Genomic DNA, 72089 nt, shown 5'->3' with positions numbered 1-72089 from the left:
TGTTTATTTTAGATTTACAATAAATTGGATAGAAAATACATAAATTGTAGAGTTCTAGTGCATGTTTCTATGTGTGCATCAAATTGGTAACAATTGAAAGAGAGAAAAGAAAGAATCTTTAAAGTGCTCCCTGGCATGAAAAAGTAAGCATGCATCTATGAAAATGTATATAAATCAGTTTATAATATGCCAGGAGTTGCGTTTACATTCAAGTTCTTGAGGAGGTGGAGAGGAGGTCAATCCCTCTTCAGACCAGATACGAGCCCACCAGTAGCAGAGAGTTCCTGTAGTCCTCTGCTCTGTCTGTCACTCTGGTATAAAATTCGTGAGAGCCATGAGAAGGGCCCAGACAAAGAAGCTGGTAGAGATTCAGTGTGAAAAGGGGGCACAGGGAGAGGAGAAGGGTGTGGTGCCTGAGCTGCCCGCTGGCTCACAGTGCCCAGAGCTGGCACAGCATGTTGACACAGAGCCGGTGCCAGACCTCAAGCCGCCTTTTCAGCCAGAGGGAAAGAGGTGAAAGGATTCAAGGATAAGAGCAACCAGTGCGAGCTGGAGCTTGGTTTATTTTTTTCTTTCTTCTCTGATCACACTGACTGAGGTCTTGTCTCTCTGTATAAAAGTTTGTGACTTTGTGATATTTGGTTTTTCTCCAATCCTGTTGGTTGCCTTCCAGAGGGAGGTCGGCTGTAGGGTCACTTTCAGAGTATTGCTCCCGGATGCGTCAGAAATGCAGTGTTTTGTTCAAAGACAGACCCTGCTGCTCAGAGTGGTCAGAAAATAATCAGAGAAAGTCAGGAGACGAGGAGAGGTAGATAGTATTTTCTCAGTATAGTGTATGTAACAAGTCCAAAGCAAAGTCAGTGTCATGTTAATATAGATGATACAGCTTTAATTGCTCTTTTCAACAGGAACAACCCCAGATACTGGGGTTGGTACAGTAATAAGAGGGTCACAATATGCACAAGGTAATGACAGTATCAGGATGTAGCCAGTTCTGTGATGCACAACAATAATCTATGATACATCACAGTATCTGTGTAGAGAAAGAGGAAAAACATACATCTTACATTTAGATAATAACTTTTCAAAATTCTCTTTTCATATGTGGGTTGTGATGTTTTGTATTGTTAATTGAAACGTTTTTATTTACACACTTTACATACATGAGACAGAAAGAATATTAGAAACACCTTTCAGTGTAAGCCTCAAAAATGACCAAGGCATGAAAAGTGTAAACAATAAGTGAACAAAGCTTCTCAAAAGAAGGACTTATTTCAGGGCAGTTGCATTGGATTACATCAGAGCTTCTCCTATCTTATCAGTATACCTGATAAACTATACAGAACTGACAGGAAGCAGAACAGCTTCAGTCCTCAGCATCGCGAGAGACTCTGTGCCAGTTATAACACAATACAAGTGAAAGAATGAAGAATTATTATTTCCAAATCCATATTTTATCCCAGCGTTATCAGGAAAACAACTGAGAGAGGCAAGTGACAGATACTGATGGAAAGTGTTGCTGGGCACGTCTTCATACTTTTTCATACTTGTAATACTTTGTAAACCTGCATGTTTCAATGTGTGCATGTGTGCATTAAATTGACATCTTTTATAGTGAGACCTACATTTGTCTACTAATTTTGTAATTTGTACTCTGCTTCGTTGACTCACACAGTGGGGGAAAGACTCATTAAATGTTTCCTCCCTGCAGGCTGTGTCTGGGACTCTGAGGAGCGTCTGTCTACTGTAAAGTCCAACTCACAGCTAAAGTGTCGGAATGACCTTCGCTGGCATGACCTGGCTCCCTGTCCTCTCCCTCCTGCTGTTGTGCGTCAGGGACTCGGCTTCCCTCTTCCTGCCTGACTCCAAGGAGCTCAGACAGCTGCTGAGCCGCTACGAGGAGGATCAGAATGTCACCAGCAACAGAGCCGGCAATAGGACCCGGCGAGCCATCCGCTGGTCAGACCGTGAGGACATCATCCAGCTGCACAACAAGCTGAGGGGCGGTGTCTACCCCACTGCCTCGAACATGGAGCACATGGTGAGACATGTCCCATTACCCCAATGACCTATTTCACCATTATCCATAATCAACAAAGCTAATTATCAACTTTAATCTTTGGCTTTTCCCCTCAAAGAACTTTATTTGAAGTGTCAGCAACACTGTGCTCTTAAATGAGGCTGGTTATTAGGGTTTAAGGTTTTATTCTGCCTAGAAAAGTGGCGTTGCTGTAATAAAAACAACCTTTCCTCTCTGCTGGAAACATGCAGTAATGACGACGAGCCATTGCCAGCCTGCTGTGCTGCTCTTTTACAAGGAGGATAATAATGCTGACTCTGTCCTACCTGCAAACAGCTCAGCGCGGGAGAAGACAGGAGAGCAAGGGAGGTGCTGGGTCAAAGGAGGACAGAGAGAATAAGGCCAGAAAGAGGGAAAATTATGGGACGTGGCACATCAATGGGTAATACAGGAGAGGGATTACAGAATGTTATTGAAAACCACGAGGTTCATAAAGTTGAGAGAAGCAGTGGCGGGCTGTGTGTCTCTGGAGTGCGGTTGTAGCCGGGGAGGAAAGTGTCTGAAGATTTACTCTGCCCAGTGCTCTCTCAAATTCCAGCAAACAGGCAGTGTGTGTGTTTGTGTTAGTGTATGGGTGTTTGGGGTTACAGTGGTGTCTGTGTGTGCATGTTTTAGCGACCACCAAAAGGCTGGAAATTTACTGAGGAGATGTGCTTTGAGTGGCCATGCTGTACGCAGTCCTCCCTCCCTTCATAGTGCCCCCTCCATGGCGGGAGTCAGGTGTCTTCTCCGCTTTCCACCCTCCTCTTCACCGCTGCAAAGAAACCCACTCAGGAAATGTGGATAATTCAGCTGTGATTGCTGGAGATTTGTAGTGGACCAGGGCCAGGCGCCAGCTGCTCCGCTCAAATGTCACCGTCTAAGGTTAATGTTGTACTTGTATCCAGCTCAGTTTCAGCTCAGGAAGGAAGGAAGTGCAGGATCTGAGGCCTTGAACAAGTTGCGGTTAGGTATCTACTAAGTCAGGACAAGATGTGGATTATAATGCTTCATATTGTAGCCAGTGCAGCAGGGGAATGATGGCGTGTCTTCCCATTGATGGCTAAAATAAAATAAGTGAAATCCTGGTGAGAAACTTGTTTTACTTCATGTGTGCAGATTTGGGATGATGAGTTGGAGCGGTCTGCCACTCATTGGTCTGAAGAGTGTCAGTGGGACCATGGACCTCAGGACCTGCTCATGTCTATTGGACAAAACCTGGCTGTTCACTGGGGAAGGTGAGACTTTATCTGTGTTCATTTTGATTAATAACAGGTGAAAATGTAACAGAAATAAAATCATAAATCAGATTCTATGCGTACTATTAGAATTTACACCAATATCAAAACAATATTTATAAATAGATTTATAAATTGTAGCTAATAGCTTTATTTTTGTTAATAAATCAATTACTAGTGTATTATTGATTGATGAGATCTATAAGCGCACAGTCCCTTTGAATTGGTGTTTGTCCTTTTTTCCGTCGTAAGTACCTTAATAAACGCTTAATAAGTTGTTATGTAATACATTCTGCAGCACTTTTGCACAATGTGATCGGTCAGTACCAAAAAAGTACTGAGCCTTGATAGCCGGCCCTTAGAAGCACAAATAGTAGTTTAAAGTTATTCTGTCACATTATCGACAGGACTTTTTATGTAGTTCTTCTTTTTTCATTACTTTGAGTATTTTCTGAGCATCAAAAGGAAGTCACTTCCTCATATCCTGTTAGCTACAGTGAAAATCTTGGTCCATTGTAATGTTTGAAGCACAAGCATGGGTAGAGCCAGTCAATGCTTGTGTATTAAGGTTGATGTTGGTGTGAATGAGTGTGTGTTTGTCCGAGTAGACACCAGACACAGTAGGCCTCTGTGTATGACAGTGTATGGCTATCGCAGCAGGTGCCCTTCCAAGAATCTGCTCTCATTCTCACAGCCCCTTTCCTCTCTCCCTATTCCCTTCTTTTCTTCCTGTGCCAGCAAACCCTGATGTTTTCCACTCCCCCTCTATCCTCCATTTATAAGCTCAGCACTTTTCAATACCGTAAAAAGAGATGTTTATAATAAGAGCTAGAACTGATTTGTTAGGCTGTGGAGCCATGTTTAGGTTTGCTTTGATTCTTTTTTTTTTTTTTCAACTTGATTTGATTTCCCCTGTTATGGAGGGGAACAGACTGCTGTTCTGTGTGCCAGGTCAAATCCAGACTCATCATTTGAGGCCTGAAGGGAGGGGAAGGAGCAGGGAGGTTCATGCAGTGTTTCTCAAGTCTGGCCAAAGCACCTGGCAGCTCCCTCAGATATTTCCCTTTTGCCCCTGGTACCTGGATGGGCTGTGACTGAGCCTACTGTGTGTCTGTCTGTGTGTGTTTGTTTGTGTGTGTGTGTGTGTGTGTGTGTGTGTGCGCGCACGTGTTCCCTACAGATACCGCTCTCCTGCCTTCCATGTCCAGGCCTGGTACGATGAGGTGAAAGACTACACCTATCCCTACTCCCATGAGTGTAATCCCTGGTGTCCAGAACGCTGCTCCGGGCCCATGTGCACCCATTACACCCAGGTGAGATAAATCAAAAGGAAGAGGGCGAGTGAAAGAGTTCAAGAGAAAATAAACTAAAGAGGAACTCCACTAATTTTGCCCATCAGAGTCTGCTTGTACGTCTTGGGGAGTACCGCTACATATGCAAAAGTGTCTAAAGCGTTTTGCAACTTCAGAGGGAGGTGTGTGAAGTCTGATAAATTGCCTCAGATGATGTCACTCGGGTCAGTGTCGATTGGGCCTGAAGACTCCAAGTGTGACAATGAAAAATATCTGGAGGTGTGGAGTTGGATAGAAGTGAGCTTACCAGACCTCTGTAACCCCTTCCTCATTTCTGCTTGAGTTTTCATTAGCTGCTACGAGCACAACACACCCGAATCTCTGAACAAATGCAGTTGAGCTGCATTGTGGGTAATGTAGGCACCAGAAGGAAGAAGAATGCATAGGAAAAAAACATATAATATCTCCGGTTCATCCATATCGTCTGCTGCTCTATCCATTCTGAATATGACTTTTATAGAAGTGCGTTGCTAAATCAGAGGTGTACTCCTTTAACAAAGCACTTGGCTGTGAGTTATAAGTTTACTTTTAACCTGATCAGAAATATTTTGCACCCAGTTTGGCGTCTGTTTAGGTTGAATTATGTTTTTCAACTTGCCTTTGAACCATCTACTATAATTTCTGCTAAAAATCTGTTTAGTATCAGGTCATGTGCCTTCTTTTATCTGTAATGTGGAACATACGTATGTCACATAACAGGTGTTGCAAGGCAGTATCAGAATACAACACATGGTGCGCACCTTGTATGATATTTCACAGTATTTAAGGGCATGGTTGTCAAGGGACTGAGGGGTTAAATGACAGGCATGGATATAATAACATGTAGAGGGTGCAAACAAGGATGTTGCAAGATGCAAGTAATGGAACAGAGAAGAGGGTGAGGACAAGGAGTAGTTGAAGAGTGGATGAGAAAATGAAGAAATCAATCAAAGGGAAACAGAAATGGGTGAGCTGGCATCCTCTTCCCCTAGACTTTACTTTGTAGCTGCTGGGATGAGTTTACAGAAACATCCAGGCTCCTCCCTCTGCCTTCACCCTGAAACCCGATCACTGCCATCTGGTAGTCATTTCCAGACACACCAGACACCCCTCGCTGCTTGACCTGGATTCTTCTGAAGATGCTGCAGAAAGGAGACAGTGCCAAATCTGTGCATCATCACCCTGCCTTTCATTTGCTGGAAGTGCTGATGTATCTGCCAGCCCAGGCAGTCATATTCCATAACTACCTGTGCAGAGAAATGCTGGACCTTCTAGAGTCAGAGAGTATATTGACCTCAACTACCAGCACTCAGCACACAGACTGATGTGTGCTGACTCACTGCTTCCAGTGGCCTCTAACTGTACCAGGAAAAAAGATGAACATTCCTGAGGAGGGAGAGCGCACATGTTTCAGAGTTTGGGAGGAAAGTGAGGAGGAGTTATGGAACATGCTGTGTTGTATTTGCCGTCAAATGGCACATCATTCATCTGTAACACCACTGCAGCAGCTTTCCATTTAATAAGGCGTTTTATTTTACCTTGGACAGTTTTGGGCCTACACTGACTTCTGTTCAGAGAAAATTGCCACATTTTTCCCACTTTTTACTGGATGATGAAAATGATTACGATTGTTTCACAGAGGGCAAACTGGGTTCACACATGACCTGACTGGGGCAGAAGTCCCAGTGGCCCCATTAATCGTGACTGCCAATCTAGTTGCTTCCTCTGGAATGACTGATTGAACCATGGGCAGTGAGAAATAAGTGAGGCAGGCGTACTCAGCTATGTGCCTGTCTATTCAGCAGCTGTTTGTACTAACTTTGGCCATTCTTTTATTTTCCTCTTTACAGCTAGTGTGGGCAACCACGAACCGAGTGGGGTGTGCTGTGCACGTGTGTCCAAGGATGAACGTGTGGGGAGAAATATGGGAGAACGCTGTTTACCTCGTGTGCAACTATTCTCCAAAGTAAGATCAACATTCCACCATGTTTCACTGTTCATCTACACCTCTGCTCTCCTGACTCTTGTTCACATTCTTCCACCTTACAATGCTGAGAAATGTTACAGTGTGTGTTCCTAATATAGCTGTACTGCAGATATGTAGCAGTAGACGCTTGTATGACATATTGGGGCCATTAAAATTCCTCCAGAAGTCAGAATAGAAAAATAATAATGAAGCACAGGGAAAGAAAAATAAGAGCAGAGCAGGCGCATGTTTTCCAGACAGCCGACAGGATGTAATTGCCTGAGAGACAACGAGTGTTTTTATTAGTTTGTGAAACTAATGACTATTAGGAGTGTTGACCATGGACAAAGAGTGCTGAAGTAATTACAAGGCTGTGAGCCCAGTGACGCCTGACTGATGATTCATTTCCACCTTAGTCAAGCTGTCCACTGTTCACATCTGCAGGGGCAACTGGATCGGTGAGGCTCCATACCAGCATGGCCGCCCTTGTTCCCAGTGCCCTCCCAGCTATGGAGGAGGATGTAGGAATAACCTGTGCTTCAAAGGTGAGCAAACCCACACGTTTTTCATTCAAAGATGCTTATTAAACATGTTGTCAACCTGAATCCTATCTGTTTCTCCATCTGTAGACTCTCAACGCTCAGAGACTGAGGACATGAACGAGGTTGAGAAGCCTCAGGTTCCAGTGCAACCTCGTACCACCGCCAAACCTGCCCCCAAACCTAAACCGTCTCCTCCGAAGAAACCAGCGTCCAGACCCTCCACTCCTAAAGCCACCACACCCAGGACGCCATCTTCAAAGACTCCCAGCAACACCTATCTCGGTAGCTACAGGAATTATCAACAATAATCTTAAACTTTCATGTTTTGTACATTTCCTTACTGACTTTTTGTCTTGTTCTTGCAGCTCACAACATAAAGTGTGAGACTAGACTGCGGGACAAGTGTAAAGGTGCAACATGCAACAGGTCAGGTTATTTTTTGGATGGTTACATCATTTACCATACACTTCCTCTCCAATATCAACTCACTCTTGTTTCCAACTCATTTTCTGACTCTGCAGATATCATTGTCCTGCTAACTGTCTGAACAAGAAAGGGAAAGTTTGGGGAACTCTCTTTTATGATGTGGTGAGTCTGTCCAACATGAAACAAACATCTTGCAGAATTTTTTTTTATTTAAATGCATATATATATATAAAAGTGTTCATTTTTTATTGTTTCAGCAATCAAGTATTTGCAGAGCTGCTATCCATTTTGGTGTCATTGACAACAATGGAGGGCTGGTTGACATCACAAGGAAGGACAAGTTCCCATTCTTTGTCAGAGCAACAAAGAATGGCATCGAGTCCTTCAGGTAGATATCTGTGCTCTGTCTAATTACCCAAGTAGGTTGAAATCACATTTGCTGATGCAACACTTCTGAAATACACTTCCCTCCTTCTATGATTCACATTTTGTGCAATAATGGATTTTTTCTGAGAACCATTTGTTTTCCTGATTTCTAAACACTGCAATGTCTTTTACAGTAAATATAAACCCGGCAATGCCTTTGTGGTGGCCAAAGTGGAAGGTAATTAAGGCACTTTTCAGACTTTTTCACAAGAGTTTTGAGTCATGACTGTGTGTAGATTCACACACACACATATTAGGTATATTAAGTGTTTTTCTCTTCTCTCTCTTTGACAGAAACGACTGCTGACTGCTACACCACAGTGGCTGAAATCTGCCCTTTTAAAAAGCCCGACTCACACTGTCCAAGGTGCCATCTTATCATTCTCTAAAGCATGAAATAATTAGCTAGATAAAGGTTTTGCTTTATACTATTGTCATATCAGATGTGTGTAATAACAATACAATATTTAAAAGAGTTTACACATTTATAACACCATACATGAATTAACACTTAAAATGTCCTTATATCTTCTTATAACTCTATTATAGTGTGTCATAAGCAAATAAAATAATGAATATAGTGCTATGGATGCTAAATAGAGGGTGTTTAATATTATTGTATAAATATGACCTCTATCTGTTGCTGCAAATTCATACAAATCCGTGTTGTTTCTCAGAATCTTCTGTCCAGCCAACTGCAAGACTCAGCCTTCTTATTGGTCACCTGTGATTGGAAACAACATTTACACAGATGTAAGTAACAGACTGTTATGTGCATTTTCTGAAACAACTAATTCATCATGAATCAGGTCCTCCGGTTCTGTGCTATTTTCTTTATTTATGTGTTATTAGTTCAGTACAGAAAGGAAAGAATATGTGGATCTGCTGCAGTTAGAGTGACTTTTCTAGGCTTTGTGGTACATGGTATTTATGGAAAGCCATTGAATCGCAGTGGGAATATGGCTCATGGAGAGTGGGAGTAATGGTGAGGTAAGCCAGAGACTGCCAGGGATGTATGACCCAGCATGGGGCCTGACCACTCAGAGGCTTATTCTGGCATTATCTCAGCGTGTCTCAGGGTTAACTGGGAAACACAGAAAGAAATGATTTCATCTCTATGAATTCACCTAAATCATGTTCAAAGTAGAAAGTTCAAAGTACCCTCCGGTCTAAACTTATCAAATGTACAGTAAATATCCACGTCATTCTTGTGGATCATTTCGCAACTGGCACAGTCACATGAGATTGGCACTGTGTTTAATGGGCTTGACCTTGGATCAAACTGCCCTCAGATGACGTCTGCAGAAATCTGGAACTTTTGTGTCTTACAACAGGTCACAGAATAAGGCAGTAGAGTGGCTCATGGCGAATGTGCACAAGAATGTTTTGCAATCTGAGGCACCCAAATGTATTTCTACAGTGGTGTAGAGGCTGGATGTTGGTTAAACATGAGACATAAACCATCTGGTTAGAAATTTTGGAGGAGTGTATGAGCAGTGTGATCTGTGTTTGGACTAGAAATGAATGATTCTACTCCAGACTGTTGATAAGAGCTTATGGTCTGTTGTGTTGGCTCAGACTGTGAAACAAATGCTTGTGTGTGTGTGTGTGTGTGTGTGTGTGTCTGTGAATTAATGTAATATATTTTGTACTGTATTTGATAATGGAGGAATAACAAATATATTTATGCTCTGAAAAAGCTTTTTACTGTATTGTATTGCATTTCTCCTCTTTGACACACTTTCTCTTCACAGAGCTCCAGTATTTGTAAAGCAGCAATCCATGCAGGGGTAATCAAAGCAGACGGCGGTTTTGTGGATGTTCTGCCGCTGGACAAGAGAAAGAACTATGTTGGAGTCCTGAAAAATGGCATCCAGTCTGAGAGGTACTACTCAATTTTTTGTGGTCAACTATTTTTACTGTAATTATCTTTCCCAGATGAGGACTGTTGCAGAATAACAAAATGCACAAAGATGGATGGATCAGGCACTATGTCAAATAGTTGTAAGTTACCATGGTGACATTAAAGATAGTCAGAGTTCCAGAAATCTATATTTTTAGATTTGGCTCCGAGAAGTCTAGCTGCAGTGAGTATTTAAGAGAAGCTTTGTCAAAAATGAGAACAACCATTTCATGGTGTGTGACAGCTTCCATCAGCAAGAAACTATGTGCCAGCTGTGAAACTGCAAAGCCTCCTATGTTGTAATGAAAACATGTACAAGCACATTACGGATCTGCCACTGTGGGACAACTCAAACACATACTGTGAAAACATCCCCACTGTCTTCTGAAAGTGCATGTTGCATGTTGAGGAGTGCAACATGTAACCAGCTAAAGACTCAGCCACGTGTTGTTTGCAAAAAATGAACCTATGCCTCTCAGCCAGAGGGAATGTTAAAGGCTGTGTAAATCCTCAGGTGTTTTCATTTACTCTGGCTAATTAGAATTATTCAGGTATTGTCCCATCCTAACAGGTGCAACAAAGCTAAAAGTCAGTTAAGCCTGTTCACAACCACACAGTCATACGAAAAGGTCTAATTAGGTGAGATTGAGTGCACCTGTATAGGTGGTCAGTTGTTATGTAGGGGCTTTAAAAAGAGATCTGGCCTCATAAGCAGACTGAAGTGCCATTTCCTTTCATGAGGTACACTCAGCCTGACATTGTGCTCCTGTCAGTGGATTTTTTTATTTTGCCTAAGCAATCATATTGTGATCTGCCATGCTAAAGTCATTTATAGATGATATGGAAACTGCAGTAGTGGCAGCTAATGAAACTTCTTTCATGTTGATCAAAGAAATATGTTGATTTAGTCTTGTTATTTCTTTTTGTTGACTTATAGCTACTTACAGCTGTGTAAATCACATCCATGCTTGTTGTCATTAATGAATTTTAGCTATCTAGCTAGTAGCTATTTAGGCCGATGATGTCCCCATTCTTAATCCTGCCTACAAAGCTCTTATTGGCCAATTGTTTGAACAGCCTTCATTGGATACAACACCAAACCTATTTAAATTTCTGAACAAATTTAAGATGTGGGCGGCAAATCAGAGATGCTTGCAACCAAGCTAAGAGGAGTCTCCCTTACAATGGTTCAGTATACTTTAAAGATCTGCAACAAAATCTCATGCAGTCATGCACATTGAGTAAGCATCTGAAGGGAAAGTTTATACAGAATATTTATCTTCAATACTTTGCTCAGCTCAAACTTTAATATTTGACCAGTGGGAGTGTGGTAAAGAAAACCGTGAGAAACAATTCAAATAAAAACATGAAGCTTGTAGTAAAATTAGACAAGTAAATTTGACAGAGAATCTAAAATATGCCTGAGAAAGGTGCTTTTATTCACTAAACCCTACCTTGATTTATGTCTCCTGTAATACTGCATGTAGTGGGTTCCCTGCATGCACGCCATGTTTCTCACATCACTCTCATGTCTGTGGCCGGCTCCAGTGGACTAAGCTTAGGCAAGGAAGCCCTTGTGGCCAGTTCTGCTGGCATGTGGGGTTGTAAGAGTAATGGTGTGGTTTAGTGTGTGGATGGGCCACACATGGGATCTTTGCTTACTTTACCCAGGCATTTCAATTGAGTGTGCAAAGTGCTGAATGGCCAAAATGATCAGAGTCTGACTACTATGAAATCTAATGCAGAACTGCGAAGGCCCCACTCAGGGCATTGGGATAGGAGGTCAGTAAGCGGCTCAGAGGGAGTCTGTGCAATGTGCCAACATCATGGCAGGGTGGGCAGTTTGGACTGGACTGGGGAAGTAATCACAGCCTATCTGATTACTCAAGGATGGAAATGCTGTCAGCCACTTAGTCAGTGCTTTCATATACAGACAATTATCTGGGACCTGATACCAATCGCACAGGCCTATCATGATTATTGATCATGGCAGAGCTTCAAGGTCTCTCCACTAATGAACTAATTACAAAGTCATCAAGTTTCACACATGTGGTAGCTGGAAAAGGTCAGAGTGAGAAATATGCCAACAATGAGTCATACTGCCAACGTGCCATTTGGTGGACTCTTTTTCCAAAGATGTTGTGAACACCATGATTGTGTATTTTTTTATGGATTTGGCTGCTGAGGAGGACATGGGCAATACTAAAAAGCAGATTTCCAAGTATGACAAAAAGCTGTATTAATTTAACTTAACATATTTAGTAGACAGTGGTTGCATTTGTAGCTGTGGTTACCAAATGTAAATATGTTTGTTTGTATTGTCTGTTTGCAGCAAGAGCAACACAGAGGGAGGCTCTTTCCGAGTCTTTGCTGTGAGGGAGTGAGACTTCAGTTTGGATGTCCAAAGACCAACAGAGTCACCTCAGTTGCTCTTGAAGAGCAGGAAGTGCCCATAGGTTGGATACCATGGCTGTTCATCTGTCTCTGTGTCTGTGCCTTCACTGGAAACAGAACGTCCCAGCAGATCGATAGACAGACATTTCCCTCTTAATTCATAAACAGTAGCAACCCAGTTGTCCAATACCTTGATGGACCTTTATTTTTTCTCAGCTTATATCTCCAGATATGGATATTTCTTAGACATACTTACTTAATCTGTGAATACGGAATGTTTTTATATATTATGATGCATTGAACAGCTGGTGCTGGAAGTTTTGAGTTAGACATGTTTTACAGAAAGTATTATGTTTACAACGATGTTCTTATTACAAATTTAAATATGTTTTCATACACAGGAATGTATACTGATCACACTGTATTTAATCATTGTGTACATAATATATGATATTTTGTTTGTTTTAAAAATGGAGTACCATATATTACCATTTTTATGTTTATTCTGATTTGTTTTATTGCATTTTTCTGCTCACCTGGATAACCTATGCTTTTTGCCCTTGAAGATTTAGACTGTGAAACCAAATCTAAGTCTAAATTGTACTTAAAAGTTAAGTGGTGTGCCCATTGTGAGTGAGGAAAGGAAACGTGTGGTAAATGGAAGTGTATACAGGCAGCGGGCACTGCTATAGATAGATAATGTTTTGCTTAATGTTTAAGGAGGCTGGTGTCCGACATGTGGAGATGATTTAATGAAGGTGTTACATTGCTAAGTTTACTGTGTAGTGTATCACAGCGAGTGCAGATGGGTCCTCATAATGGCAGCAATATTGTGGATGTGTTAAATAACAATCAGAGACAGTAGATATGTTTAAAATAACAAGCAGTCATTTGTAATTTTATATTTATTAATGCTTAGTGCTTTCCTTGTTTCCTTATTTCTCTTGTTTCTGTAAGATATCTGAAAATTCAAAATTTGTCTCCTCCCCACCTAAGACAAATGAATGTGTCACGTGTTTCATGTCCAAAGAGTTTTGTGTGTAGACACTAGACCATATTATAAAGTGTGTGAATGTGTTCTCATTATCAAGCTGCAGTTTATGCACTTTGGAACAATTTACACTATGCAGTGCATGCAGGAGACACCCGTAATGCTGTTCACTATACTGGATTGAGGCACTGTTCCCATTGGTACAGCCCTGATTTGAATACTTTTGTTAAAGCAATGCCTCATTTGATTGAATTTTACCTTTTTTTTTTTCAAATCTTTTTACACTTGCCCTGATTACAGTCTCTAAATCATTCCAGCTGTGTCACTTAAATGTACAGAAAAAATATGTTTTGGCATAGTTAGCTTCCCTCATGGAAACTGATGGAAAAAAATGTAAAGTCCAGTTTGGGCTGCAGGACTGAGGTATCCAGTTAGGTTACTAAAAACACCAGATACATTTTAGTATCATTAAGACTTGTCACTCTATCTGACAGTTTCTTTGAGGTTACAAAATATGCTAACAGTGTTTTCAGAGTAAAAGATAAGACTAAAAATCTTCTGGCCAAATACAAATGACTCACTAAAATCTATTTCCTTAAGCATATTTCAACTTTATCTCTTTATTCTACCTCAGTCCTCTCGCTACGCTAGGCAGTTTTTTCTATATTGGAATTTTTATGGGAAGCTTTTGTAAAGTTAGGCAACTGTAAATACTCTAATTTCTTGTTTTTGAATAATCCTTTTTGCAGTAAGATATGATTAAAATTTGTGAATTTGTTGTAATTGTTTTTATACAGGTGTAGGATGGGTTCTATATTTTTTGCACAATTTGAAAATAAAGTATGACTTACAAATGCAACAACACATGTTTTTGTTTCAGTAAAAGATGTCACTGACTACAGTGTTGATGTGTTCAGCTTTTTTGGAATATTTTGTGTATAAACTGCCCCATCATGTTTAGTGCAGCCTAACCAGTCAACTAACTGTGTTAGTCAAGACTTCTTTCTTTTTTAATTGTCATTCGAAGTAACAAACATACAGCCAAAACAACTCCCAAGTGTAATATGACTTCACAAATTGTTATTAAATCTACTTTGACCCGAGCATCAGGCTAAAATCTGTGCGTCATGCATTATGAATGAAACTTAGATCCAGGCCACCCAGAATTCGTCCATTATCTTTGGAAGAATATCACTGACCATGTTAAAATCTGGCTTTGCTTCCTGCGGACACACGCATGTTGAGTGAAGTGGAACAAGAAATTGAAGCAATCAGTTTTACTCGAGGACCACATACATAATCTGCCAATAGGGCTTTAGCTTATGGTGGAATGATCTCAGAAGAAACTCCATGGACTCGGCTAAAATTTAATGACCTTGCAACTCCCGATTTACCACTCCAGGCTGAAGTTCTAGTTTGTCACTTAAGAAATGTTTGTGACAAGGTCCCTGAGATGATAAGATCACTGTATATATGCCATCATTAAACGCCTCATTTACTTAAACCAAAGGGGGAGAGAGAGGGAAAGAGGAAAGGCAAATGGCAGAAAGAGAGAAAGAAGACCAAACAGAGCAACCCTGTAAGCATTAATAACTCTTCATACCTCCAGGGCTTTAATTCCAGCCAAATTTTCAGTTTCAGTTAAGCCCTGCTTGGACATGGCCTCGGCCACCTTACTGATAAACAGCTGCAACTGGCTGGTGTGATGACTGTTTTACTCCCATTGTCAATGGAGATAGAGATTTGTACTCACACAGTAAATCCCCAGACTGCTCGGAGAAAAAACTCAGGGGCTCAGTCCAACTTTGGGGTTTCTTGTCCTTAAATGCGCTTTGCACAACATTTTGTAATGGTTGTACAACAATTGCATCACATAGGACTCAAGAGTAATAGCAGTAAAAAATTCTTTGTTTTTCGTTATTGTCATTAAAGCCTATGAACTGTCAAACTCACAAAAATACTATATTTGTCTCATTTAGATGTACAAAGTCTGGATCACAGCCTATGATAACATCTTCTATTTTGTCAACAGCTTGTAGTGAACTTGATTCATCACTTTAAACATTTTCTATAATGTCTTAGAAGTTCACAATCACTGTAGGTCTACTACCGTAACTACTTAAACATAAAGGACATGAAAGTTATTGTCTCTAGAGCTCATTGTGAGGCTCCACCAAATGGCTTTAAGAGAGGAAATGCCCCCTCTATATCTCTGTTACACCCTAAAGAGTGCAACACTACAGCTATATCAAACCAGCTGTCCTGGTGTAAACAGCCAAGAGTTCAAAGAGAAGGATGCTGAAGCATGCATGTCTGGTAGAAGTTTGGTGAGCAATCATTCTCAAGCATTTCTATAACTTCTTAATTCTAACTAACCTTACTATCACTACAGAAATGAGACACAATATCCCAACATATTGATGGATGGATTTGCATGTATGTAACCCAAGTAGCATATTGCACTCAAAGGAAATGATAAGGAAGGAGATGGATTGTCAATATATGTTTCACAGACATTTATGAACTTTTTCCTCTAGGGTCAACACAAGGTTGACATTTTTGGCTTTTAGTGAAATATGTCAACAATAGTAATCCCTATACTTTTCCTCAAGCAGCAGGCTGACATTTGTGGTTTTGGGATAGCTTTGACTCACCCTTGAATAAATTACTAACTCTAGCTGATCAGCCGGGTAACACAGAAATGAGACAACAGTCACTGAATCGTCCAGTGTTTCACAAACACAAAAATGCATATATTAGATAAAATCTGAATAACATATAACACTCAAAGGCAACATTAAGAGGCCTTCTCTGTGCTCTTATGTGCAATTTTACATTTGAACTGAAAAGCCATGTGTGTGGTTCTGCTAATGGTATTATTACCAGAATTGAATAATGGAAATTCATATTTTGACATACAGTTTATATTCTCCAGATGGGACCTCCAGGCAGGATCTTGATCACTGGACAGCAATAAATAAGTAGTAGAGTCCAAATTATATTGATATGATAATATTTTTCTGGTCAGAAAAGTCTTAGTTCAGCACATGGTCTCAAGCAAGAAAGTAGGGATGGGCCAGCTTGTGTGGAGGAATTTTAGATTTAGAGAGCCTGGAATTAGAGGAACCATCTTCCAAAAAAGACACAGCAGAGATGTGGCTGATGTTGTCATGACAGGATTGTGTCTGGCCTTATACATCATAAAAATGTGGTAAGATTTGTAGATACAAAAGGAGGATAGAACCATTTGTCTAAAGGAAACATTTGGAAAATATTTGGAATTGAAAGGTAAATGTCTTCTAACATAATTTTACTCAATAATTTAGTGATCTTAAGGTTATAGTGCAGACAAGGCTACGGTTCCTGGCTACTAATTTTTCACTGTTAAATAGTTACATCCAGTTATGGGAGCATTTCAGACACACAATGTTTTTGAATTCCAGGCTGATGGCGGATTACCTAGTGTGAGTGACCTGCTGTAAATTATATAGGCCTGTATATTGCCTGTGAGGAGTTAAGCCAAAATGATGCGAACCAGAATAAACACAGAATAAACAAGAAACAGTTGCAAGATGCCACTATAGGTCACAACTGGTAGAAACTGGTTTATCTAAAAATACTTTGCAAATCATTTTAAGTTACACAATAGCAGAGTTTGACATACCTGTACTATGGTTAATTCTATTCACTTCAAATTAAACTTTAAATGAATCTTTAATTTTACTGTGCTAATTAATGATGTTAGCATGCTAACCCGCTAAACTAAGATGATAAACATGGTAAAAATTTGACCTTTTAAATGTCAGTGTTGTTATGGTGAGCACCTTAGCATGCTGATATTAGTATTTTGCACTGCTAGCAAGTACAACCTCACAGAGCTGCTGGCTGCAGAGTCTTAGTCTTGTTAATTTATCTCTTGTTTCCTCTGTCTGTCATAACACATGAACATTTAATATTACAAATGCACGAAGTGGGTGAGGAGAATCAGTTCATACCATGCCCTAAATAGTGTATATACGGTAATATAAAACTTTCTCCTGTCAGGTAATACCAAATGTTTTACTTTATATTTTAAAAAGCTGTAAAACACAAAATTTTGAGTAACAACATCCTGCATTGATGCTGCCAAACCACACAGGAAAATTCATGCGACGATGCTTGTAATGTATCCCCATCAGCGTTTTATTTGGTCTGGTATGCTTAGTTTTTTCTCTGCATGAAAGCCACCACAGTGAATCCCTGGCTGCGTTCCCTCAGGACTCGGCATGAATTCTGTCCCAGAAGAAGGCAACCCCAAGCGAGAGAACAAAGGGTGTTTGTCAGAGAGATGATGAGGAATCTGTGGTGATGGTGCGTATTCAACCAATGTGGACTGGAACAGTTAAACAAAGCCTCGCTGCCTGGTAGATTTGTAGTCACACAGACAGTTTTTCTTTCTCCTTCGTGAAGCACTTCCATTCTGGGAAGAGTGTGGTGAAGATTCACAGTCCATTGATCAAACACAAGAGTTTGTGCACATAAGCCTCACTCAACAGTCAGCACTTTGTGGTACAAACCATAATCCATGTTGTTTTGAAGACATGGTTTTGTGCCGATTCAAGGATGATTGTATTAATATAGATGATGATTAAGTAAGAGTCATCTTGAAGTGTTTCTGTCAGTAAGTGGCGAAATGATTGTTGTCAAATGCTTAAAAATTACTGTACCTTCCAACAGAAGTCCTCAATGAATACTCTTTGACCACACATGGTATTTACTGCCAGTTTTTATAATTAGATCACTGATGCTGGACCCAATATTGATCTGAGGTACCGTTCAGTTAATCTTTGTCCATTAAGTGATTTCAACTTTAATCTTTTGTTTTAGAATCCTGCATTTGTTATGGAGAGTAATGTAGTCTTACAAGCTTAATGTCAATATGGCACACTAGCGGCTCTGTGAGGCTGAACTGAGGCACAGAAGTTGAGCTTTAAACTACATAAATGCTCACATCAGCATGCTATCATGCTCACAATTACAATGTTAACACAAACTATAGCCAAGGCTGATGGGAATGTCATTAGTTTTGCAGGTATTTGGTCATAAACTAAAGTAGTGGACAAGTTTATGAACCAAATTTCACAGCAGTCCATCCAATAGCTGTCTTAACATTTTACTAAAGACCACAATTGCCAGCCTCATAGTGGGAAAAGCCAGGTGATCACCCAGGCTACAAGGATTCACTGTCTGGGAAAACATGACTGTCACTACAAAATGTGGTACCAACTGGTGTTGTAGATGGCGAGATATTTCACTGTGTAAGAGAAATAAATTGACCTGTTGCTTCTGCAAAATGAAAAATCCAAGGATGACAAAAAATGTTATGAATCAGCCTCTGGCCACCGTTAATATTGCGACCAAATTTGACCTAAAAGTGATTTCTATTGATTGTATATTTGTTTAAAATTGTATTATACACTATATACAATCACATCAAATGCAGCAGTGTGCAGTTGTTATGATTTTTGACTTAAATGCATAAAACCAACTATGAGGTCCATATTTACTTATGTATTTTATGTTAAAAAACCACATACACATAAAACTAAAGTCTTTATCAATCTCTCAGTATCTCTTCGGAACAGAAGGCACATGAAGCTAATATTTTTTCCACCGTTGCTTTTCACAGCGGTACTAAATGATGAGATCTGTTAAAAGACCTCATTCTCTCCTCCACACGACTTTCCTCAAAGAATTCCCATTAGTCCAATATTTAACTAATGATGGGTACATGAAAAAAATGTTTCATGAACCTGCTGTCAGTGAAGCAGTCTAAATATAGAAACCCTCGTTATAGACTTCATAACAAAGAGCACTCTCATAGCCCAGTTTGTTTCCCAGCATCACACACCGGAGCCGACACGTAATCACATGTTGATAATGGTTGGTTGCTTCTTTTGTACCTCCTCTGTCGGTTATTGCCCTGCTTATTGAACGAATGAATCCAACGAGTAGCAGTGGAGTTTGTCATTACTTTGAGTGGAGCAGTGAGACAAGTGGAAAGTTAGGCTGAAGTAAACAGGGCTTGAGGGCCAGTGTTATTGTCTGTTTAAATAGCTCTATCCGCAGAGGGTCTGTGCTAGTACACAACCAGTGAACCACAGACGAGGAAGGAATAAGACGCTTCGGCAAACCTCTAGTTTGTTAAAGTTTTCTTTCTGTGAGAGGCTCTAATAGTTCAGATGAACTGACCCCAGCCTTCTATGGGCACTGAGCTTGTCCAGTCAGTCTGATGTCCTGACAGCAATGATCAAAGCAATGCATAAACATTTACCCTCAGCAAATATAGAAGTGAGGCAGGGTGTACAGTGGTGCATAATTTGAATGTGACTTGAAAGCAATTCTTCCTTTTGAAAAAAGAGTAGGGCCCTGACAATATTCCTGTAAATATAAAAATTACAAAATGTTGCTAAAAGAAGAATAATTGCTGACCCGTTTCACACATGGTAACATATTTACTCATCGAAGTACTGGATTGTTTCCAGGTGTTCCTTGAGCTCCTTCATTTAGTGAGTGCACAGCGTAGTTTTGTTTCCCTTTACGTTATATAACCCCACTGCATTCCACTCCATATATCACACACATAGAAAACAAAATGTCTTGAATTTTGGAAGAAGTCATAAATCTCCCCTCTAACACCCCTTGTCTGTCAGGCACTTTTCAAAAATGGAAGAGGAGCTACAGTAGAGCTACAGTAGCTCCATCTCCATCACGTATGGAAAACTAACTCCAGAGTCATTTGACCTTTCTCAATTTTGAGAAAAATGGATTCCTAACCCTAATTTAACACAGTGGCCATTAATTATTGGGCATTCAATAGAGCACACTGAAACAGATGTGATGCATCCATCACACTTGCAGAAGAAGGACTCTAAATGATAAAGTTTGGACAGGCTATATAACAGACAGTATTAAAATGTGTTATGCATACAGTGCAATGATCTAATCTCTTCCAATGGGCAAATGGAGGTCCATGTTATAATTTGACATCTGGTCATAAATGCAGCATCATTCAAAGTTTCCAATCCAGATATGGCTAAAGCTGGGATGGGGTGAATGAACTGGTTAGACCTCCACTACTCTGCCATATCTTCGCAGTGGGTCAGAATGCTAGACTTTGTGGAGCTGATGTCTGCAGAGTTTAATTAGAAAGTAACACTTACTGGTAACATGCTACAGCTGCCAGCTGAGTGAGGGACACCTTTTTTATTTGTATGGCATCATAGCAGTCAGTAACAAAATGGTGAGATGAGCTAAGACAGAGCAAATATTATGAAACAACTGCAATGAATAGATAGAAATTAGCAAAGCCCAATAACAGCCTGGGAGTACAATTGCACTTCATCAGGCTAATCCTAACCCAGTCTGATGAAGAGCAGTAATTTGTGTTTCTTTGGCCTTTTTTGTTGGCCTTACAGTACAGCTGAATAATGACGGGAAAGGGGAAGGGAGAGAGGGGATCACATGCACCAAAGGGCCTCAGGTCGGACTAGAACGCATGGCCGCTGCAGCAAAGACTCTTACAAGGGGGACCAGCTCTACTAGCTAACTAACTACTACTAATACACCCCGCATCAAATACTTTCTGTGTGCTTCCTTTATTGTTTTGTTTTTTTCCTCATGTTTGCTTCAGGACCTGTTTTATATATTTGTAGGATGTTTTGTGTATTCCATGGAGGACAACTATGCATAAGTTGCTGCAATATTTTCTAATGGAATCAGTCGGTTATGACAGAGTTGTAGAGGGCTATCACTTAACACAAATCCTCTACAGCTGCAACATTGTAAATAAGGTTCACTGCCAGTCCTATGTCATTAATATGGGTTCTCATAGAGCCAAATGGAGTCAGCATCTCAATGAATGCCCTGAGGCCACTTTTCCCATGTTACTGATGTCAGTGGGCTATCTGCAATAACGTTGGCACTGACTGCTCATGCCAAGACAAATGTCAGCCTCCCTGCCCAAGTCCCAGCTTGTGGTCATGAGTTTATTATACCAGACTTTGAAAGTCCCTTGCAAGTTGCCTTTTGCGCAGCGGTACTGTGGGGGCTCTGGGAAAGGTTTGGTTCCCAGACAGAAAAGCCAATGCTGAGTGTGAGACAGGTTTTTCTAGACTTGTTGGTGGCTTTTTCCCTGGTGGTTTGAACAGCTAACTTACGTACTACAAAGAAACTACTCTCATTTCATTAACAATTTATTCAACAATTCCCACATTTTATCTCCTTTTTAAAAAATTCCAGCGCCTATGAGTAAGTGGGCCATTGTCAAATAATTCAGCTGTTAGTTTTCCTATTTAAGGCTGATAGTGACTTACGTTTACGTTTACACAGAAGGTTCAGACAGCTGTGATGAATGTATGTCTTTTTTGTGTAATTACGCATGATTTTGTATGAACAGCTTTCACTCTAAAGGAATGTTTCTCTAGCTGTATCTGGACTTCATTTGACATGCACTGTTTCTTGTTAGGAGAGCCATCCAATATGTTATCATGGTATAAAACATAAACCAGAAATGTTTCTTTTTTCCATTCTGTAATTGATAGTCACTAATTATGATAGTGGGTGGATGGCTGTATTTACAAGTGCAGTTATATTTGAAATCTGGTACAGACGACCAGTCTGACGGGGTAGAATAAAGAAAAAAACTTGTTTCTGTCTCTCTAAGAACCATAAATTATGTTTTGGGAGTAGTGGTTGGACTTTGACGTCTGAGCTAACCGACTTACTCACTCGTTGTGGCATTGTCTTTTTGAAGTGAGTAGTAAGCAGTAACAGGAGCTCAGCCTGCTGACATGAGTGTAAGGCCATCCTGACAGGCCTGCTGACAACTTCAAGGGGACCAATGGATGCTGTTTCAGACGCTTTCCTGGAACTCATTAGTTGTGTCTCACTGACAAACAGGTTTCAAAATACTGCTGTCACGGTGGAGGGGCCCATCGAGAGTATTGTGTTCCTCAGCTTTGTGGTTGGTTGAGTCAAAGAGAAGTTCTAACAATCAGCTGGCACAGTTTCTGATATGGGTATTATCTCTAGGGTCATTCTTCTTGCACATCCTCACATGTTCTATTTGCATACCCTAAGATTTTTTGCTGTCTTTATGTAGATGCTTGACCCTATTTAATCACTGTTTTTATTCCTCCACAGTCTTCTTCACCTGCCTTTATTGGGGACAGGTGTCTATCTGGGACAGGTGTTTAATTCCTTTAGCACAAAACTTGCTCAGCACAAATAGAAATACTATCAAATGATAGCACTTTGATTAATTTGGTTCGGTGGACCCTTACGGATTAAAGGAATATAAATAACGGACGAATGGACATATACTTTATGGGACAGGCTTTAAGATCGCTTCAGAGGTTGGGAGTCAGCACTTTATTCCGTCTCTCTTGTTTATCATGCCGGTAGGGCTGAATGAATTATACTTGCTCATAGTTTTCGTAAAAGTGACTGAATTATGGGGAATCTGACTGATCTAACGAAATGTAGTATGTCCATTTTGACAAAAGTTTAAAAGTTTATTTTGTGTAGGTGATCTAAATGACTTAAAACTCGCTCAAGCGGGTGACCCGGTGGGTTTTAAGAGGTTTTGTACATCCAGTTTATCTCTATAAAATGCAGAACAGGCCTATATTGGAGACCCACGTTTATTTGTCAAAATGTGTAGCCACCCCAGGCTAGTAAAGGAGACATGCATCTATATGGGACCCAGCTTCTAATGGAAGTTTTACAGTAGTTGCAGAGTAACCACAGGGTATCTGGGCTGTAATCTTAAAGTGTCTTTAATCCTCCCCTTTGTTACATATAGTTTGCCTGTAACTATATGTAACAAGGGAGGAACTACCACCGCATATATATCTAACTTCCTTACAGTTAGTTTCAGAGAACAATATGATTTGCTTCAAAACATGGATGGAAAAACTAAATTAACTGCACAGTTCGTTGTCAGAAAAGTAGCTATATTAAAAATATACAGTATATGTTTTGTGATTCATAGCTTAGGTTTTATCTTGCTATGTTTGTATTTATTTTTCCTGGGATGAAAGGAGGCCATACACAGTGATAAAAACGGTAAGGTTGCACCTTGCGGAGCTTTAATGCTGGTCGAATGCAAATGCTAGAGAGAAAACTTTAAACATTTTAACGACTTCAAAATTGTTCAAATGTGGTTACACAAAACACAAGTGATATCTAGGGTGGGTGAAGTCTGTCCATTAATGGCAGCGGTGGCACAAGGCCATAAATTAACATCTAGTGATCAAGATTGCTGTTACTGTGAACAACAGCTGAGAAGTCTCCATGACAACACAAAGTCCCCTGAACATTTGTACTGAAGTAAACGCACAGATGTACCCCGTACTTACTTTAAGCACGCCATAATTATAAATGGGCAATGCAGATTGCTTGTTTGATGGTAACAGGGTTGCTTTTAAAAAAAATTTAACCACATCAGATTTATTAAGTGATGCATTCATCACTCTATATTCGCTGACAAGTCGAGATTATTTCTCAGTAGGTCATACATACCTTGTAATAATAGAATAGGCACCCAGTGATAAAAAAATAACTACAGTATAAGTTCTCTGTATAATCTTGAATTGTTACCCCCTTATTCCATAACTTCACGTCTTGTTCCCCAGTACCTACATATATGTACTGGTACGTACTATATTGTTACACCATTACCACCACGTACTAAAGATTGCATTCTTTCATCTAAAGTGTTACAGAAAAAGTGCCTGGGTTAAGGGGTTGAGGTGATCTATGACTGAACTGAAATAGCAGAGGAATTGTTGATAGAAATGAGCAAAGCCCAAAAACCATCTGAGTACCCTCTTTGCAATATGTTGTCAGTGCTTGGAAGCCACGGCCTGACATTGAGTATATAAGGCCTGCCACACCTGCTAAACATGCTCTCCCCAGGACTTGGAAGACTAACAGTCCAGATAAACAAACTTGAGCTTGGTGAGTATGTCCCTCAAGAGTTTCACAAGAAAGTACTGTATGAGAGGCAGTAGCAACCAACCTTTAGGCCATAGCAAATAAAGGCAAAGACACAAAAGATTAACTATTTAATTTAGAAGTATAAACTACGAAAAGAGTCAAATGATAACAGTATTGTAGTTTGGTGGATATATGAGAAATGTGGTGTGTGGACGTTGCTGAACAAATTAATAAAGAAACCAAACACAGCACATGGAGAGAATCTCTGAGGGGACTGGGGTGCCAGCTGGCAAATAAAGCTGTTAAATAACTTAAACCTGGATTAAATGGTGTCCCTCAGTAGGCAATCAAAAGACAGACCTTCTGTTCCTTCCTCTCAACAACCACGACACAGGCTCCAGCTGAAAAAGCCAGGGAATGACATAAACCTAATCTCCTTCACTATATTTCTCTGTGGCACTGGTCTCACTGCCACAGAGAGTACAAAATCTCCCACTGAGAGGAAATTAACCAGGTCACTGGCACAAGACCAATGCAGTCAAGTGGTGGGCCAGCACTTTAAGAAGACCAAGCTGAAGTCTAACTACAGGATCAAGAACAGGAGACTCAGGAGGGCATCACTTGGGACATCCACAGGCAGAAATCAAATATTTTGGGTGTCATCCTGTAGACTTCCCCACATGAGCACTCAGTAAGGGAGATGGCAAAGTACAGTTTGAAATGACATGAAAGGAAGCTCAGGAAAAACATGTAGAAAAGAATTTTGCTCCATCTGGGAGGTCATGAGACTGTTCCTTTTCCAGCGAGTGCCAATTAGTTTTTAATCTTAAAACCCCATAGGGAGCTTGAGTTTGAAAACAGAGACAAAACCTCTTTTTTTTTGGGTGCATTAAAATGTTCTGTTGTGAAATTTTGTAGTAAATACTGACAGACCTAGTCAGTCTTCTCCTAAGGAATATTTGTACTTAAATTTCTTTACACCTCCATGAACTTGATAGGACAGGTCTGTCTCTTGAAATTGCAAATATTTTAGCTGGCGTTTGTTATTTGTACAAACCTGTGACACCAATTCTAATGGAAAGACTACTCTTTAAAACTGTGAAATACACATTTAAAAAGGCAGACAGTTAGTAGCTACGCATGCTGGTTTGATGCACATATGATGAACACATTTTTCTGCTAATCTCATCCCGCTATGTCTCTGTTTTTCAACGTCTGTCATCGTCTTTCCATTGCTCCACAGCTGTGAGTCCTTCCCAGGAAAAAGAACATAACTTTTATTTTGCACTGGCAGCTCAAGTACTTTTGTGGATTTTGCTGTCCTGGATGTGCTCCATCAGAGTACCATCTATCATCATCCCCCCTTTAGAATTAATGAGTCTCTGAAAAGTGATTATGTAACAAAGGACTGAAGGCAGTAAACAATTTAGTGTGACTTTGCTCCATCCAGATAACACGTTGCTTTGTTTCCCCCAAAATTTCTAGTTTTTATTTTTCTGCCAAGAATAAAAGTGATACTGCATGTTTGTGTGCTGTTCCACTCTGTTCCACTCCTGCTGCTGTTTCTGTTACTACTGCTACTATTACAGATACTACTGATGCTACAACCAGTTAAACCAGTTAAAACAATACAAAAGTAAAAGCATGATCAGAAACACAGTAAAAAAGGCTGACATGAATTCAAAACAAAATGAATAAGTAATAATATATCCAATCCAAATACAGTAGTCATAAAACAAAAATGGTTTCACCGCATAAAAAACATGACTATAAAATCTGTTTGAAGATGAGACCTCGAAGATGACTCATTCTGACAGCCTAAGTTCCTGGATGGTCCAGAGCCTTGAAGCCCATGTGGAAAAATGACTGATTGACAATTAAGATTCGACTTCGTGGAAAGTTTTGTTCCACATTGGAGACAAAATGTCAAGGCAAGTTCTGAGTGAGACAGCTCGAAAAACGACTGATGATGACAGAAAGCATTTTCCTCATCTGCGACGTAAATTGTTAAATCTTACCCAATTACCTCTTTCACTGAAGAAGTCTAATCAGCCTTATCTGAGCACAAAAATATGTCCCTTGAATGTGAAATATGAAACCTTTTTTGATTATAAAACTCGCTCTCTTGCAAAAGGTGAGACACATGTTTCCAGATTTTGGCCAGATGTAGCTCCAGCTTAAAAAAAAATTCGATAGGATTGTGCTGTAGTTAATAAATTCTTGCTTTTCTTCTGTTTTCCTTGTTAAGTGTCCAAGAATCATGGGTAACCATCTAACGCTGGCATTGGTAAGTGTTGAAAGGAGGTGCATAGTCATATCAGGTTGTACACTGCGTATGTTTGTTTTAAGACAGAGTTATCAGAGGTGAGCCAGATTTAAAGGTACTGTGGGTCATGGTACTTGCTGAGGCAAAAACTCTGATATGGCCACATGTGAAATCTGAAATCCTTTGACTTTACGCAACAGTTTGTTCACATGGATTGCAACTTTTGTGAGTGCTATCACTGATCCTAGGATTTCCAGAATTTAGAAACAACATCCTTAAAATAACCGTGGAGGATTATTACGAAGCCATTTATATTTTGTTCATCTCTATAGAGTTTATAATATTCTGTTTCAGTGTGATAAAAAGATTAACAACTCCACTATTTGTTCGACTCCTCATCTGTTCTCCAACTGTATTCCCGATGAGCCCAGACCTCAATGTTTTAATACCCGCTCTGTCATATCTGACATTCAAGAAATCCACTGCCAGTGACCAGATTGGGAGGCCTCTTAAACCATGATATAAATTTACATGATGTGTTGATTTGGGGAAACTAATGCACATACTGGAAGACTTTACACACCAAAGAGTTGAAAAGATGATCTGTGCAGTCTTTAATTGCTCCATTTATTGCGCAAAAACAGTGCTTCTCACAGTATGCTTCTCCTGAAGTGGAAAAATCCAAACTTTAATGGGTTGTGTTGAAGTTTGGTCCCACCGGAGAGACTCTGCTTTCAGGTGCTCACCTTTGCGTCATGATGGCCAACAACCCCAACTGTCTGCAGCCTCTCATCCAACCTCCACCCGTTCGACTGCATCACACAATTCCAGTGTTTCTGTGTGTTCCTGTGTTTGTGTGTGGATCCCCTTGCCTTGCATTGTGGAGTTCTAGGAGAGTACACAGGGAAGAAACTTAACACGCGTCTCTGCCTTCGTCCTAGCAAACACAGCTGTTCCTGCGTCCCCACGTCATCCCTCTCCGTCTGTCTGAACTCTTTTGCCCAGAATTCCCTCGGCCAAACAAACCATGTAGGTCAACACAGCAGCAGTGGCCAGTTTATGCTGAACTGTGTAAAACAATTATTAGTTTAGAGCTCAAAGGCTACTCTGGTGATCGCTGCCTTCTGTGAGCTCTGTGCTTGTTATGCTTTTGTCAGGGTTATATCAATGTTATATAATAAAATTATCTGTCTATAAACACACATATAAGGGGATGACTTGTGAATGAGCCTTGAATTAGGCATTAATTAAATAGATTTTTATCAGTTTTCTACTTTTCTCATTTACTATCCAATTAGGTCAGAGTTAATGATTTATTTGACTGTAATTGTTTACATATGTGGCTATAGTGTTTATTCATGCTTGTTTTGGAGGACATAAAATTTAAGCTGCATTCATGAGTTTCTCTCATAAATGCATCTTTAAAAGGCTGTTGGGTTTTAGTTCATTAGGACCTTCTGGAACCACAACTTTAATGCTTTTGTAATACCTCAGCAGATCTAATAGAAAACAAATGAAGAGGAAACAATCCAAGTATTTGGAGGACACTCTCTCACACACTATGTCCTCTATCCACAATGGGGACATTTGACTCTAATACAACAGCAGTTGTTTTTATTTCATATTCAACTTACATAAACTGCTAAATAACATCTGTTTCAAATGAAACACTTTATGTACAGTGAACAGAGAAATCTGCTTTTGTGTTATTTTCCCTACATAGAAAGTGAGTCATGAGCCACAGCTGCACAAAGGAACTGTGAAAATCATCAAATTGTGTTGGACTCTAATTGGAAAGTAAGATTATCTTTAGTATGTCATTGTCTTTCTTTCCAGCCCCATCTAATGGTCTTCATGGTGCTCCCAAGGGGGATGACAGCATCAATTATTTCAGAAAATTCCAAAAGCGATATATATGTTTATGTAATATCAGAACCTCTATTCATGATATAATGAACTATGGAGACTTTTAACTGTACAGAGGAGAGGTTTTCTCCGTCAGAAGCTCAAGACTGTGAGACTTTCACCAGTTTGGTTATTAAGTTTTATCCTCAGGAGACAATCTAAAAGGTCACAGGTCAGAAACGTTAAGATTACCTCAGGACCTTTGTTATCTAAAATGACCTCCATTAACCTGTTAGGTCATCGCAGCAGCAGTAAAACATAATGTTACACATACTACTACTAACAAGAATAGTACAAACTTGTTGGGTCTCTCTTTGAACCAGAAGTATTGTGGTGTCACTGGAAAATAAGGACCCTTTTTTCTTAGTAAACTTGGTTGTAAAATGTGGCCTGGCCTTGTATCTTTATAAGAGCCTTGTGAAACTTTATCTACCTAAAACAGAGACCTGGACAACCCATAAAAGGGCGTTTAAAAATTTGCTTTAGTACAGTATGTTTAAAATAAAGGGGGTTTGAGGCCATCGTACAAATTGGACGGCAATGTGCAACTTAAGTACGAATCACTTTATAGATGCACTTTATAGTTTACTGATGTAAGAGCGGGCAACTGTTTGAAGCCTGAATATGCACTGGCATCCCAGTTTTTGTCTGTCTCCATCACTTAAGCGGTATACAATTTATTGGACTGTACATTTAAGTTTCCAAGAGTACTTGAAGCAGATATTCCTTTAGTTCTTGTCTTGGTTAAATCTGCAAACAATAAGGTTTGATTCCAGGATTGAATGCACCTTTTTTCATGTTTGGCTTTACTTTCAAGATTGAAGGGTAAAAAGTGACCACATTTCCCCCTCAAAAGGATGATTTGTGAGTGTTTGACAACAGATCTTATCTTGACCAATTTTCCTGTGACAGCAAATACTACAACAACTTTTTTCCCTGCAATAATACAACTAAAATGCCCATGGTTTAACATTCATGTTCAAACTTGAAGTGCAACTTTTCCTTAGAGGGTACCTGCTTGAAATTCAGACCACGGTGAAAGCAGCTCTCCGCACAGCTATATTTAGGTGGAGCGGTTTCCAGTCATAAATCCATAACACAAAGACGACTGCTGTCTGTCTCTGCTACCTGAGAGGGCAGAAACTAGGCCTTTCTGTGAAGTCCATACAGTATATATATGTATACATACATAAAGTATGTTCGGTCCACTTAGAAATACAACTACATCAAATGTAAATAATGTTCGACTATATTTCCTTTTAAAATAATAGAGCTTTTTCTACAGGTCATGTGATTTTAAGTAAGTGATATCATTCTCCATGAGGGACATCGGCCATTAGAGTTTTGAATCTCTAGCAAGAAGGTGTACTCAACTGCTTTCTGCAAAATATTTTCTATTGTTATTGTGAGCTGTGGAGTCTATGTTTAGAAAGATAGTTTTCAAGTAATCTACAGTCTGTTTACAATCTCTTAATGTTAGTACAATCTGTTTCATGTGGTGCACATTGTTAAGGTTCAGAAGTTCTCTTGACTTTAATGTAACATTTCGAAACTGGGACAGATGTAAATTTGATTTTAACAATCTCTGATTTTATGATGTCATTGTTTCCCCACTCTTACCTCACTGCCTTTCCAAACAAGTATAATCCAATAATACTGTGGCATAGCTAAGCCCTTTATGGCATAGAGAGAATCAAGCAGGTCTGTGGCCACTATTATGAGATTGTGCAATATTTTTACTCAAGCAGATCCAAGGAGCTCTGAGATGTTTGGCAGGCTGCCCGATTCAAAACCACACAGCACACAGATGGTCAGTGACGCAGAAAGAGGAACTAATATGAAGAGTTTGCACATGGTTGTGTGTAAAAGAACAACATCAGTACAGACAGAGCCCCTGCTTTCTGGACTCCACCCAGGCTGTTGCGGACGACATCGACAGCTGAGAGTGAGTGTTCAGCTTTTAACACCGATCACTGTGCTCTCTGCTGAGCTTGACAGATCAATAGACTGCCTGCACAGCGGGCCTCTGGGAAGGAAACCAACATCACAGCAGTGTCACTGTTGAACCTCTTAACAGCGACAAACAGTGAAACCTGAGTATGACAAGGAGCTCATTTTCAACTTTCTCATGTTCCTGTTTAAAAGCCTAATTAACTGTTTGAGTGGATGTGAGAGTGAGTGTTAGGTGAGTGGGCACATTTTGCTCTGTGATGGGAGGAACGTTTAGTAAGCTAGCAATGACATCCTTCATATGATACAGCCACGTCTTATCAAAACCAAACCTTCTGCCAATAATGATAACAATCCAAGGCCAATTATTTGACAATTCAGATTTGGTGAGGCTCATGGCAGCGTGGAGCCTTTGGCAGCAGGGAAACACCTATTACATGATATGTCAGAGATCAACCACAAGGCTAACACAGACAGACAGACATTCTCACACATGGATGGATTATAAGGCAAAGAGCCGCTGGGCACAGACACTAAAAGGTTCCCTGACCAATATCGATTTCAGTCTTTTCAGTGTTTTGAAGGTTAACCATTAGTGTTGGGTAGAAACTGCACCTGAGGTTTATTTTGGTCATGCTGTAGGTAAAAGGAGGCTAAGAAACTTCTTTCTTAAGTAGATACACAGAGACACTTATCTAAACAAGTATTTTACAAACAATATAAGATATCATTCAAAATGTTCTATAAATCCTGTGGTGCAGGTTATATTTTCTTGAAGTAGAGCTATTCTGCAATCAAATATATTCAAGCCGCTTCACTAAATTTAACATGGGCTTACTGTAGCTTACAAATGCACTGTACAGCTGCAATAAGATAAAAAAAAAAAACTAAATATAGGACAATAAAAATAAATCAGAGAAAACAATGAGACAAATGAATCAGACTCTGTATCAGCAGATATTAAAAGATCAGGAGAAAACAAATGCTTTTTTGGTGATAACAGGCACTTTAGAGTCACTGCATTTCGCACCCTCTGACCCCGCAGTCCCCTGTACTTGTGACCTGTAGGTGCATTTATCTGTCCATGTTATCACTTACTTGTATTTACTTAGTACCTGAAGTATGGGCTATTTATAGTCTATTGATTACAGCAGTAAACTGGAGAAAGCCAAACGTATACCAAGGCAAAATATCCCAATTATGTTCTAACAAGCTGAAACTAACTTCTTTACATTCCTTTGTGATAAATTGTAGTCCCTTTTAAATGTTTATATTTGTATCTGGATGTCTTCTTGATCTGTCCATGCTTTACTTCACAGTGTGTTATTGCTCCAGCAGTGTGTCTTTCATCAGTTGAGAGGAATCTGGCTGGTCTATATGAGCTAATGTGCTGTATATGCGGCTGACAAGAGTGCATGCCGAGCACATACTGTATATGTCAGTGAAATGTGAACTTTGAGAGGACTTCCACCGCCTGTAGAGAAGAAGCTTTTTCCCCCCTCTCATTACATTGAACAACTTAGCTTTATGGGATTATATAATGTTATATAACTTCTTTCAACATCAGAGATTCCTCCACTGATTGAGCTCAGGCAAAATGTCACAGACCTGATACTGTCTCAAATGGAAAGAGAACACGTCACTATTTTGCTAACCGGATTTCTTTGATGCATGAGTATTTTTTAAGAAAGCGTGAACGCTCAATCTTCAGAACAGTGGAATTAACAACCAATATGCTGTTTAGATTATACACACTGTTGTGGATATGGTTGCTATAGGCTTCAGGGGAGAATAAAGGATGGAGTTTCTTTCTATATTTTTGCAGGGATTCGGTAATTAAGATATAAAAACACACAGAGTAAAAAGGATTTCATTATGCAGAACACGTTTTTGTCATCAAGTTATACGGAGTCATTGCAGCCCCTTCTGAGCTTCTGTGATGCTGAGCGCCCTTACCTCTCATCCCGACTTAATGATTAACAGCTTTCTGGTCATCAAGGTGGACACTATCCACTACCAGTGCTCTATGTAACAAGTTTCCACTATTAAGATGGTTTCAGCAAGAGTTCCAAAGAAGGACAACTAATAGTTTACTTATGATTGATACCGTTAAGAGTAAACCGCTTAGTTCCTAAATCAAAATCATTGGAGTATTGTTTACTAAAATCCTCACTATGGTGGGTTAACACTTAAAATGTAACAATTTTCCCATTCAGATTAACCCAGAAACATGAGTGAAGGATTCTATTTACAAAGAAAAGCTTGCCTCTCAGGGGCCATCAAATGTGTTTCTAAACAGGCTTTGTGCGCCCTCTGCTGACAATTTCAGGACCTTCACTTCAGCCCTGTGTATGACTCAAACATACTGTAGATATGATAGGAATGTGTGAATCACTCTCAGGTATTGTTTAGTGCAATGTTAACATATCAGCAGTTTTATTTTACATGCTTTGCAGATGTAGTTTTTAGTATTTATTTATTACTGTGATGTGCAGAGCATTATTAATTCAGTGTTTTATATTGTTCTCGTATAAATCAAATTTAAAATGTATTTATTTTGGATCTCAGACAAATGACCAATACTGGATACAGAGATGCATGATTAAATGAAGAATGATTATAGTATCACTCTTGTATGTATGTAGCTGTGTGTGTGTATATGTTTGTGATCTGTCTGAAGCTAATAACACTCCTCCACTTCATGGTTAAGTTGTTGCTTCTTGAGGAGTCTCTTGGTGTGGACAGGTGCCTCTGGTATGCCGTGGGCTCTTTGGCAGCTTTGCCATGTCTGTACACCTCAGTGCCAGTCTGTGGGGGCAGCAGGCAAGCCGCTTGAAAGAGCTGTGTGAGACAGACAGACATCAGCAATGGCATTTAGCACATGAGGGTTCAGTGTCCATCAATACATTTCAGTTTCAAGGATACAAATGTCAAAATGTAAAAACCATGATGAATATATTTGTTTTTTTGATGGTTTCTGACTGTTGGACTTGATAAGACTACAATGTGGACTGTTGTGATAGATTGCGAGTGCTCACATGTTGAAACGTGAGAGATGACAGAGACGAAGTTTGTGGGAGAAACTCTTTGCTCATTTTGCTGGTTTTGAGTCAGGACATCACCTGAAGGAAGATAGCATAATAACATCTTGATTATGACACTAGTGCAAATTCAGTACAGTTCAGAGTTTAACATACTGTATAGATTAAGTCAATTTCTTGCAAGGAAATCCTGTAGCAGTGTCTCCTACCCTGTCCTGCTTTGGCTCCCTCCCCCAGCAGCATCTCCTGCAGCAGGTTGTCCATACTGGCCTCGCCTAGTAGCTGTGCTAGGTGTAGTGTCTCCACCATCTGCAAGGCCACACTCTGCAGGGGAGGCAGGATCAGCAGGAGCTCCCCAAACCTTCCCCGCTTCTCACAGGTTGCTTCTTCTAGCAGCAGATGGGCCTGGAAACGCAGATGTCGAACCACCTGAGGACTCTTCAAACCAGGACACTCTGCAAGACAAAGGTAAGAGGACATATACTGAAGAGGTACACTGTAGCAGTATATAAAAGAAAAGGGCTGCGAATGCGCTTCAGTAAAGTTTTATCAGGGAATTGTTATCATTAACAATGAGTGAAAGAAGGGCAGGACTTTATCCACATAGACAAGACTATAATTGTTGAATGCATAACAGAGATGAATGAAATGAAGAGATTAAGTTTAATTGTACTGTATATAAGCATATATGATAACAAAAAGTAGGTATATAGGTAGTAGGTATAGTAGGTATAGGTATAGGTGGAGGATCAGAGATATGTCTGTTATATATATATATATATATATATATATATATATATATAAGATATGTCTGTTATTTCCCCATTTTTGGTTTAATTAAAATATCAGCGTAGGTTTTCAAAGTCCTTTGCAGTTCCCAGTATGCCATTGTTAGGCATCCTTTTCTACACAGAAGATGACAAATAATGTAGTAATAAGCTGACATATACCATCCCTGTAACACATCTCTACACTGCCCTCACATCCAGCATAATCTTTCCATGGGCAAGAGTGTTTTGTAATGACTGTACGTTGTTTTATAAATTAAAAAAATAATATATTTTCTTGCCAAACAAAGTTTTTATTGAGGAGAACAAAATATAAGGCTACAAGATTCAAGCTCTTTTCTAGCAGACTGTAGGTGAACAGCAACCATCCAAAGCAGATGACATGAAGATCACGCAAGGTTCTGTGTAACAAACCATCTGGTGCACTAAGGTTGGGAAGACAGATGATAAAATGAGATTCGGCTCTTTAGTTACAAGAGATGAATAAATACTGAAATTAGCCAATAGCAGATCTGGTTACATCAAATATATAATCAATGTATGATGTTCCTTCTATCTACGTAAGATTCTTTTGCAACAGGCAATTATTTCTTTTAATAAATCACTTTGTCAGTCCTAGAGACCTTTCTCAGACTGAGTGAACATAATCAATATTGCACTGAATGCCACACTCATATTGGATCTGTGTAAAGGACATCAGTGAGTATAGTTTGTGTGCAGATGTTGAAAACTACCTTCATATTATGGAAAATCCTTGTTATTAGTTCTGACTGGCAGTCACCAGCACTCTACATTTATTATATTTAATAGGTTGTCTGGTATGTTGCACCATAAGGGAACTATCTATTGATCAGGTCAGCTATGTATCTGACAGATCTGATTAATTATTAAGACTGACTTTGTATATCAGTTAGTCACAGAACAGCAGAGTATAATGGGCATAATAGAAATAATACTGAATTATATTTTACAGCAAAACCTTTTTAAAGGGAATATTTAAAAAGTGATTGATTAAAAATTCTGTGATAATCCCAAGTCTAGGTTATGGTGACTATCTTTTCTGGGCTGTGGAGTTAACTCAGAATTCAGTCCTTAGGTCTTCTGGTCCTCCAGCCTGCTTCTGCTGCTCCTGCTGCCCCAGGTAAACAGGCTGTTAAGCTCTGCAGGCAGCCACATCTGCCTGACTGCCAAGGTCTTCACCACATCCTGATATTATTAGAGAATCTCCCTGAAGCACGCTGACGCCAGACCACTCAGACTAAACTACAGATGCAAAAGGCCAAGAAAATAAACGGATCCAAACGAGAATATCAAAAAAAGTTATTCTTTGTCTGGTGCAATGGTTGAGGTTAAGTGAAACAGAAATTACAGTCCACATTCCCCTCTCATAGACTGACCTGGGGCAAAGAAGACAATGCTTCTGAGGCAAGCAAACTCTTTGTCTGTGATGTCCAACTCTCTGAGAGGTTTGACCAGCTCCTCTTGGATTCTGAAAGCCACCCTGGACACCGCTACTTCTGCACTTCTCAGGGGGATCACAAAGTCGTTACCTGCTCAATACACAAAACCAGATCCATTCATATGCAACATGTTTTAGCATGAAGATCACTGTAGATATATGCAATACTTAAAATACATAGTTCCCCTTATACATAACTGAATAATGAAAGCATACAGTCATAAGGAGGTTTGATACCTACCTAGAAGAATCAGATTGAAATAAGGTAAAGAGCGTCTTGCTGCCCCTAGGATAAGATGTTCTGCGGAGTGGGTCTGTAACAGGGTTACCTGCACACAGACATACACAAATTTATGTCACATACAACTATAACATGCCAAACGTTTAGTCAACCTAAGCATCAACCTTAACTGACAAATATAAACACTATATAAAAAGAAAAGTATAAAGCCAGCTGCTGTTACATTATCCTGCACTGATAGGTTAGCTGTTAGAATAAAATAATTTTTAGGTATTGAGTCCATTTCATACCCTGTCATCTATTGGGAGACCACAAAACTCTGGGATGTGTTTTGCCCATTCCACCAGTAGGAGGAGTTGCTGCTTCATGGACTCGAACACAACTCCCACGCAGGCTGTCTGCTTGGTGTTGATGTCATGACTCCTAGGTGAGACCAGAGCTGGGAACTGAGAGCAACAAAATATAATGTGAGTTCACAGTGGGCTCAGGTGATACTGCAATGTGGGAATGAACCTCAGAGAAGGTGTGTGAGTGTGTATGCGGTGAGGGAGATAAACGGGGGATGATGAGGAAGGTGATGATGCTGCTAGATGTATGAGTGCTTTGCTACTCCAAGAGGTGTGAAGGTTAAAGCAAGACAAGGCAGGTAGAGGAGGGACACCACATGATGACCAATTTGAAAAAAACAGCAGCATATGGCGTAGTAGCTCATTTGCCAATGATCTAATTTATTTCTGTGCATTCCTTTTACATGCAAAAGCGTATATCTGGTTGTTATTATGCATTTGAAGGTAATTGAACTTCGGCACACAATCCCAGACCTAGTGGTGCAATTAAATGGGCTATGATTAGATGGGGTCCCTCGGCAATTTTGTCATTTCTAAGGAGTAACTGAATCCAGCCTACAGCTAGAACCTCCAAAGAATTTAATGGCAGCATGTCTTACATGTAACCTATATCCTCTCTGTCTTTGGCCTCTATCTACATGATTTCCAGAAATAGGGACCCCTTGGCTGGCATGTGAGAAAGGAATAAGACGGTGTGTTACCTGTTGCACACTGGCCTCTGCCCGCAGCAGCACACTGATAGACAGAGTACCCACTGTCTGTCCCTTGGCTCTGTGGCTGTTGATGCAGTCTCTCTCATTCTGCACAGCTGGAGATTAAAGAGAAGAAAGAACCATCAGAGAAGTTTCTTGCTTCTCCAGACATCACCTCAGCTGCAAACCTCTTCTGAAAGAAAATACTTTTGTCAAAAACATGAAGGAATCTACATTTTTTGCTGTATCATACAAATACTTTGACTAAAGACTAAAAAACTGAGACCAGAAATCGTTTTGTTACTTATCTATTTAAAGTTTCTCCCTGATAAGGTGGTAAAGGTGGTAGTAGAAGACAGAAAGAAGACAAATATAGAGAAAACCTTTTCTGATACACCCCTTGAAATAGGTAGTACACAGAAACAAGTTGTAGAAGGTAATGTTTTAATCCTGGATCTTGATTTGATATATCTTGATTTGATATTCCTATGTTGACAACAGCTTCTTATATTTGCCGCTGAAAAAAAAAATAGCCGCGGATGTCTTGATTCTTGATGGTGTGGATTATGTTTCGCAGGAGATGTCATCACGTGTTGATGACCCCTCTGTGAGAGTCATTAGAAACAGAGCAATCTGGATGGCCTCAGACTGATTCCAATATGGCTCCACAAAGTCAGACAACAGGACCGAGTGTCAGAGTAATCAGTCATCAGAGCTGTCCTCTCAGCAACCAATCAGGAACGTATTAATCAAACTAGAAGAGGAGAAGGAGCGGGAGGCTCCCTCTGTGCTTCACTGACATGGGTCCTGCATGACAATGACCCAAATAAATCTTTTGTGGAATATCAGTTAAGTCTGGAGTAAACAGTTACATTGAGTATATAAAATGATTTACTTTACTATGTATTTCTAGCACAGCTTTACTTCTGGTCTAATATGAAAGTGATATTGTAGCATTTTATGCAAAGCAGCCAAATTAGGTAAGTAAACATTTAAATTAGTGGCCTTGGCCTTCACTTCAGGGGATTGTGAACAACATCTTTCCAGAAAATGGCAGAGCAAATATTTGCCTATGCTCAGCCATGTTAATTATTCATGTGTAGAGACTATTCATGGCTCCTCTGATCACATCTCTTTCTCCCTGCTTATCTGTTGGAGTCAGTGGAAGATAAGGCCAGAGCTATACATATTGCACATAAACACATACATGGAAATGAATGCTGGCACACTCATTATTGCTCAAGAAAGAAAAAAAAAATATTTCCTCTCTCAAACCATTCCCGATCTTGTTTTTCTCCTGGAATTACAACATGACATGATCAAAATACAAATAGTAATTGTAATGATAATAATAATAATGGAAACTGTTACATGTGAACCACTGATGCATTTTCTTGTGGTTTGATTAGAGTCAAAGAATTTAAACACCGGTGCTGCATTGAATTAAATAAAAAAGAAAGCTGCTCAACGAGACAGTCCTTTGACCTTCTTTTCTCATTCCAGCCTTGAAGCACTTCTGCAGTCTGCAGTAACGACACTGGTTCCTTTTGTCTTTGTCCACAATACACTGCCTGTTGAACCTGAAAAAAATGTGCACTGTATAAACACAGATTCACATACTGTAAATCCTCTCAATACAGCTGTGAGATTATATTAAAGAGTACTACACTGCTTTAGCATTCCACTTCTATGTTTGACAGTTTTTAAAAAATGAAGAAAATAAATTCAGCAAAAGGGGTACTTTTTTTTCCATGCATTCTTCTTTCTTCCTTCCTTCTTTCCTTTCCAAAACCTGCTGTTTTAGATTACCCACAATGCAACTCGACAGCGATAAGTTCGGTTAGATATTCAGGTGTATTATGCTTGCTAATGTAGCCTAGCTGACAATAAGAATCGTGGTTTTTTTACACTGAACTGTTTTTATCTACAAAGGGAGTGGGTCCTCTTCTACAGAGTCTGCCAGCTTGAACTGCCAAGCTTCTACAGTAGCCCAGAACAAACAAACCAAACCCTGACTCTAGATAGGGCCTTCCTATTTTTCGTGAGTTTTGGCCACTTTTTGATGCAAGCTTAGACATGACAGAATCTGGCTCAATCAGCTCCTGTCATGGGAAAGAAAGACCCTACAGTTATATCTCACAATTGATTTAGAGTCCTCTGTCTTTATATATATATATATATATATATATATATATATATATATATATATATATATATGTTATTGCTTCCATGCCTGGACTGGTCCCAGTTATTGCTAGGTGAAGTTTCTTCAATGATACATCTCACCCTGATGTACAGTGGGTGATAACTTTAACAACACAGAATAACTTCTCACTTCACCATGAATAAACACCATTTTGAAATTCTCAGTATCATTGTTATTGCTCTCGGTGTGTATTGTCTGTCACAAAGAGTCTTTCATAATAAGTTGGTGGATATTGAGATATAAAATGAACACAATGCTATTGAATAATTATATGTTGTATTGTGGAGGATCTATGAGACTCACCTGCAGTTGTAAGTGTGGTTGTTGCGAATGCTCCTCCTGAAGAAGCCCTTGCATCCATCACAGCTGGATGCACCATAATGTTTACCTGTGGCTCTGTCTGCGCATATGGAACACTGAGTCCTACCTCCATCAGGCTGTGGCTGTGATGAGGTGGGTGCTGACACTGGTGCGTCTGTCAATTAAAAAAGCTATTTGATAAAATACAGTATACAGTGAAAATGCCTGAGGAGAAGTTTGAATAAGAGACAAGTGATAGACATTTACATGGTTAGGGAGTGGGATTCTCTATGACCTTTAAGACATGGACCCCTTTTATTTGGTTGCTAATGAATAAGTAAAGATCTCAGAGTCTAATTTAATAAGCCCCACAAGCATCGGAGACAGATCAAATAGCTGAGAGAACATCAGCTTTTTAAAACATTCAGGCACCTTGACAGAGACCATCATTCATGAACGAAGGCATGTAATGAATCTTATTCTGCCTCTGTAGAGGAACAGAAATAACCTTGTACAGAGAACTTTGCAGCATGGTGTTGATTGTGAACTTACAGCCCCTTAGGAATCACCTGGCCACTGTTTCATAAGTCTTTCAGGAGCAATGGAGATAATAAAAGCAGGGTTATAGGTAGAGATATCACTGCTCTATTTGACTGCCAGTGCCATAAGCCTCGGAGGAGCACTGCTAGTTATTACTCAAGAGGAAGAGGAAACTCCCCATTTAATTAAAGGTCAGTGCAAGCCAAACTCCGCTACTCTCTTCTGGCTAATTTCGCATTGGGCGCTCTGTTTGAATTCAGTCTCCTTCCATGTTGCTCCAAATTGCATCCTGCCAGTGTTTGATTGCTGCAGGATTGTCTCCTTTAAAAGCACTGACAAATACACGTTCATGGTGCAGTGTGTTCTTGCACTGATGCTCGCACTACAGACCACAGGCTATAATGTATGTAAATTGCATATTTAGTTTAGGGAGATGAAGCAGCAAGGGATTGCAATATAACAAGGAAAATGCTTTCTGTGGTCAAAGATCAGTTAGATTGAATTAAGAGATTAGAATACATTTGCCTTGCACTTATCTGGATTTGAGGAGCGGCCTATTGGTAAAGCTTCTTCATTCAAAGTGGCAAGGAAAGGGCCTGAGTTGAATCAACAGCGTCCTAATTATAAAGATGACAGGATGGATAGGATTATAGGAACTATTTTGATTATTGATGTATCGATTGAATTATATTTTTAAGTATGAATGTCAAACAAATTCCAGATTCTCGATTATGATGCTTAGTAGGTTTTCTCGGTTTGATATCACTGTAAAGTATCATTGGGTTTGGGGCATTGATAAGACTAAGCAAGCAATTTAAAGACCTTAGACTCTGGGAAATTGTGAGGGGCCAGAGGTGTATATTCATTTAGAGCAAAACATTTATTGAGAACATAATCAATTGATTGATAATGAAAATCATCATTAGTTGCAGTCCTAAAATGATGTATTTTCAACATGTTTCTCGTTCCTAGTGTAAGCTTAGTACTAGCATTTTGTGGAGTGACAGCTGATGACACTCGGGAGGCCTCTGCTTGTATATACCAGAGTAATTTAGGTGAAGTTGTTATCATCATACGTACCCTTTGTATTTGTTTGTAGTGGTATCGTCATCATGTTGTTTAAATGTTCAGTATCTGTGCTGCCACGAGTGTACTCCAGTTTAAGGATAGTCCCAGTAAGCTTCATGGCTCTGATGAGGCACAGTGGTTAGAAAAGTTGCAAAATTGTAAAAAAAAATGCAACAATATTCACTGTAACTTCCAGATCACGCATTGAGCTCTGTCCCTCTTTGTCACAGGTATCCCACATGTGGAACCAGTACCTTTCCTTCTGCACAGTTTTTGGCAGCTTTTGTTTTTGTCTTCTTGATCACCTCTCCAGCTGTTGAACTTCTTTAAAATATCACCTTTCCCATTTTTGTGGTGAGTTAAAAAGCTGCTCTGTGATGGTCCGCTCCACTCACTGTCTGTTTGCTTTGGTTCTTATCAGTAAAGCATATAAAGGGGAGAGTTCAGAGACTCACTGTGAGGACCAAAAACAGATAAGACCTGTGAGAAAGACATGTGACTTACACGTTACAATATATTCATGACAGTTAATTTTTATTAGGAAGATAAATGTCATAAAAAAGAGAGTCAAAGACAAGTCCAAAGGTTGCATGCTGGAATGTCTTTTTATCAAATTTTAGATGGAAATGTACATGGTATTGCCTTACTTTGGACAATCAATATGGCACAGAAGAGTGATACAGCACAAATAAACAGAGAGGGAGACTTTTGATAAGAGTACGGACGGTGCCTAATTAACCTTTGCTTTTAGTTTTGACATGAGTGATATTGTACAATACCAAGCCTCATCGCAGGGGGCTCAGGTGACATTTGCTTACAATGTGTGTAGCCGTCTCCACAGTGTTGATAAAGAGTGTTTTACTATCATTATAGAGAGAGACTTCACTCTGCTGTTCACCTTTGCTCATAATTAGCATGCCATCATATCTTTGGTGCTATTGATCGGCACTGGAGTCCTATTACATGATTCAAAATAAAGCTAATCTAAACCTCTTTGATTCAGATAATGCAAGTATACAAGACAGTTTGGCTGTCAGTCCAATCCCTATTGGAACTTCAGATAAGTCATTGTGGCCAGGCAAAACTATTTGCTCTGCATTGTTACAAATACCACGTTACAGTAAATGTCATCGGGAAAACGTAGACAAATCACCAGAGTGCATTCATTACTCATTTACTGAAAACTTGAATAAATAGTTTGAATTCTTTCACTTTGTAAATTCCATGATATCTACACAAATTAAGGTCAGGGTTAGGAAGGAAAAAATCTATTTTTTAGATGCAATTCTACACGCATACACTAACATTCACATTCTGTGTAATAATCTAGTAATGTACAATCAGTTATTAAAAGAACTAGTGTCAGTAGCCTATATGTTCTCAAATACAAATTCAAGACAAATGTACAATGTGCTCTAGATCTTAGGAATATGAGTTAGTGTGTGTGTGTGTGTGTGTGTGTGTGTGTGTGTGTGTGTGTGTGTGTGTGTGTGTGTGTGTGTTGAGACAGCAGAGTTTTTTTTTTTTTTTTTTTTTTTTACAAATTATAACAAATTATATGTCAGACCACATATGAGCTTTCCCAGAACTGATATCCATCATACTTTGGTGTAATGGGATTTCCTGGTTGAGTAGCACTCCTTCCTTGAATGTCACGCTAGGCCGCAGGTCAGACCTCCCCTGGCAGTGGCTCGCACACTCAAGCTTTGTTTAGGTGATTGATAGATCATCAAAACCTCAAAGTCGTAAGATGACTGCAGAATAGGCTTCTAAGCTCTGTGCGATCAGGAAAGGGTTAAAAATTACTCATGGATATTGATTGTCTATAGCTTGTGAATCTAAAAACATCACCTTCAAAATAACTGTGAATGTCTTCTTTTAATCACTTAACAACTTGTTTTGACTGAATATAATATGAATCAATTAAAAGAAAAAATGCTACATTTACTTCTGTCCATCTGTATTAATTGATTGATCCCTGTGGATGAGGAAATCAATTGTACAGGTGAACATCATTTTTGCATTCATGGGAAGACAGGATTTTCTTTGTCCACTAGGGGGAGAGAGAGTACACCATATCTGACCAAACCGGCCTCAGTTTTAATCTGTGCAGTGTCAGTTTACTAAAGCACTGCATCATCAGGGTAGTTATAAAACAGTTTTAGAGGTACTTTATATTTATTTTTGTGTTCCTAAACAGCATTTCTCCTATACTGCATGATCAAAAAGTTTCATTAATGAGGTGCCATAGCTCGCCTGGTGAAGCTGGCTCCCCATGTGCAGATCTGGGTCCTTGCTGCAGCAGTTGTGGGTTTGAGTCCGACTTGTGGCCTTTTGCTCCATCTCGTCTGCTGTCACCCTCCCCCTTTCCTGTCTATCTCAAGCTGTCCTGTCAAATAAAGGCAAAATCTCCCCCAAAACAATTATAAAAGGTCAGTGTCCATACAACTATTTATTTTTTAATAAATGTAAGCATTCTTTAGCTAATAAAAATTGATGCATTATTAAATCATTCATTAAATAATAGAAATGTGTTCCAAGATTCCTTGTCCTTAATGAAACAATGTTACTTCCCAGCAAGTTCCTTTCATTTGTTTCACTCAAGTCACATAATGTAGAGTTGTTATTTGTCTTTTATACATATGAATAAGAGGTCTTTTCTATATTAAATATGAAGAAAAGCTTACCATGGGTGAAGGTTTTAACCCACTCCCAACACATGCAAAATGCCTTGGGGATTCATCAATGAGATTTTAAAAGAGAGAATCAGATGCACATAAAGTCTAGGACATCCATAAACACAGCGCAAACTCCATTGTCTTATAATTTATCACACCTCAGGAGAAAGATATTCAGTCTCCTCTCAGGCCGTCTCCCCTGCCCTGTCATATGGTCCGCCTGTCAATCTCTAGGCTCCGACCAACTTCAAGTGTGACCCTCACTCACATGAATAATTTATTCTTTTCCAGAATTCACAATAGAAATAAAGTACACCATTTGTCTCAGTGAATTTGATTAATAAAGCTAGATCTCAAATCTCCACCTGAATACCAATGCAATGATAAACCCTCAAAGATTAATATGATGTACAGAACAGTACGAAAAAATGAAACCACAGCCTTTGGAGCTTCATTCAAAAACTGGGGGGGGGGGGGAAGTAAAACAAAGCAGCAAAAATTGGTCATAAAAGCATGGTAAGCGTATGATTTAGTGGGGCGATAAAGAGTGGAAAGGTGGCCATTCATCATGGAAGCTAGCTCACCAGGAGAGGGTCTGTCAAAGACACCACCAGGTCTGGGAGGCATTTCAAGAGAGAGAGAGAGAGAGAGAGAGAGAGAGAGAGCTTCCAGTTGCCCCTAAACCCTGTTCCACTGTCTTTCCAAGATAGACACAGATCATAGATGGGTGATGAGTGCTTTGTCTTTGCCGCTCTGCAACTCTCTTGTCACAGCAGTGATGAGGGATAGAGGTTGTTAACTGCAAAGTAGAGGACCAGAGTTAAGAAGACTTAGAGCTGCAGAACCAGACGATGGGAACAGAAGAAACTTCAGATTACACTTTAACAACAGAGGGGGATACAATGGAAACACTGACCATCACAATCAACCAAAGCATCGAAGAACAAAACATCATTTGTTGAAAAGAAATTATAAAAATGGAGTGCCAGTACCTCCTGTCATGTCCTATCTGTCAAACTGAACTTTTGCTGTAACTCAGAGTGTTAGTGAGTATTTGTGCTGAGGTAGCCTAACAAAGTAAAACTGTGCGTCACTATACATCAATATATGATATGTCATGTTTATTTCTCATGAATGTCATATATCTATCTTTGCACATCAAGTTAGAAAATTTCATTAACAACATTTCTTGTTTGTTGGCTTCCTTCAGTTCAGGTTTTCTGGTCCCAATTTAATATAATTATATATTTTACTTCTTCTATTAGGCTGAAAAAGCAACTTCCAGTTTTCCAGATTCATTTGTTCAGTCAAACATTATTAAATTAAAATATTTTATCATATTATTTAGGCTACATACATTAACTTCCATTATGTTTTAAAATGTACAATAACCTCCAAATTCTTCTTCGCTGATTTTCAACAAGCAAAGAAAAACGTCACTTCCGGCTGTCATCTTTGGCTTAATTGAAACATTTTGCAACAATTACGAAGGAGTTAATTAAAACTCTTCTTAATGAGCAACAGACGGAAAAGTTTCAGCTTGAAAGTAAAACATTTAGAGAAATATGGAGTCAAAACAACGGTAAGTGTTATTTTATAAGGTTATATATATATATATATATGGATGCTTAAGGTGAGCTAGCTTGTTCCGTACCTCAACTATAAAGCTGTTTATCAATGCAAATTATCTGCAGTTAAAAAACGTTTAACCTTATATCACATTAGACTGAAGGCTAGAAATCGGGGCTACAACCTACCAAATAAATTGTTTGTAGTAAGAGTTAGGAAACCAGTCTAAAGCTAACTGGTTAAGTTGCCACCAACATAAACTAGATGACACTGTTGTTTGTTTCTATAGCTAACTATTGTACTATTGTTAGCAACAGGACTTTGATTAACACATAATATACCAAGGGCTGTATTACTATGTTTTATTTGTTTGTTGACTGCTGACTGAAAAAAAAAAAAAAAAAAAAAATAGCAATGGCTTAAAAGTTAAAGGGAAATTGCATCGAGTATCAGTTATCTTCAGTGCTTTGGGAATGGTTCATGTTTTCTGTAATTTTTTAAGAAACTTTTTTCTCTAAACTGTTTATCCATTGTATTCATCTTGTTTCATTTAAAGCATATCCTAACATTTCATTTCATCTATTTATAAAGACAACACACATTAGTCAACATTCTGTATGTGTGCTAGTGTTAGCAGACTAATGTTTAACTGCAGTCCATTGGCAAGATGTTTTGAAACATGATATTACCACATAAATGGAGTCATTGGGATGCTGTTGAAACTTTTATTTTGTTTATAGACATATAAAAAGTTTAAATTTACTCATGTTTCATGTTTCTCTTTGAACAGATGTACAAAGAAGATACTGGTACTGGTGTACGGGTTCACACTGCTATTTTCGGCCCACTGTGCAGGTAGGTAGAATAATAACTCCAGTTGTAAAGGTGATCTAGCCTAGATGTGTAGATATTGTTTCACCTGTTGACTGTGGCTTTATATTACCATAGAGATATGATGGTGGTATAGAAGAATTCTAGGCAAGAAAACACACTTCCCAAAATGTTGAACTATTCTCTTCACTGGAGTCCCTATCTCATGGAATAGCTGTGCGTGGCCTTGCACTCACCAGAGATTGTTTGTGAGTCAATCCCTCTCTATAATTGTTTATTTATAGTCTTGGAATCTTGTAGATACACTTGCCAATATCACAAATGTGCAGTTTATGTTAACAAATACAAATCTCATGAACCAACATGAAAGAAGTTGGTGACATCAAAGCCCAGTGCTTTAGTCTAGAGCTGTTAAGGTGATTATGCCCTTCCATATTATCCTTTATTCAACGTCTTAAGATCATGATGACCTTGGGACTGAATTTCTTCAAGTGCTGTTGATTAAGTAAGTTGAGATGTGGGTTGAACAGACAGACTGCTAACAGAAGTTAAAGATGGCTCAAGTGGAGAACCCCTTCTGCCTGTTTCCTTGTCAGAATTAATAAAGCAAATCTTTGTGTGGCCTTCTCAAGACGCTTTCATATGCCACCCATCTGTTTTCAGGACTTTTTTTTGTTATGTAAACAGGAAATCCAACATCAGCTTAAGTGTTGGGGCTTTGTGTGTCAGGGTTAATAACAGTTTGAAGCTTGTATCTTAGCATATTTGGTCTTTATAAAGTTTCAGTGGAGAAAATGTGACTTGATTACTGAGCTGTGTATGAATCTGCATCAGTTTATTCATGCTTGAATTTTTCTTTTTTTCTTTTTGTGGTCTGAGCGTGTCCACGACTGCAAATAAAAGAAAAACATACAGTGTACTGTGAAGAATGATTAAAAAAAACGTCCTTTTCCAAGGTCCTCTGTGAACCAGCATTTTAATTAAAACCACTTGTTCCCAAACCTGTACTTAATGTTTCCCATTAGTCATGTTTGAGGGATTACAGACAGCACCAATGAAAGTCAAAGATTAAATGGAAAATGCAGATGTGTGAACAATGCGGCTTGTTTTATAGCTATCACAGCTTTTTAGTAATTTTGAAAAATTAACTGGCATTGACAGGGTCCTCTAAGTCCATTTAAACATAAATATGACATTCTTTGGAAAAAGAAAAATCTGGAAGGGGTTTCTTGGTTGTGGGTCAGTGGGGGAGCTCTTCAAGGAAGTTGAAAGATTTCTCAGAAAACCTTTTATCCTTTTCAATCATATTATCAGCACTGCCCAGTAATACCTGAAACAGTTAGGGTAATCCATGTATTTCATATTATTTTGTGTCTTGTAACTTTATTGACAAGATTTTCTTTTGTGACCATTTATTTTGAAACATTTTACATTGAAACACTTAAAGAGTTGCCATGATCATACAGGCAGATATTCATTTCTGGTCAGTGAGGGATGCAAGCACACTAATAAGGCCCCTGTTATCAGGTTTGATGTGCTCTAGCTTGTCTTTATTGTGAATTGTAAGTGACCCTTGATCCAGGGTTAGTACCCCTGTCATTCATCCCTCTTAGCTTCTTCCTCACATGTTCTCAAATGTCTCAGGACAGAAAAAAAGGGCAGACTGGATAGCCTCTGCCCCTTACTCATTTCCTAGTGCCCTGCATTCAAATATCATATCCACACATGCTGGACCTGGCAGAGGGCTAGTGTCTTTGAAAAGCACTAATTAGGTGGTGCAGGTACCTTTTTAGGTATATTTCTTTAAATATGTGCTCCTTATTTGATCTTTCAGAGATGTTTCATTTTTAAACCTACCACCTACAGTGGTGTATCAGGAGTGTGATTCAGCCTTTAAAATGCAGAAGATAAAAACATTGTTCTTGCTTGTCTCTTGATGAGAGACTGTGGGAGAAGATGAGGGATGGAAGAGCAGTTCATTTTTATACTGCATCCAGCTCTAGAGGAAGGGGAGGCAATGATCAGTAATGAGTTTGGCCGTTGGCCCAGTATGATTATTAAGAATTGCTACTGATAACAACACACACTGTATGAATTATATCATGGCATTGGCATTTGTAATCACATCTTTGCTTTCCCCTCTCTCTTGCTGTTTGTGAATTAGCACCCTGTGAGCTCTCCAGCAGATTTTCAGAGAGGAAAGAAAGGGGAGAGAAAAAAGAAGAAAAATGACTGTGCAAGGTTTCAAAAACCAGGTATGAAAGTAATTTTTTTTTTCTTTTCAAGATTTTGGCATATTTATGGGGCATTACTGTAGGAGCGGGCCATTTAATGTTATTTGCAGAAAGCACACATTGTTCACATCAAGCTGACAAAAGCTGAAGGCGCAGCCATGTGATCATGACCTCACAGCTGAAGGGCCAAGCTGCATGAGGCAAATGGGATTCAACATTTGTGAGAGCTTCACACAATTAATAATAAAACCAGGTTATGAAAATAAAAAAAAATGTAGGACTTGTCCTAAAGCTTTGTGTTATGCAGCCCAAGGCATCCCCACAATGCTGAACTAGAGAGGCATGATATGATGCAACTGCTTAGTCTATCAAAAGAGAGAGAGAGAGAGAAAACAGACCTTAAGTGTAAGTAAGTTGTGTTTTGCAAAAATGTAGCTCTGATCCCTGCTGGGCTCCCTCAAGATGTTTTACGGATGATTGTAAATGTGGAATACTGCCTACATCATCACATTATCTTGAATCACATTATCTTCAGTACTCAGTCAATAGTGCACTTTTTCTTCCTGCAGGATTAAAACACTCCACCACAAGTGTGTTAATGTTGAAAGCAATACTGAGGATCAAATATTTGATGTCTGGGGAATATCACAGATAACCGTTAAACATTGTAATTCCAACTTCAAATCAGTGGAAATGATGCCATGTTATACAATATCTGTGTGAATGCAAAGATGGAAAGCTACAGGCCTGCATTGTCCTGACTAAAGAAGTGTAACCACTGACTCTTGGGGCTGAGTCAGACGAAAATGTGGTGTGCTTTTACTCTGCTCGGCCAAATGTGAAATAAATAAAAAGAAAGGAAAATGGCTGCTCTCTTGGCTGTACCCTTGGTCCCTTGCTCTTTGTTAAAACCATATCTCTGCTGCTCCATTGCCCCCAGCTACATTAAATCCCATTAAATTCACCTTCATTAAAGCAGTCCTCTCTACTCCTTGCAGCAGCCCTAGTGCGGGCCTCTCAAGGACAGAGCAGTAATGAGGGTGGACTGGATTTAACCTTGAAGAGTACAGGTTTTCATTTCCAAATCAATAACTTATGGTTCAAAACTGCCACTAGATCCAGGCTATAATTTTCAAGCATTAATTGTGTGGATTATGTTTCTTCAGCAGTGAGAAGGTATTTAACTTTAAGCTGCAGTGTAGATATTGCATTTATCGTTTAATGTTTTTTTTTTTTTTTTTACAATGGGAATTGACAGCTTGCACATTTTCTATATTAGTGACTTTGTGTGCCTGTGTACACTTTGCTGCACAGATGGGATAACTTAGGGAGATTGTATTTCAAAGAGTCTGTATGAGTATAAGTAATTATGCTGTTGGTGCAATTTTCTACAGTGAAACCAAGCAGAGGGCAGTAGGCTGGAGTTTCTAACCCAGTATTGCAGTATAGTGTCATCATTCACTCTAAAGAGTTAGAAATATAAGAAATCTCCTCCACAGCTGTGTAAAGCAGGTTTTGGCAGTCACCTGCTGTCATAAGAAGTAGGAAATATGAATTATTAATAAAAAAAATTAACACGTGGATGATAGGCAGACAGCAGGGACAGGGAGAAAAGAAGGAAGAAAAAAAAAGAAAGCCTGACCTACAGTAAAGGAGTGAAATCGTTTCAACTCCTGTAATTCTCCACATTTTAATGGGGCATTCTCCGTAGTGGGGTTTGCTGTCATTGTCATATGATTGTATGGAAAGCATTAACTTGTCCTGCGGTGATAATTTCTGCCCGACATGTTCATAATATGAAATATTGGATCTTTTCATAAAATGGGGAGGGCTGAGGCTGTGGTGATCACTGGAGCTTAATTTTTTAATCAACTTCTCTCTTAAATGAAGCTTTATTAAATTACAAAGCTCACACAGTGGGAGTAGGACACAGGCAGAGATGGCCCAGTGTAAAAAAGAGCTTTGTGGGATAATTAAATAAAATTAATAAAAAACCCTCCGCTAGCAAAGACTGAGGAGAATGGGACGCAGAGGAAACCCGGTAGCCATTTTCATGCTTTCATTCTTTCTCATTAGGGTCTCAGGAAATTTACCATGTGGAATTATGAAAAGAAGAAAGGGAGACAATGTCTACAAGATATTGATGGACAGTAAATGGAGACACAATTACATTCAGGGTTTTTTCTCACTCATTTTCATGCACTGTGTACACAGAAAATAAATGTGGTTATACCATGGTCTGGCTGAATACTCGATTCTAATTGGCTGTTGGGTGTCCATTAATTCCAGATGTAGGTCCCTACTAAGTAGGTAAATGAATGCACTGAAATAAATTGAAATCTTAATATATCTCACACCACTGAGTGTAGTCCTTCGGTACCTCATTCTCTGAACACCTCAGGATGGCAACTGTAACACACAAGCCCCTACACTGCCCCTCTGAACTCACTGATACTTTGTAAAAGCGATCTTCCCACATCCCATCCACTATTCAGTTCGCTATTTCAGGTTGTGGCCGTCAGTACACATGCCCTTTCGTTTGTGAAAACATATTTTCCATTGAGAAAAGCCTTCATTGCCATTCTTCAATGAAGAAATACTCTCCAGTTCTGATACAGCTGATGCTAGAAGCATCTATACTAACCTCATTCTATTGTCTTTGAGCAAACAGTCACTTGTCGTCACACAAACCCAGCGTAAAACCAGGCCCCTAGCTCATGCCGTTGCTGCCTGTAGTTCCTCATAGGACTGGTCCAAACCACTGTGGTTCGGGCACAAAGCCTGACAACATGGATGCAAGTCCAGCTGCCTCTCAAGGTTACTTGTGTGTAGCCTCATGCAGGAACTTCTCAACTGCTCCTGTATCCTGGTGAAAGACAGAAGTAGTGCCTTTTGTTGTCATGGCTCTGAGCCTTTTGGACAACCTGTCTGAGAAATTCATGCTGACAGAATTGGTGTCATCTTGTGAATATTACTTTTACTCTTCAAGCTCCAAAAAATGGTATTTGTTACATTCTGTTCCACTGGCATTTTCTGCTCAGTGTAGTTTCTCATCATTTCTTCGAAAAATATGAAACATGAAACATGATACTGAATTTTCTTTACACATTCTAGCTGAAATGGCTGTATTGTCCAATAAAATTAGAACATTTCAGTGAAGAGACTACAACAAGTACAAGTTCCATTGAGGCTTTGACATTGCATATGTGATGAAGGCTAATGCTTTTTATTAATTCATCACTTGTATATTTAGCTTGTGTGCTGATAGCAGCTGCCTATGGTTTATGAGCCATCATTGTTTTGGCTTTACAATTTACAATTTTATATACATTTAACAAAAACAAATTCCTTAATACATCACACAAATTTGAAATTCTTCTTGCCTTTTTTTCTGTGTATGTGTGAATCTGCTGCATGCATCATTAATTATCCCAGGGTATTTAGCTTAGTTTAGATTTAAACTTTTTACCATTTGTCATGGACATGGATGCTATCCTCCACATTGGCATTTAACAGAAATGAGTACACAAGTAAAGTACTCAATTAAACATGGCTCAACTTGTGCCATCACACAGCAAGGCACTGTGTTGGCCAGTCAAATAGATGCAAGTGCAGTGTATTTCTTTACCTTGTGATCATTGTGACAAATGATATAATAGTTGCCACCATGATAACTTTCCAGAGTAGTAACATCCTATCTCTAGTAATATAGAAACCATTATAGAAAGTTTTGGTGTCTGATAAACCTTCAAACCAGTACCTCAAACAACACACCCCCACTAATGCAACGCCCTGCACTGTTTTAACATAAGAGCTATTTTTTGTCTGAATTCCTCTAAGTCCTTCAAATGACTGTCTGACTAGAGCGTGGGTAAGATGCCTTGATGGAGCCAAAGTAACTGAGATTAAAAGTAAAGAAACCTAACCCCGTCACTGCTGGGCACATTGCACACATTTAAAAAGTAACCATTTTAAAATTCCAACCTACTCTGGATAAATGTGCATATACTGCACAAAAAGGCATTAAAAAAGTTGTTTCTTCTTTTTCAACCTGCTTATCCATCAGTATTCTGTTACTGTTGAACCACAAAGAAATCCATTTTTTAAATTTTTATCTCACTTTGGCTCCACTCAGAGTGGCATACTCTGCATTGGCTCACGGCACTGTTATTGTACCATCAAATTAGACTGGTCAGACTTCTTAGAGTCACAAACCTCAAGATTAAGGGGATAGTGTGCAGATCAGTAAATATAGGTCAAATGAAATCATCCTGCAAGGTTAGCATTGGAATTAAAAAGCTCCTCCTTTAGCCTGTAATGATGTATTGTCATTGTTTTGACAATCGCAGGGCTCCTATGGCAAAATGAGAGATGGGTATTTCCTCTTTATGTTCACAGCCTTTGTCTCATGCTTCCTGAGAAGTAAGATTTACTATATCCTGCTCTGTGAAGCAAGCATCTCCCTCACTGAACTGTTTTTGGTTTTATCCACTATAGAAAATGTCTTTGGCCTACTTGCCTCATTTTACTATTGCCTTTAACATTTCACACTGCTGTCCTTGACATTTTGGGGAGCCTTATGATTATTTATAGTCTCATAGGAGGTCCCAAATTTTCCTCTGGGCTATTGCTATGTTGTCTCAGTGCTGGGGTTTTAATTCTTAGACATTCAACTAATGAGTTTGAAGGAAAAATGCATTTACTCTCTTGTTTTAGAGAAACTGTAACTTTAACTTTAAGTTGTTTATATTGTGGTAACTACTCTTGTGGTATGTATTCTTTTAATTTCTGAGCTGCATCTGTCTCTGGGCCACTTTGTTTAACCTCCAGAGTAAAAAGGTTTTAATGTTTAGATTTTACATAACTTAAGTAATTGGAATGTAAGAAACATGTCACAATATATTTTTTTTCAAAAATGTTATTTATTGGGGCGCTCTGGTAGCTCACCTGGTTGAGCGTGGGTTCAATTACAACCCAGACTCTTTGCAGCACATCGTCCCCAGTCTCTCTCCCCTGCCTTTACTGTCCATCTCTCCAGCTGTCACTGTCCAATGAAACATCAAAAGGCACAAAAAAAACAAAAAACAATATAATACAATAATACAAATAATTAACTTTATTTTTATATCATATCCTTTGTAGTGGACATCGGGTCAAAAACACACAAAAAATACTGCAACCTCTCCACTGCAGGTCCCCCTAAAGCCTGGTGGTCTCTTGTGGCAGCCAGATCAAGGAAATAAAGGATGGTGTGGACAGTCCACTTCTTTGTGTGGATTGACACTGACATTAGATATCGGCTGATTATGCAGTCAGACAGATCAAAATATTTTCTGCCTCTCTTAAGTGCTCTGTTTCCTGAAGTATGGAAATTGGTTGAAAACAATAAGAGGAAAGTTCCACTGTCCCCCCACAAAGGACATGGGTTTAAAAGTGTATTTTGACAGGCTTAATATTAACATTTCTAAAATCTTAATATAATATAGTTAAGACTCTTATAAATAAAAACGGCATTCTTTTGAAGAGCAGAAACAATATATCTTTCTAAATTTGATCATGGTCTCATGCAATTTGAAAAGACTGTGCTCTGTTGGCCACACTCCCATGTGTGTTACATCACTAGAAAGCTCAGGATGCCCTTTTCACGGGACAGACTCAAAGAGACTGCATGCATGGTGTTTGAAATAAAGGCCTCAGTATCATGTCCTCTAAAGAGGACAAATATGAATTGGTCTTAGAAGGTTGAATTTCGGTATTGTAACTGCATGGCAATATAACTTGATTGTGATGTGCATTGGTATCAGGTAATCTTTTTCATAGGACAGCATTCATTGATATCTTCCGTGGCCAGAGACAAGAGAGCTTTTTCCAATCTTCACTGTCAAGCTTGATAGTGAATTAACAAGAACTCTGACCCTACTCTCACATTATCCTAACACACGCTTTGTTGTGTGCCAGTGCAGGAGACGGGTCTGGCTGAACCACTATTTTTCTGTGATAGATGAAAAAATTTTGTTGGGTTGATGATTTTTTCAAAACCATTAATAGTATGGTAATGGATAATTAAAGGCAGCAAAGCTGGTTGGCAATCTGGCTAAACACTATGCTGGTTGAAGCTTTTGCATATGGTTAATACCTGCCAATACCTACCTTTTCATAATTAATTAATAATTATTAGTTTTCTCAAAAATTTGAATGATTAGCATTCAGCTTGCTAGCTACGTTGACCACTTCTTGTTTTTGTTTCTGAGTGAAAATTGTGTTGGACACCAGAACAGACAATAGCAGGTAGTAGAATGCAGTAGTTTAACAGTGGGAGGTATGTCTCATCCAGTGAATCAGCCTTAGTTGACAACACATTTTGACAATTAGGACTGTTCAGAACTGATTGTAGATGGAAAAATCCATATACTTCATTATCACCCTAACACATGAGCAACAACGTTATCTGTGTGGAATTGAGCCGTTTTTCTATGTTTGATCATCTAATAACCTTCCACAGTCTAACATCATCTTAGTCAGGTGAGCTGGAGAAATGTTTTGAGTGATTGTCTATTTTTCTCAGATCCAGCTTGTGTACCTCTTCTGCACAATGCGTGCATGGCTAGACTCTAGCCCTTGTGACCCTGTGAATAGAAATACGGGGGGTAAAAACACTAAAAGAATGTATTTTGGCAAGGATGCATCTAAAATGGATGTAAATTGAAAAATAGATCGTAGTATCTGCCGCAGATTTCCAAAAGACAACTCAACTTGACCCTGTATGCTTTTACAGCTTTTTCCCTCAGTGTAAAGTTGTCATGTTGTGCATTTCTCTATTGGTTTTCAATTGTGCCTTCACTCAAAAATCTCAAAACTGGAATGTGAACACCGTATACTTGCCATGCTTTTAAAGAAAATAAAAACACATTTGGTGCGCACTGTGCTCACAGTTCTCTCATCCTTCCATAGCATGATATCTAATGTCAGTCACAAAATCTTTGGCTGGACTTCAAAGCTAAGAATACGGTAAAATCATATTTCAGCACCTAATATTGTGCTTCTACTCGCCACAGAGTGTGTAGTTGGGCTAATTCAGTTAGCCCAAACCTCTTCCAGCCAAAGCTCTGAAGTTTTACACTTGTGCTCAGTATGTTGGGAAATTGCAAACACTTTTATGTCTGTCTGTCTATCAAACTTTATAATGCTCTGATTTCTACCCCACTGGCTGTGTCTTTTAATTAGATTATACTGGAGGAATAACCAGAGTTCAGAATGCCAATTTGTGTCCCAGACGGTGTAAAATTTGCTGTTACACTGCCGCCAAACAGAGCAGGTGAGAGCAGACGAGGTCCTCAGGCAAAGAGCGGCTGACTGCTCCTTAAGAGTCTCTCTCCCTCTCCCTCTCTTTTACTTCTCTCTTCTCTCTTTGCAGTCAGACATTAGAGGCATGAGAGGATAAATAAACATGTTATTCAATAGTCCGACAATCAAAGTAAAGAATAGTTTTCATACAGATGATGTCTCCAGGGTAGAATTTTCTGTACTGTATAGAACAGTGATGTTGACATTGTGTTGGCAATGAAAACATGTGTAGTGTACGTGCTGCATATTGAATCTGACACTGTGTTAGTTCACTCAGTCATTATACTGATTTATGGAAGGTCAACCAAAAATCTACAGCTGTGTGGAAAAACAAATGATAGAAACATTTATTTAATTATTCCATTTGTGGATGTGTGCCAGTTGTGATAATTGTCAAAAAATAATATGAAAATACCGCGACGCAAACTATGTTGCATCTTGAGGGCGCTTGTAACAATCAGACTTGTTTATTCAGTGTGTGTTGGAAATGTATAATTTACATTGAAGATACTAACCTTATGTTTAAGTGATATAGCCAATGAAAGCAGTAAAGTGAACAGCTGCAGGTAATTAGAGCTGCCCCAGGAATGGTCAGGGATTCAAAGTAAACATGGACTGTTTCCACAATCAACAACATTTACAAATGCAGAAGAAGGAAGCTACTGAATTTCTGAAGAATGTGCAGTGGGAATGGAAAGCATAGAAGCATGAAGCCAGCAGATGTTGAAAATTAAATACATGCGGCATGTGGCTAACAGGACTGTGGGCTTATTCTTCTGATGGTGGACCCTGGAGTTCTCGAGGGCTAGAGGACAGCTGTTCCGGGTTAATACTTACAGGTTTACATCCAGCCAGCCATAGCTACGATTTTTTTAAAAATTTCCTTCAGGGGAACCTGACTTAGGTTTTGTTGCATATCTATGGCCTGCTACTGTTGTTTGTAACAGTACACATACCAAGTCAGATTCCTTACTTAAATTGGTCACACAGCACAATTGGCTGTTGAATTGGTTCACTTTAAATGGTTGGATGAAACCAAACTCTTATAGACTCATGACCCAAGAGAGCTCAGATTCTTTTTGCCATAGTCCTGAAACATTTTAGTCCACGAGTGCCAACTGGTTCTACTTTAAATCGCTGAAAAGACATGAATTGTAGATGACTGGCAGCTTGTGAAGTTTTCAGTGACACACAATGGCAGCATTAAAGAGATTTATTAAACAAGTAAACAAACAAACACAAGAAAACCAGCCTATGTATCAGTCCTTAAGTATCATGAGGTAAATGCATTCTGAAATGTTTTTCCATGATAAGTAACAAGGCAGTATTTCATGATACAACACAGTCTTTCTTATGGCCAAATGTCTTAAAATTAGACATTTCTTATATATTAGTGTGTTTGGCTTTTGGAAGTAGTACAGCGATGACATTATTAAGAAATAAAATAGCACATGGAATGCATTGTGTTAAAGTCTGTCTCTGTGTGGCATCCCTTAACTAAATATTAGCACACTGGCTGGGCAGCCTGAGTACGATTCTTCCTTCACCAGCTTCCATTGAAAGGACACTCTGTTTATTGGAAATAGCTGCCTCAGAGTTTACTGTTAGACACTCTGCCCCTCTTGGCTCTTGGGTTGTTGCAACAAAAACATGTCAGTAGTGTTTAAAGTAGTAGTGTCATAAATTATTTGCACTAATCTGTGTAGGTATTTGTTCTGACTCATGAAGCAGTGGGTGATTCTAGGCTGGGGAGTTTAGGTTTTATTTTTCAAAGCCCGGCACAACTTCACAGAAACAAAGTTTAACATTTGCTTTTTGTTTGGCCCCACAGCCCATAGAAAGAAAATATGGCTTTTTACAGGGAAAGAAAGCACTTCATTAGAAAAAAAACACACTCAGAAACACATACGGTGCCCATTCATTTCACTGTTAATATTTCAAAATGTCACTAATGTGCATAGTTTATTCTTTACAGTAAAGCTTCAGCATTTCTGTCTTAGTACTATATGACACGTTCTGGGAGTCAAATCAAAGAAAATAGTCTTTATGTGTTAGCAGAGTTTGGTGTTTTATATTTTAAGGGTAGAATAATGTAAGAACAAATGTAGGAAACCATTCCCTGCCTGAAATCATTTAGTATTTAAGATATTTTGTGTGTACTTTTGTTGCATTTGTGTCCTGATTTTAAAGTTGCATTTTAGAATAAAAAGCCTGGTGACTTACCTTTATCAATGCCATGTTGTTTAAATCCAAAAATGGATAATGGAAAAACAAAATCAGTTTTGATGTTTACTTTTAACACTGGATTATGGTACTGATATAGGAAAACAGTACATTGTATGATTTGAAACTGCAAAGTGATTAAGTACTTACATGTTAGGCTTCTGTCCTTCACCTTTCATGTTAGTTTAAATATCCACTCGTTCATGTAGCACTCACGGCAGTGTGTCAGCTTTACACTCCCTGCCTCTAACCCCTTTCATTTCTTTCACACCTCTGCCCTGTCTGACCAGGTGTGTCTGTTCAGTCACCCCACTCACGACTGCAGGTTGGGTAGTTTATTATTACTTAATTGCTGCCGTCAGCTCTCATCAGGGTTTAAGATGAATGTTGCCAGCTGCTTCCCTGCTCTCATTATTTCTCTCCTTTTCTGACCATGTATTTTGCTCTCTCACATCGTCAGATTTGCTTCACATGCAGTGGCCTCATGGTGGTGGTGAAGCTCCTTCAGTGGTGAGTACTTTAGTGTAGACCCAAACTGTGGAGCCAGCCAACAAGTTCCTGAAATTCTCTGAAGATGCAGTCAGCACACTACAGTTCAGATGGAAGGGAGGAAATTCTGTAGTGTCACATTTTTTAGGGTTATATTGTAGATGTTATTTTGCAAAGACAGGGATAGTCGTGTCAGATAAGATGGTACATATTCAGGATAACTTCTCCCCTGTGGATTCAGAGATATACATTATGTATACTCATGTTAAATCACTTGTAAATGCAGTAGGGTTGGGGGAATGGTCAAATCTCCATTTAAACGAGTGATGTTTTTTGTGGCCAGGGGGATGTTGGACAAAGTTGAAGCACTCCTTCTCCCTGGAGGTGGGCTAGGATCATTAGTTTTAGTTTTTGAAGTGTTTGGCCTTTTGATGTTCCTATGTTCTCTTTAGGCAGCCTGGCCTGAAGGATATTTAATATCACTCCTACAAATTACCAGTTAGGAATAATTTGAACTGAGCATCTGTCAAAGAAACAGCCATTTAAATACATTGGTCATGGTTAAAGAGGCATAAAATGAGGCCAGATTAGACAGAGCACCTTTCTCTGAAGGCTGAGTCTGGTTGAGCCAGGGCCAACCTCGGGCACAGCGACCCAGCAGAACTGCTCCTGCTTCCAATTTATTAAGTATAACTATCTAACACCACATGGATTCAAACAGTCTTTCCTGGCTGCCCTCCTCATGACCAGCCATGCTTGCTACTCCTGCCACTTTGGCATGGTGTGGATTGTCTTAGGGTCTCAGTTAGTTGATATTTTATTTATAAATGTTCAGGGGAGTTGGGACTAGATTATATTTCTCTCTGTCTCTGATGCTCTGAGTAACATGGGACTGCTATATCCCCAATGTCTTCACTTCAAACATTCCCCTTGTGTTTCCACTAGGGTGTGCAGGAGGACCTTTATCAGCGTATGCAATCTCAGATTATGTCTTATCACCAAGAGAATCATGAAAGAGCATGCATTACGTCCTATGATAAAGGCTGTCTGTGCCTAAAGCAACTGACTGGGCCTGTCTCAAATAGCTTTTCTTCTCTCCATCAGCTAAAACACAGGCACACATGCCCTCTGAAGCTCAGAGAGAGACAGAAGGACTGAAGATTATTTCATTGATCTTAATAAAACTTTTTGTGAAGAGGTGTGTGTAGAGTTTTGCTCCTAGTAAATTTGCCTTTAATGTCTGTATCATATAACAAACATACAATAATAACTGATGACACAAATTTGGGGAGATGTTTTCAGATTGGTAGAAAACACTGTGGAACATTCACAGCCCCTGCCACACCTTCTCCCATCACTCTTGGGTTTAGGTTTTTACAAATAAAGACGGGTTGCGTGAGCAGAACACCTCAGACACTGTCTTTGGGGGGAGATAAACAATGCATTAGTTCCACATTGACTTGGAACAGCAACAGAAGAAGGAAGAAGAGAGGTTAGAGGAAGTACACTGCAGGAGGGAAGCTGGGGAGTATTAGTGGGCAGGGACATGAGTGTGTCTCTCTCTTTTTTTCTGTCTTCCAAAGTTTTTTGCTCTTTTTTGCCATGCGATTTAGATTAACTGCACCTCATCTGTCCCTCCCTTCTGTCTTGTCCTTACCATTTCCTTTTCATTCGAGCTCCATGTTCAGTTAGTACAAAGCCTGGCTAATATTCTTCTTCTTCTTTTGATCATTCTCTTTAAACAGGAGTCAAAATAACCTTTGTCAGTGATACATGCCTTTGACTACCAGTGGTCCATTGTTGTAGTAGTTACAGCCCTTCATTTATGTAGTTGCATTTTGTTGAAAATATATTTTTTTTACATCATAAAACAGATTTCTTGTTGTTTAATTTGAAGAACAATCCCAGTCAGCTACTAAAACCTACAGTACAAAAGCACTGTACAACTTCAGATTCATTTCAGGAGTCTTTTTACTCCTCCTTGACATGATTGCCCTTATTCTATCAAAGCACCAATGCAATTAACCCTAAGAATGTTCATAAAAAATTAGGTATGCCTTAAGTGTTAATTTTCTAAAAATAGTTACCTCTGTGGTAAATAGATCACCTAAGGTCTGAACTAATCACAAATGAATAGTGCGTGGAAATTCTAATCTAGTACCAAAATTTCTATAGCCATGATCATATGTACATTGTGGAAGATTCATTTCTTTCCATTTTACTCTCCTGATACTGATTTTAATACTTAAACTCTGGGTATTGTCTGATACTATTGATCCGGTGCCAGTGCTCACTGTGTGGAGCTGACAGAAGTAGAGGTTTTTTTTTTATTGTTTTGCTGCATAATGGCATAATAACTAATGATCTGTGAAGTCTGGAGGATACCTAATTATTTGAATATGGTTGGAAACGACACACATTATCCACTATATCAGTGCATCACTCGTCAAACCAGTTTTATTTTATACGCTGTTCTGCAAGAAAGAATTTAAAGTAGGTAGTAGTTAAGAACCCTTGCTCTACAGGTTTGATAGTATGTGGCGATGTTAGCATTCTTTACATTTACAAAGTTAACAGTTGGTGAGGTCTTTGCATAACCAAGATGACTCACCTCTTAGTATTGTATTTAACACTAAGTAAAGGTTGTCATTGGGTCGAGGAAAACTTAGTAAATTGTGCAGAATGAGAGAGTTGTTAGTGTATTTGATTTGAGAGAGACCGTGCTGCCACTGCACACTTTCAAGTTCGATTGAGTGTTAAATAACTAGATAACAGGGAGTAGTTAATCAGTTTGAAGTTGTAACTTTATCCTATCTACCTTGGCTTGTCCTGGTGGTGGGAGGAGACAGTGTTGGAGGTGAATGTGCTGTAAGTGTGGAACTGCTGTGGAATAGGCTGTCAGGGTTCATTAGCCCAAGCCATCTCTATCTCAGGAGGAATGTGGCCAGTGGTTTAAAACCAATTTCCATTACCTTCCTTCATTTTATTAACTTCCGTACCATTACCAGGGAGCTTCCCTTTGACAGTTGTTCCTCCTCACTGTCTTGTACTTCTAAGAGATCCCTGCGGGAGCAAGGTTGTAAAATGTTGCTTATTCTCCACCCTGTGTTCCCTTTAATCGCCAAGCACTGCACCATAGCCCTCTCCAGCCTTGTGCCAAAAGTGTGTGGTGTGTCTCAGATTTTCTGATGTGAAGGGCCTTGCACAAACCTCTGTGACATCATCACTTAAAGTAAGAGCTGACACAAGTGTCCAGATAAAACTATAGTTTACCCCAGGGGGATCTCTGATCAGTTGTACAGTAAAATAGGTCCTCTTAAAGGTTCAAAACAGGTCTCTCAGCCTAGTTTGAATTGTCAATAGCCGCTGACTTTTGAGTCAGACATATTGTCCTGGGATAATCCTGTGAGAGCCAGGGATGTGTGGTAAATAGTAACTGTGATATCTATCTACTCCATGACCCCAGTCCACCACCGCTGATTAGATCTGTTGGGAGCGTTTGTCCATGAATAAGATGGGGTTTTCTTGCAGCCAGAGTGAAGAAGAGGAGTATGAAGCTTGTGAGACGCCCCTCGTTGTGAGATGCCACTTGGGAGCACATGGAAATGGAAGGAAGAGGTGAAAGGCCAGGTGTCTGCCACAGGATTTAATTAGAAAGACTGGATGCTTTGTCCTCTGTAAAGTTGCTTCAGGCATTCTTTAATTGCCCCATTCCCAATTTCTTCCAGCACTCCCTTCTCTGAAGTTCATTAGTATTCATCTTGCACGAGCATTTGAATGTTGATTTCAAGGATATTTTACTTTACTGTACTTCACTCTTTTCCTAACTCTTAGCCACATCTTATTACTAAATATGCACTGGATACATATAGCTGTATTAAAGCTCCCTTGCCAAATTTGTCCTTCCATTTCAAATGTTGCAGTTGAAGCCACTTAGGCTTACCTGATGAGCTCAGTAATTGGCTGTACTGATTTAACTTATTAGCTATTAAAGAGCTCCCAGCTGATGTTTGAGAAAGTAACAAGGCACATTAAGATATGTAGAGTTATAGCAATATAGGGCCTCAAGAGACAGAGAGACCTAGAGCTGATAAAACCTGATAATAAGGTTATGCACACTATGGAATCATTTTAGGGATTATTTCTTCTTTTTAATATTGTGAAAAAATAAAAAAGAGAGGAACTTTAATGCATCAAGCCACATCTAGCACTGAGGCACCAATTCTGTACTGGTTGTTTATTAACTGACCGTTTTGAGCAAGGGACTTAATAAGAAGAATTTTGAGATCAATCATGGATTGATTGAACATTTAATGAAATCCATCAGAGGGATCTGATCTGAAGCTTTTATGAATCAGAGTATGTAATAAGCAATTAACTGTTAAATTTTCATGATTCATATGATGGCATTACCAAATATGTTAATAATGTAAGAATGCTTTTAAGAGAAAGCAAATTGCTTTTTTTTTGAGGTTGTGTCAGTCACCAGCCTTGAGCTTTATCAGCAGTGTTTAGCCCAGTTACCAGCATTTAAGAAGAGAAAGCTGAAATTAACCCCAGCAATAACACTGACCATCATTTATTAAAACTGTAATCATGCGTAAAATGAGATTGATAGAAATTTTTCTAAAAAGCTGAGAAAAGGGAATAGAAAAGGAATTATATATCCTGATACAGGATTTAATGGACAGAAAGTTAATTCATCCGCTTTCAAAATATGGTAGGACGGCAAAATCCTCCTGGGCAAATTATAGACCTCTCCACCATCATCACAGCATTTCCAACAGGAGACAGAGGTTATGCCCCCTCCAGCACACACATACACACGCCTCACCTGTACTGAAAACCGCATACACACATACACCAACACATATTCTGCTCTGCAATATAATATCTAGTTGCTGGGAATAGTTAAATCCTTCACGGGGGAAGCACTCTGTTGGTAGGATTACCTTCGTATACGCCAGACATTTTTCTCCTTATTATCACATTTTTTTCTCAACAGGCGAGTTTAAGGCTAGTGTTTTAATGTTCAGCTCTTTTCAATCCCTAGCTTTTACACTGGATAAAATATTTATTTGGTTAATCACTTAAGTATCATGCTGAGCTCAGTATCTTCAGTAGTCGTAACAGGATTATGTGTATTATAGGTGAAAGTCAGGGCACAAACATACTTTTTATATATATATTGCATTAAAAAGTTTCCAAAGTAATTTCTATACTTTAAAACACCCTTGGCTGACAGTTTAGTCTGTCCATTTTACCAGCTCTGTCTGGCATAAATTCTGAATACGTCTTTTGCAATTGGACTCATAAATAAAAAAGAAATTTTCTTGCCTTTTTTTTATCCCTTTAAAATATTACAAGTACCTTACTGAAATATGGATAAATTGTGTCAAAAAAACCAAAAAAATAAGATTAATGTAATATAACATCCTTGTGTTTGTTTTTTCTGCGCTTGCTTTTTTTCCCTCCGCTTTTTCCACAGCTTGGGTCCCTCCTGCATAGTTCGCTAAAGAGTGGACTCTGTACCTGCTGTTTTAAAGGTTCATTTTGAACTTACAACCAAGGCTGACACCTGAGGAACCCTGCCTTTGATTGATTGTTGAGACCATTGATCTAATTTTAAAACCTTTGTATTTCTCCTCTGCATCCTTCCTTTTTTTGTATGGAGTGGAATAAACCTAATTTCCCAGTGCCTCATGCAGGGCTTCACTCTCCAAGGCGGGAAAACATAATGAATAAATAAATAAAGAAACCCAAGAAACAGGTCTTTCACAGCAGCACAGAGATTTTTATAGACTCGGTCAATTAAATTTGTCTTATTTGGAACGATGGGGCTCCGTAACTCAATAAGAAGTAATGTGGTTGAAAAGGCCTCTCACTGTGCGGCCATTAGGTGAGAGAATGTTACCATGGAAGTATTAACATGCAGGGATTGCAGAGGCATAAGACTGGTCTGAGCCAATTAGAATCAAGAGCAGCCGAGAAAGCTGAGGTATGGGTGGGCATCCTGGGCTACCATGTCCTGCTGTGAGGGCGAGCGAGAGAGAGAGAGAGAGCGAGAGAGAGAGCGAGAGAGGACATCACAGCCAGGGCTTGCCAGTAGTGCTTCAGAAAGAATTGGAGAAACACTGGCTTTTAGTTTTATTACGCACAACAACCCATGAGTCAGCTCCCTTACTGTACTCGGTTATTCTATTAACATGCCCGGCTACATTATCAAGGGGTTTCTCTTATTGCATTAATGCTATAATATTATTATAACTATGGAAATAGATATGTTTTAAACTATGCTAAATGGTTGTAAGTTGATTAAAATAACCACAATTTATTATTAGTTTGAAACATGATATGCAGTCGTATTCAATAATAAACATTTGTTTATGAAAAGCAGCTATGGAACCAATAAAGTTTCACAAGAATGATAAACTATTCATGAATTTGTTTGTGTATGTACAGGTGCCTGCCATCTGCTCTTCCATTTGACCTGAATTCCTGATGCATTTAACTGATTGGCAGCTACTTCCTTCATAAAGAAAACCAGAAGGCAGGTGTACGTAAACCAATGCAGGTAGTCTTGTGCTTTTATTCTGGTGAAACCATACGATAGTGGAACATAGCTAGCACGTTTTTGGAGCAATGTTCTGTGAACACTTTTTACAGGTGAAGAAAGGGGTTAGGGTGGTATTCTCAAAGATTCACACTCTAATTTTAGTTGGAGTACCACTTTAATTTTAATTTAATTTTATTCTTTTGTTTTTAAGTGTTTCTTATTACCATTGTGTAATAAATTATTGGTCAAACAATTTGTGTAGTGAATTATGCAGTTTTATTTATTTTCATGAATAGATATCAAAAATCCTTTTTCAGAAATACTGTAGGCTTATTTCCTGCATGTCTGGTTGTTAAAGAAGAGGACATTCAACAAACAGTTCATCCTTTTGCATGTGTGTGTCTGTGTCTGTGTCTGTGTGTGCCTGTGTGTGCACATGGGAAAGAGAGAGCGAGAGAAGCACTTCCCTATCATTGAACTCAGATGTGTCACTTGCTATGTCGGAGAAGGATGGAAACACAAAGTGCCTCAGGACATTGTAACAAAGTCCCCTGTGCCACCAGCCCCCCCGACACAATTACCCACTCATGTCTAATTGGCATTTGAGGCTTCTCTGCTTGATCGACCATGGCCACATCAGCATGAAGTGGCAGGGCAGCGTTTGCCAAGCTGTGACTTAACTGGTATCACGCTTTGTTACTCTTCTAGCTGCTTACATAATTTGCCGATGTAAATTTACTCTGCCTAATTAACATCGTCAGCCTCTCATTTAATCTGAACAGACATGGGATGCATCCGGTCCCTGGTGCTACTGTCCATTTTGCTGACTTCTGAGCGGCAGCGTGTAGGCCTGTCTGTTGCCTGTGGTGCTTGAGTTTATGCGACTTGGTTGAATAAATCCATTACTCAGTACATACACAACTTAGTCTTGGCGTGTGGAGTCGAGAGGAGGGGTCGGGCATGGAACTAACTTTCCAGAACTGTCCTGAATTAAAAAATTAAGTTCATCTCAGTTGTTAGTTGATTAGAACTGAGCACTTAACTTGAGAATCGTTTAGACAATGGTCCATGGACACAAATCTGACTGACAGGCCTCGCTGTGGAGAAGAGCTTTGTGATATTTGAGGTGACGGCTCTGCAGACAAATAATAATACTCTCAATTAGAGTCCCTTTCTCTGGTTTATGCTCTCTGCAGTGCTTAATGGCCTGTTCCCACAGAACTGTCTCCGGATGCCTGCACAGTCATCATTATCCAACCAGATCTCCTGTGTTAATAAATGACAAGCGACTGGAATATTGATTTGTTAACCTTCAAAGTGGCGCCATGCAATGCAGACGGCAGAATTATACGAATTTAACAAATGTAGGGGAATAAGCTCTGAGAGTGGAGTGTGTGTTAGGATTGATCCTAAATTGTGAGTTGGGCTTCTGAGCTGCTTTTACTGCCATTTCAAACATTATCAGGGCAGAGACATAAACTTCTACCAACTACAGTAGTTGCTATTGTAATTCCGAGGTGGACGCCCAGTGATTGGCTTGAATATGTAGAGTGGTGGATGTTGAAACAAGGGCTGCAGCTGGGGAGAGTTGTCTTGATATGTACCAAGCCACCCACTCATTCAGCCAGTCAGGATATTAGATCAGACTGGTGGTTTGGCATGGTGGCAGGGTCAGTGAGCATTCTCATTCGCATACCCCCACACCTCGCTCCCTCCCATTGCTGCTCACCCATTTGCCTCTCTGCCGCACTGCAGGGTAATCAGGACAGTGACACTTTATGAGAGAGGGGACGACAAAAGGATTTACACACAAAGCCTGGAAGAGGAATATATCTCATTTGCTTCCAGAGTTTGAACTTCAGTGCATAAGCACAAAAGTTAAAAGGAATTAAGTTTGAGTAAATTTAGTTTAGCCTAATTGATTTACATTCATTTGCATCAGATGATTCAGACTCATGAGTCATTTAGATTTTTCACTCATCTGCTGTAGTAAGCATTGCTGAAAAACGTCACGGCTTTCAATGTAATCTTTCCAAATAATGCCTACCTTCTTGGCTACATGCTTTTTACAGTTTTTAAATAGTGACGAGTACTCTTCCTAGATGGGCCTTTTGCACATTTTACCTTAAAATACAGGTACTGTCATACTGCACTCAACCACAAAGAGAGGAAGATATACTTTGACACTGCAGAAGAATTCTGTGTTGCTTTCTTTCTAAAAATGTGTATAAAAAAGTGTGTGTGTGTGTGTGTGTGTGTGTGTGTGTGTGTGTGTGTAATCTGCTTATTGCTAAGTAGAAAAGATTAGGAGTATGTATTGGGACATTGGTGGCAATCTGGAAGAGTGAGTCTGAAATTAGAGGTGAAAGTCTTAAAATATTGATAGCAGCTCTCTGTGTCCATTGCTAGCCCATTTATTATTCATTCTACCTTGAAGGTAGCATGCAAGATGACCCCTTTTCATTCAGGCCCCTGCCTGCTAACGCCAACTCTCATAAGTTGTGATTCCATGTGGCTCCACTGACATTTTGTTCCAATTGAGTCATTGTAAAGACACGATTTAGTTTTGTTAAATTTTTTTGTGATTACTTCTGTTTTTGAAATAAGCTTTCATACACTCTTGGTGCCCATGTCACTACTCAGATATATGTAGATAATCAAGGCCTACCCAATGTGTCTGTGTGACTGAGTGTCAGAGGGTCCAATCTAATGTCCAATATAATCTTTTTTTAATGTGGTATGAGTATGTGTATGAGAACAAATGGCAATAATGAATGTCACATTATAAGAGGTTATTATTAATATTCCTACAGTTGATACCACCAGAAGAAAGGAGAAACACTAAAAGTATATGTCAGGTGTGTAGATGATGACCTTGATGTTAATCTTATTGTAATAATTTTAGAACACACCAAATTTTGAATGATTTGCAATACATCAAATGTTTTGTCAGATATTGAGAGGCCTGAACTTTAAGTGTCAGTGCTGTGCCATTCACTTTTATCCTCCTATTTAGAATACAGTATATGTTCAGTACGCCAACATGATACTAGGATGAGGGTTTTATTCAATAGAAAAAAGAAGCTTGAACTCTGTTTGCAGAGATTTGGCTGGTTTTTGATTCCGATTCAGTACATCAACACTGTTTTTTTTAGCAGTGTCATTTGTCAGACTCTGATTTGTATTGGCAGAGCTGGGTTTCTTTTTAAATTATAATCCATAGCAAAAGATCAAGGATACATGTTGACTTATCCATACACAGAGAATCATTTTAGATTTCCAGCAACTCTCCCAAATGATTCATATTTCATAGGGGGCATATTTGCCAGTGCTTCTTTGAAGATCTGTGCAGAGCTTCTGCACAGACTTTGGTCAGTAATAAATAGGAATTCCCCTGAGGGTACGGCTCATAGGTGCTGTTTATGTTGACCAATGGAACCTCAGCCTGGAAACCGGAGGAGTAGCGCTGTTGGGATTGAAGCAGGTGGGTTCTGGGCTTCAAAGACCAAAAGATAATCTGCCAAAAAAATCTAAAGCCAGGCTCTGAAATGTGCTGAACATCTACGAGCTTCTGCTCACAAAGACACGAGGCTCATCATGTGGTTCGGGCCAGCCCAGGAATGCTTTGATGCTGCTGATCCCCTAACTTTTGTTAGTTTATTTGACTGAGTTTTTATGTATAATATGTATTCCAAATGCTAGCTCTTAAAGAACTTAAAGGAAATCCTGAAGAAATAACCTTGGAGTTGAGGGCTTGTGCTAAAGCATCAGTTGATTCAAGGGCTCAGTTGCAAAATCTTCCATAACACAGAGGGAGAAGTGCCAGGTCAATTGCTGGATGAATTATGGCAAAACAATGGTACCACGTAAGAGCAAAAAAGCTTTTTTTTTTTATCAGGCTTATATATTTAATTTTCTGAGCAGAATGATAATGTAGAAACATTGATCGGTTTATTTTGTTACCTGATTTGATATAATGCATTGAACATATCTATACCTTTTTTTAAGTTTTACTCTTAAACAACTTTGGATGCCAGCAAAGCATGCTGTGTGATTTCTTTCTGGCTTAAGGACTCTGTTTGCTTCCGTTAATACAGCAAACAATAAGAAGTATATATAAAGTATTTGATGTGCCCCACAGTCTTCAACTTTCAACTTTAATATTCTTGTAAGTGGGTAAATGTGTTTCAGGAGAGAACCATTTTATTTGCTACACCACTGATGATTCTTTATAAACGATATTTCAGTCAGGGAAGAATTTTTTAACTCTTATTTGGACTGCAACATATTTGAACATGTTGTCAGTACAGCATAGTTTCTTTTTTGACCAATATTTATCCTGAGAAACTCAAGTCGAGACTTGTAGGGTCATCCTACCATCCATATCCACTGTTCTCCACTCACAATTTCCGACCTTCTCCCTTTTTGCAGCATAAAGAAGAACATCCTAAGCATACTTGAATCGTAGTTGCAGACATCCCCCTTTTTTTTTTTATATCACATACAAGGTGAAGATTCAGAGCAGACCTCAAAATACATTCATGCTCACTTCCAGTATATTCACAATTCTCTGGAGTGGCAGCAGTATTAAAAAGCAAAGCTAATTTAGTCTTCTGACTGAGCATTTTGAATTTGGTCCATCTGTGACCCATTAAATTTTATGAAATCCTAGTATTTTTCATATGCATGCTGGGCTTAAAGCTGCTAATAAATCTTTGCTGGGGCAATACAAGGAGGGGAGAGCACTGCTTACATATTTGTTATGTCAAGCTGATTTCAACTGGAAATTGCTCTGCTTACATGATTATAGGAGCGGAATGGATAGAACTAAGACTGAACCAGGGAATGGAGGAAATAAGTTGATTTTATTTTCCCCTTGCTATTCAGCAACATTTTAGAAGTAGTCCTACCTCTTATGTAACCACTGTGGACTGAGGTTTAGTGCACATGTACAGTTCTTGTGCTGCACAGTCATCCACACCCCTTGACCATATGAATTATTGGCTTTCCTTTTCTTGTCCAAGCAACATCTTTCTTTTTTAACGTGGTCTATCTTAAGTGGTCTTCAAATGGAAACAGAATAACATGAAATAGATGGAAAGTAATGAAGGAAATGGCCTCCAAGGCTCCATCTTAGTTTATAAAAACAGTTTTTTTGTGGAGAGTGATTGTGTTCTCTTTGCCTGCAGAGGGGGATGTTGCCCTGGACATGGACTCATGTCCTGTGTTTAAGGCAGCGGTACGCTCACTACCTGCACTGACTTTCTCCCACATATCTGCTTAATATTTTTGTATGCAGGTCTAAAGCATTTCATTGTATTATGAAAACATGCATATCTTGGTATTTTGATACCCTTTTCCCTCAAAACTCTTTCTCTTAAGTTTACACATTCAGCAGCATACTAACATGCTGTGGATCTCCTGGCTCTGTCTTTGTTCACTTATTGTTCTTGATACAATATGTACAAGATCTGCACATGGAAATTTTGCTCTGCAGTTCAATGACAAATTATAGTTTGAAGTTGAAGGTAATTTTGTAATTTACCAGAGCATTAAACTGTGCTTTAAAAAAGATAGGAATGATTTTAACAGATTTCTGTTGAGAAGAAAATGTGGAGGTAAAAAGCCACTCAGCAGAGTGTTGTAAGAAACCAGTCCATAAATATGAGAAATAGTTGAGGTTGAAGAATAGGCTACGGAGGTGGGAGATGAGATAGCGGTGGTTCAGATGGCCCCCCTCCTGGTGCCGCCCGTCAGAAGGAACGAAGTAGCCATTTTGTGGCGAGTGCGGTGGTGCGGTAGAGATGAGATGGTTAACACCCTTCTGCAGTATAGCCACCCTCCTCTCTCTCCCTCTAATTTCTCTCTCTCCCCCTTTCTTTCCCTAGCTCGTTCGCTCAGTCGACTATGAAGACACTTCATCTTCCCTGACAGTATGACCACTGCTGCATGTTCTGATGCGTTCAGCATACCTTCATTGCATCATAAATAAATCAGAGAAATGACTTTTTCTTTCTCTTTCTCTCACATGTTCCTTTATCTCTCCCTCTTCTGTGCCTGTTATCTCAAGGAGTCGCTGGAAAACGGGAAATGGTGTGCTGGTGGATTTCCTGTGCGCGCCCCCTCTTCCACTCTTCTTACTCTATGTGCATGATCATTACCCTCCAATCCCTTTTTACATTATCTTAAAGGAAAGAAATTATTTTTGCTCCATAATGATATTCTGTCCTTGTTATGACATTATCTGCTTAAATTTTAATTTAAATGTCATGGATGTGAGGGATTTTCTTAATTAATGTGCACACGGGATGCAAAATACAAACTTGTATAATAGAAACAAAGTAGTGTAATTTTTCCCTTTTTTGAAAGGGGGTTGCATCGTGACATAGAGGCTATACAAATAAACTTGACATGCTTTGTTATTTGTGCTGGAACCAAAATACGCACACCAACACGTCAACACACATGTACATTTGTGGGGCTGTAGATTACATGAGCAGCCGGGGTAGGGATGGGTGGATGGAGGAGAAGGGGGATGTGGAGAAAGATTGTCAAGAACCCGCCCCCCCCCTCCCGACTCCCAGTTACCCAGTCCCTCCACCCCTTCCTGTAATCTCCACTCCTCCACGGGTAGTCTCAAACCTTGTGTTCGTCCACCACCAACCAATTACCTGGCAACCCTGCCCTTATCCCCAGCACAGGCGTGATGCTGCTGCATGATGGGGTTTTTGTATATTGAATTCCATCTCCTGGTGAGATAAAGGGTGTAGGAACAGGGCTCTGCCGCTGTGCTAGATAAGTGTTTCTCACAAACCGTTCCTCGCCGCTTCTTCTGACACTGATTGTGGAGAAAAGAGACATTGGGGATGGCAGGGGGGAAAGGCGGTGGGGGTGGAGGGTTGTTGTAGCGAGATGGGACCCAATTTCAGTATGATTTTCCTCTTGTTTTTAATTTTTTATAAAGCAGCTCACTGAGAGAAGTTGCATCCAGCTCCTAAATGCTTTCCTGTTTCATGTTTAGAATGTTTCACTATTGAGATCAATATTCAAATAGGAAGAGAATTTTTTTGTGGCATCTCTGCTTCTCATTGTAGACTTACCAAACA

The 72089-nt window shown here is 39.3% G+C and overlaps 2 protein-coding genes across 2 annotated transcripts in view; one reads left to right on the top strand and one right to left on the bottom strand.

Annotated features, from left to right (window-relative positions):
* Positions 1–14380, top strand: part of crispld2 (cysteine-rich secretory protein LCCL domain containing 2) — a 15067-nt gene extending 687 nt beyond the window's left edge. Inside the window, exons 2-15 of the mRNA XM_051380206.1 lie at positions 1712–2041; positions 3179–3297; positions 4478–4610; positions 6479–6594; positions 7039–7139; positions 7224–7418; positions 7502–7562; positions 7658–7724; positions 7820–7950; positions 8123–8166; positions 8283–8355; positions 8666–8741; positions 9743–9873; positions 12224–14380. Coding sequence (XP_051236166.1) covers positions 1778–2041; positions 3179–3297; positions 4478–4610; positions 6479–6594; positions 7039–7139; positions 7224–7418; positions 7502–7562; positions 7658–7724; positions 7820–7950; positions 8123–8166; positions 8283–8355; positions 8666–8741; positions 9743–9873; positions 12224–12275 — 1563 coding nt within the window. The 5' untranslated portion in view covers positions 1712–1777 and the 3' untranslated portion in view covers positions 12276–14380. The remainder of the gene's footprint in view (positions 1–1711; positions 2042–3178; positions 3298–4477; positions 4611–6478; positions 6595–7038; positions 7140–7223; positions 7419–7501; positions 7563–7657; positions 7725–7819; positions 7951–8122; positions 8167–8282; positions 8356–8665; positions 8742–9742; positions 9874–12223) is intronic.
* An 18532-nt stretch (positions 14381–32912) lies between these two features.
* On the bottom strand, positions 32913–41478 carry hnf4b (hepatic nuclear factor 4, beta). Its single transcript, XM_051380307.1, has 11 exons — positions 41314–41478; positions 41072–41181; positions 39455–39626; positions 38431–38525; positions 36955–37061; positions 36197–36352; positions 35907–35994; positions 35604–35756; positions 33628–33873; positions 33416–33499; positions 32913–33218 (listed from the first exon to the last, which is right to left on the bottom strand). Exons 2-11 carry the CDS (start codon positions 41175–41177, stop codon positions 33175–33177), a joined length of 1251 nt encoding a protein of 416 aa, XP_051236267.1. The 5' UTR covers positions 41178–41181; positions 41314–41478; the 3' UTR covers positions 32913–33174.
* Between the last annotated feature and the right edge of the window lie 30611 nt (positions 41479–72089).

Source organism: Dicentrarchus labrax, unplaced genomic scaffold, assembly GCF_905237075.1.
Source record: "Dicentrarchus labrax unplaced genomic scaffold, dlabrax2021, whole genome shotgun sequence".
Classification (NCBI taxonomy): domain Eukaryota; kingdom Metazoa; phylum Chordata; class Actinopteri; family Moronidae; genus Dicentrarchus; species Dicentrarchus labrax.
This window is presented reverse-complemented; position numbering and strand designations above follow the sequence as displayed.

Bases quoted from the DNA above. Each gene is read 5' to 3' on its own strand.
- hnf4b (XM_051380307.1), bottom strand. From the start codon at position 41,177: ATGAAGCTTACTGGGACTATCCTTAAACTGGAGTACACTCGTGGCAGC. The intron at 33,500-33,627 runs GTAGGAGACACT...ATCTTCCTTCAG, and splicing joins GGGAGCCAAAGCAGGACAGG to GTGATGTCCTGACTCAAAAC. The intron at 33,219-33,415 runs GTGAGCACTCGC...TGTCTCACACAG, and splicing joins CATCTCTCACGTTTCAACAT to CTCTTTCAAGCGGCTTGCCT.